Raw genomic sequence first — 71,702 nt, forward strand, 5'->3', positions numbered from 1 at the left:
TGGAGTCCCCATGAGCCCGGGCTCTCGATTACAGCCCATAGTTTTAGAAAAAGTTTTTGTAAATAATGACTTTGTAAAGTTTTTATTTTTATAACTGTTACAAAGACTTATCAAAGATTGTGTCCAGTAATATGTCAAGTGAGTGCAGCGAGTGCTGGTACGGGTGCAGATGTGGTTTTATATATATCATTTGTTACATAGTTATTTAACTGTTTAGTATCCTTATTTATTTAATATAGTTTAATTATGTGCCCATTTATAATGGTCAGGCCAGTTCGGCTGAGTGCACCAGATGTTCTTTGTTGGAGAAGCACCAACACCAGTGTTGACATGGGTGTGATGCAGGTGTGGCAGCCATTAAGGACTCATGACAGAGGTCCAGTAATTACCAGTGAGAACCCCCTCACAGCGATGAACGAGAACAGTTGATATTTCTCATCGCCACCATCCAACAGATATGTGTGTGTGGTCTGCATGTGTATGTGCAGATCTTTTTTTACTAAATGAAGTTGAGTTGTTTAAGTATATGATATATAGCCTCGGATTCACACCTAGTTTGCCGAAGTACTGTCGGCTTTCTGACCAGTCTGCCTCCTTCCTCTTTCTTGATGGAAGATAAGATACTATCTACTAGAGTCACAGCCGGTGAAGGTCCAACAGATGTGTGTGCCTGTGCAGTTCCTTTTTTTCCTAAATGAAGTCGAGTTGGTTAAGTATGTGATATATACATAGCATATCTACTATAGTCACAGTTCAGATCCTTTCTTCTTCTTTTTTCTAAGAGAAGCCAAGCAGAGTTTAGGGCTGTCTCAGCTTGTACAAAGAGTTCATGTCCATGTAACTCAAGCCGGCAATTACTCACCTAGCAGCCATTGGCCCGAGCCGGTGTTCCAAACCCCTTGGGGCTACTAGGTAAGATCTTGACTCTGCAGTGTATGTAGAATGAAGGAACTGGAGTTAAACCCTCTTTGCATGGCTAAATTGGTGGATCTACAATACCAAGTCAAGTATCAATGTGTCTTTTGAAAATTTCGCAGTCAATCGACGGCGAGATCTTTGTTTTGTTCCATATGGGAGGACCATGTGGACGGCCCACGATGAAGATGACAACCGTCTAAAGAAAAATGGACGGTCTATCTCTTGAATTGATTTTCATGAAATGTGTATTGTAATTTTTGATGTGAAGACCTTTCGAAGATCAGACCACTTGTTGTGCAGTATGCTCATACTTAAGAATAAACAGATTTAGCGTGACTTACAAGGGACAAAGCTCAGACTATAGTATAGAGCCTCCGAATCGGAGAAGTATCGATCTTTTATTGCTTGAAGAACCTTAATGGAAGTTCAATTACAGAGATGCAGGAGAGGCAATGAGCCCATGCAAGCCACTTTTATTTGACTTTGATCTAGTTTGGTGTTTTGTGCCCGAGCTTCGCAGTTGGCTTTGACGATAAAACTTAAGGACATCAATGGATCGGATTCAAATTGGGTGTACCTCTTATTTTATGGGGATTTCACCTGTTTGGATTCCAATGCTAATGAAAAAATCTATATCATATCTGGATCCAAATTTTAAATATGAAATCGGAAGCCTCATGCAAATCCAACTTTTAAATTCACCAACCAAATCTAAATCGAACTTTTAATTACACAATCAAATTTGAACAGCTTTATTATCTATTAAAAAAAATCACAATGTATGGATCCTGGATATAGCATATTTATTTTAAAACTAAATCCAAGTTCAAATCCAAATGCATGTAATCAGATTTTTATTTAAAACCGAATCTGGATCTGATTATGTCTTTTTTTTTTAATGTCAATCCAGCCTGATTTTTTAATCGGATGTCAAAATTTTCCCTATACAGAATTTCTTTAAGTAATAGGGTCAGATATTCAATTCAAATGAAATCGAACGACATCCCTAGATAAACGTCAGTCACTTGGCTAAGGCGTTAAAAGTATGACGTTGAACTACGAGTCCAGTAATTGGTAGCTCCTACGCAACTTTATCGATAAGGGTGGACATAATTAACAAATAACTTGCCTACTTTTTCTTTTCGGTTAAATTGAAATATTTTCATGAATCTATAATTACTTATTTATTAAGATACATGTTTTTGTTCAAATTGATTTTGTCAAAAAATTGACTTACCATCATCAGATTTTTCATGTATAAGAGCATTCAATTTTTTTATCGTTCAACAAATATACTAAACAAGAAAAAATTCTAATTTCACATATAGGAATTTTAAAGATCACATTACAAGATTGAATAAATAAAGACATCTGAATTTACGTATTTCCGTCACCTGTACATATATGGAGAAATTGGAGTTCATTTCTAGAGAACTTCAACTACCAATTTACTTATTCAATGCTTAGAACTAATAATTCAACGAGATAAGAGTAAGAATGTAAAATTCAAATATAACATTAGGTTTTGAATGTGTAAAGCCAAAAACTAAAATTGTAAATTTAAAAAAAGACATTAGATTATGAATGTGTAAAGCCAAATTTGTTAAGAACAATTATCCTCAAGAATGTAAATATAAGAAATAAAATTAGACTCTTAATGTCTTTACCCAAATCTAGTAAAAGAAAATGGTTCCGGTGACTAATGTCTTTTGATTTGACGTGAATTTTAAAAACTGAATCCAATTTGGATATCCAAGCTCAAATCTAACTGAAAACGGACTTGGTTACACGTTAGATCTAAATTGGGTTCCAAAAATTAAGGTTACCTTCAAGTTTCGACGAGTTCAGTAGATTAAGACTCGATACAACTCGGATTTGTATAAATACATAAGAGAGATAAATGCGGTTACCATGGTATTATATATATATATATATATATATATATATAATTTAAAAACTTATTGCTAAAATACTATAAATCATCACTAAAATCACCATATCGAGACATTATAAACCATATCTGGTAACAATTTAATATCGGGATGGCAGGAGAATTTAATATCTATACATACATATTTATACAATAGAAAAACAAAATGATTAACCGGAAAACCCTAAATAATAATAGAAGATGAGAAGAAAAAATAAGGTCACAACCTGGATTGCGATTTTAACGTGCCATCCAGTTAAGGACTTCATTTAGGGTTTGGAAGCTAGGAAATACGTTACATCAAAATGGAAAAGAAAAAATGAAACAGACAAAAAGAAGAAAAAGGAACACTGGGATGATCCAAGTCGGAGCCAGTTGAAAATAACATGCAATAACATTTCAAATTACCTAATTCTACCAATGCAACCTTCCAACGTCCATCGAGAAGGAAAAAGAACTTGTTCCACACAAAACGAAAGGAGAAAACCAAAGATAAAACAAATCTCAAGGTCTGCGGAGACAGAGACAAAATTGCTACAGGATATATGTTTAACATTTTATGCCTCATCAGTCACAATTGTTCCCTTCTCACTCACGTAGATACCATCAAGGAACTTTCTTATGTCCTTGTTCTTCACATGGCATTTCTGTCAAAACAACCATAAAAATGATAATGTCAAGAAGCCTATCGCTCTTTCATCATCTTGCCGATACAATAAAGCAGGATGAGGCCTCAGAAACTGATAAATGGAAAGCGTCGGAAAAAAACATGCGTACCTGATTTATCAATGCGGCCGATCTAGAAACAAGCTCAACATCGTTCCCGTCCAATACCAGTTCATCCTTAACCTTCTCTGAACGAATAACAGTCACGCCTTCTAACATGTCTACCTTCCTCACCTGACAAGTACAATTTTAAAATATAACAAAGAAAAAGTCAGTACACGAGATTAAAGAATGATTGTCTAGTATTTCAAAATAAAAAGGTTGATGGAAGAAATGGATAAAACACTGTTGTGTGAGACAGGCAGTAATCCAAAGGAAATTCAGTTTTCCTTTGCGTTGAAGAAGAAACCAGCAAATGAAGCGACCAACGTGTGCAAATCAAACATCACAACTGATTCTTAACAATTGAAAGCTGCACTTCAAAAATATAAAATAATCCAACGAAAGCAAATAGATGCATATCTCAAGAACCTAGGACAAATTTTACCCCTTCATCTGACAAACATACCCCATGAAATTCCGTCCTGTTTTCCACCATTAAATATTTTGAAAATGCAGTGGCAGTAATGAATTCAAACCAAGTTCTTTTGAAATTTAAAGCACCAACATCCCTAGTGAAGGCAATAAAACGATGGGAGTGACTTTAGGATGATAACCAATGTGTGCAAAATTGCAAATACATCACGACAACTAATACATAACAATCGAATGCTGCACTTGAAAAATTAAAATATAAAACATTAAAAAAAAGGAAACAATTAGATGCACGTTCCCAGCTTCCAATCATCTGACAAACATATCCTATGAAATTTCATCTTGTTTTCCACCACCAAATATTTTGAAAATGCAGTAGGATGGGTTATAATTTCAAAGCAAGTTCTCTTGAAATAAATGACCAGCTATCCTTTGTAAAGGAAACAAAACAAGGGTTTAGGATGATGACCGATGTGTGCAAATCAAAACCATTCACAACAACCGATCCATAAGAATTGAGTCCTGCACTTTAAAAATCTAAAACAATAGAAAAATAAAATAAAATAGAATAAAAAGATGCAAGTTTCAACTTTCAACAACCTAGGACAAATTTCACTAATTCATCTGACGAACATATCGTCCTGTTATCCACAACCAAATATTTTGAAAATGCAGTGGGCATGGATAATGCTTCCAAACCAAACTTTTCTGAAATTCAAAGCACCAGCTATTCCTAGTAAAGGAAATAAAACGGAGTGGCTTTATGATGATGACCAATGTATGCAAATGCTGCACTTTAATAAATTAAAAATATAAAACAACAAGAAAACAAAAAGAAACAATTAGAAGCAACTTTCCAGCTTTTAATGATCTGTTGAACATGTCCAATGAAAGACTTTGTCTTGTTTCCACCACCAAATATTTTGAGATAGCAGTGGGATGGGTTTGAGGCCATGCCATGACACAGCGGTATGCCACAAAGACCCGTGTACCATACTGGTACGCCGGTAAATCAAAACCGGTACGGGGGTGCATTGTGGTACGTTGGATCTGGTTCCGGGTCGGAACTAAATCCAAACCACGAAAAAATCTAAAAAAAACCTGTAATGCCAATGCTCATCTCCTCCCTCCCTCTCGACTTTCGACAAGTCTTTCGACATGTGTTTGGGCAGCTGGAGACGCACGACAGGTTTTCAACGAACGGCGGTTGGCGACTAGCCGTATCGGTCTGGCTTTAAGATACGCCGTATGGTAAAATATCGTAACGTATCGTAACCGTATCACTTTTTTTTTAAATAAAAAATAAATCAGACAAAATTGAAAAAAAAAATTGAAAAATTCATATTTACTAAAAATCAAGAATAATATGTTCATCATCATCAAATATTCATAAACATAGAAAATGATGAAAAGGAGGTCATATATCAAAATGCATCTCATTCTTGTTTCAAGGATTTCATCCAAACTTAGATCCAACTACATTTTATATATATATATATATATACAAGACCTTAGCATTTTAAAGGCATGTTTGCTTTTTTACATGCCTTCACATTTGTAGTCTTCGAGACACTTCTAGTTGGGTCATGACCCAACAACCACAGATCGGAATCGGGTCTGTGTCTATTGGATTCATTCCTATGTAATAAATAATAACTAATAACAAAGAAGAAACCAAACCAACGTATTGAACAAAAAATTTGACGAGAGCAAGCGAGTCGTGTTCCTCTTCCTGTTTGACGAAGCTCCCGCGAATCTCTAGCCTCCCTCCATCGGTAAGTCTCTCTCTCTCTCTCTCTCTCTCTCTCTCTCTCTGGTGTGGTCGGAAGAAACCCTCGTTCAACCCTTGCTTTCCCTCCCACAAGCCTTCGATCGGGCAGAGGGGTTCCTAGTTTTCTTTTCAATCACTCTATCCCTCTCTGGTCGGTTGGAAAACAGAGCGTCGAAGCCTTCTAGCCACCAAGCAAGCCCTCTTTCCTTGCCCAAAATGAAGGTTCTAAGGCGTATTAATCACTTTCAATATTAAATATGAAAAACAGCTCATATCGTACGATACGGGGTATCGTACGATACGGTACACCCCCTATTTACGATATGGGGGGTGTATCGTAGCGTAAAACCTAAACAGTAAGGTACGTATCGTACGATACATCCCCGTATCGTACGATACGTTTAATTTGCTTCATTATTGCGGGGTTTCTTCTTCTCTAGTTTCCCCAAATTGATGGCACATTCCGGCGAAATTTCCTGCTCCCTATTCATTTGTTTTGAATGTCGTCATTTGTTTCAAGAACCTGCTCCGTGTCCATGTCGTATTGCCGTGCTTTGAGTTTTTTCCTTTTTCCTGATACATTCAGTTCTCAACTTTGATTTCCTGCTCCTTGTTATGTTCGTTTTCTCTTTTCTGTGAAAACTGTAACTTACAATGCTTGAAATGGACTACCTATTCGGCTGCTCCCTATTCATGCCGTGTTCTCTGTTATGTGTGGCTTTTTGTTAGGCTTCATTCCCTTGTGCTTCAGACATGTTTCCTTGTCTGCTTCCATTTGCTTTCATGTGTGGCTTTTTGTTAGACTCTTCCATTTGCTTCATATGCAAAACGCAAGTGGTTTTGCATATGCCCTTGTCGAGTTTTCAGACATGTTCATTAATTTGATTATAACTTACAAGTTACGGACTATGTAGCTTAAAAAGGAACATTGTCTTAATGATGCGATGATATCATTTATCTTTTCAATATTTTTAATTTTTTTAATTAAAAGTATATAATTATTGATGTACCGCCGTACCAAGATTTGTGAAAATGCTGTACCCGTACACGTTTTCCCGTACCAGCACCCTTACCCGTACCTATGTGACATAGGTTTGAGGTTGCAATGGGATAGGTTATGCTTTCACACCAAGCTTCCTTTAAATAAAACACCAGATATGCCTAGTAAAGGAAATAAAACAATGGAAGCGGCTGTACAATGATGACCAGTGTGTGCAAATCAAACATCACGATAACTGATCCATAACAATTGAATGCTGCATTTTAAAAATATAACACAATTAAGAAAACGAAAGAAATAGATGCAAGTTTCAACAACCTTGGACAAATTTCACTTGATGAACATAACCCCTGAAATTTTGTCCTATTTTGAACCATTTTCCACCATCAAATATTTTGAATCAAGTGGGATGGGCAATCCTTACAAACCAAGTTTTCTTGAAATTCAAAGCACCAGAGCAAAGGAAATAAAACAACGGGGTGGCTTTACGATGATGACCAATGTGTGAAACATCATGACACTGATCCAAAAATCGAATTGAATGCAGTTTAAAATTTTAAGCAATTGAAGAAGTGATGAAATAGATGCAGGCTTTCAGCTCCTGAAGTGCAAAGTATAAAATGCTATGGTGATACCAGCAAAGATAGGTATATTGATCTGTAACATAAACAGTTTTTAACTAAACCTCAAAACGCAAATAAGAATCATCAAGTTGAATCCAACAGCCACTAACTAAGACAGGAAATAACTCGCCATCACCATGGATGCCTGACCTCATTTCTAACCAATCCACATTTTTTTTAAATACCAACACACAAACCAAAGGCTGACAGCAATAACTACTCATGACAGGTAAAGTCTATACAGGAAATGTATTCCCTCATGGAGTAATGCCAAGTACATTGTAAAAAAAGATTATTTCCCTATCCGCAGTATCAGCTACAACCATATTTTGTAATTCAAGCAAGAACTGTCACAGACTGATTAATTCTAAGATAAATTTCCACATATAAATCATCAACTGTTAAAATTTGAAAGGAGAAACACTTGCTCGAGAATTGATGCAATCCCAAAGTCCAAACATTATTCCATTTACTCGTTTTCTAACCAATCTAAATTTTTCTTATAACACCAATATCCAAGCCAAAGTAAAGACCGGCAGCAATAACTACTCATGAAATGAAAGCTATAGAGGAAAATATATTCCCTCGTGGAGTATGAAATGCCTAGTACATCGTAAGCAAAAAATATTTCCCTACCTGCTTCATCAGCTATAACCATACTTTGTATTGCAAGCAAGGACTGCCATAAATTGACTTATTCTACGGATAAAATCACACACGTAAATTACCAACAGTTCCTCTAATAAAACGATCAGAAGCAATGACAGTAGTCCCCATATACACCAAAAAGAAAAAAGCGGATCACGAACCAGGAAATGAAAATCTCGACTGCGTCTCTTACCCGCTTCTCGCCAAGAAAGTTCCTGATCTCGATGGATTGGTTTGAGTTGGTGATGCTGGCGTTGATGGGGAAGTGAGCGTAGACGAAGCGCATCTTGTACCGGTAGCCCTTGGTGACACCGGTGATCAGGTTCTGGATGTGGCTGATGGCGGTGCGGATGGCGGCCATCGTGCGCCTTGACCCAAACCAGGCGTCCACCTTGAGCTTGCGGCCTCCCTCGATGAGTTGGAAGTCGAGGCTGAGGTGCTTGAAGTCCCGGGTGAGGGTGCCCCTCGGCCCCACCACCTTCACGAACTTAGCCTTCACAGTGAGGGTCACCTCCTCGGGGATATCCATAGTCTGAGACGCCAGGATCGTCTTCATATTCTCTCCGTATAAATTTCGAGTTGCAGACGGCGAAGAAGCGGAGGAAGAAATGAACTGTAGAAACAGGGGGCGACGGCAGGAAGAAAGGAAGGGGAGAGGAGAGAGGGGAGATGGAAGAAGGGAAGAGAAGGCACCCGAGGGCTGCCCTAACTAACTCCGCACCTTTTAAAGCGGTGTCAATGGATTCGGATCGGTCTACTACCGACTCGCTTTTAAGAGCTATTTCTGTAAGAATCGGACGACTCGCCATCCGATTTTGGCCATCAAAACCTCCGTGCCTTTTCAGAAAAATTTACCATTTACTATGTTAAATTTTTTTGTGTGCATCAAACGGATCAAGAAGGTCATGATAAAAACATTTGCTTAGCATGTATTTATTTCTCTCTCTCTCTCACTTTATCTATTTATCTCTCTATATCAACTACTTGATTCCCCATAGGCCTCTAGATGTTTGTAAATTGATTGTAAAAATATGTACGTAAATTGTTAGGCTTATTCATATTAAGTTCTTGATAAAAGCTTTTATGAAAGGAAAAAAAAAGAAAAAAATGGTTAAAAACTTAAGAATGGAGATTAATTTTACACTTTAAAACAGTTAGAACCAAACTCTGGAGAGTTTGATACGAGACATCAATCCACGAGTCAGTCCATTCTTGATTGAGTCACCAAGTTTTTGTGCTGACTCGTTTGGGTTCTGACTTGGCCCAACGAGAGGACGATCCCGAGCCGACTCTGAGGCCGACCCGCCGAGTTTGCCAAAAGGTAATGTTCGTTTCGAGATTCAACTTTCTGGAATTGGGGAAAATGGAAATCCGTTTCTAAAAGGATTTTATGTGTGCATAAAAAGTGGAAAATCATTTTTATGTTTGATGGGCATGGTTGAAAGTTGGAAACTAAGCACCGCTTTGAAATTGTTAGAAAATTGTAGGTTATTCTCGTAATGTCTTATAAAGGGTTAGCATAGCTTTAAAATTTTCTAAAAAACCGTGGGGTGTTGATACGAGCCCACTTAGGACCCCCACTAGGACTAAGCAGGGGTTAGGCGAGACTAGTGAGGTTAGGACGGAACCCTTAGAAATTCTTGGGTCCAACGTCCCAACAAATTAGAACATAGGAAATTCAGAACCTAGAGCGTTAGCAGTGGGAGGTGAGGGTGGAATAGCAACGGCTCTAGGATAGGTTTTCGAGCAAGGAAGGCCGGTACATGGAGAAACCAGGGGCTGGGAAACCAAATTCCTAGGATTTGGTCCAGTATAGGCTTAAGTTTAGTTCTTGAGTCAAGTCCAAAACCCAAGTCCTTAGAGTCGGGTTTGCGCGAGTCTAGGGAGGTCATCTAGTCGAGTTGAGCCCAGCTCGAGGAGGCTAGATGGGTGTGCTAAGCAAGTGGTTTCCATCTTGAGCTCACATGGCTCAAGAGGAGTTTTTATTCAAGAGTTACACTTAGTGTTTGGTTTTCTCTATTCGATTTGATTACATATTCATTCATTCGCATAATTCCATTCATTACTTACCAAGTCGGGTTGTGACTTGGGATGATATCGCTTTTATTATGTTTATGCATTTCATTTTGAGTTTTGGGGCTGGATTCATGTTTGGAATCCAGATTTGAATACACTTGTATAAATTGAATTGGATCAAGGGACTGAGGAGGCAATTTTGGGAATTTGAGATCATTTGATTTTTGCCTCTCTCTCCTCACGTTTCTCCTCTCTTCACGTCAATCCCTCTCTCCCTTGTCTCTCTTCTCTCCTCAACTCTCCTAAGACCAGCGTGCTGGCCTCTCTCCCCCCTCTTGTCTCCCTCTCCTCTCTTCTTCCTCCATCATCTCTCTCGTCATCCCCTCCTAGTCACATTTATCTCCAACGTTGAAGAAGAAGGAGCGGTGATTCCTCTAGGCGAGCCACGGCCCTAGGGGGATTTTCAACACTTCGACTTCACATCGGATCTGCACGCCTTGGGTGCAATTCCTCTGCCATATCAGAGGAGTTAGAGGCTCTAGACGAGCAAAGGAGGCTGCGGTTCCATCCCTTGTAGCGCAGCAACCCATCGTGAATCAAGAAAGAAAGGTTAGATCGTTTCCGATTTGGAATTGTCTAAGTAACGTGTTGGCTAAGTTTAGTTTTGGATTTCTCGTGGGAGGAGCTGGGACTCTTGAGTCACAGCCAAGATTCCATCATCTTCCTCGCGTGGAAGGCACTCCTAAACTTGGTTTTACAAGTCTTAGAAGGATTCCAAAGGGGACGTGCTTGCCAACGTTGAAAGAAAGTTCAAATTTAGACTAGTAAGGGCCGATCTTCTTCAAGGAAAAACACGGAGACTTGCTGGAGTTTTCACCGGAAAATCAGTATTTCATCATCAAGATCCACGGTGGAATACCATCAAAACCAACCAAGAAGCATAGGAGAAAAATCAGCACGAGAAAAGAAGAAGAACGGTGGTGGTTTCGCGTAGAACGGCCAAGGCGTGCAAAATACAAGTTGCCAATAAGTTCTGGAATTCCGATCAACTCTGCTTTGTTTCCGGCTACCTTCGGCACCTTCCGTGCAACCACGCCCAAGGTCTGATTTACCCCTCATTGCCATGAAAGGAGTTAATCATTTGAAGGGGTAAAAACGTCCACCATTGATCAAAAAGTGAGTACCGCATAAAGCGAAGAGAGGTTGGAGCCGATCTTTTGGGAAGCTCCACTTTTTTAGCTAGGATTGGGTTAAGGATCAATAAGGAGTTCTTACATTTGGGTCAAATGATTCTAGAGATGCCACGTCGCCACATTTGATTATCTTGGAGAAATCGGCTACCAAAAGAGTCCACATTTGATGGAATCACATCCAAAGTTTTAGCAGTCCCAATTAACCGTCATCACCTAGACCTTTGCCACCTCACGTCCCAATCCCTACATTTGAGTTAGAATCCATTCTTTTAGAAATCCATCTCCATCCGTGAGAGGAGGGTCCTCATTTGGCCCCTTTCCCACATGGCCACTTTTAGTAATTTTTTTTAGTCAATCATAAGCCCGTAAGCCTTGTCTTACCCACTAAATCCCCTCATCCTTGACTTCACTACATAATCCCAAGCTCCTAAACCTCACACCCTTAGATCCCTCCTTCACACCGTAGAGGAAACCGTCCAAGCCCTTCTTTCCCAAGCTGTCCCCAAGCCAGCCTCACATAAGGATATACCAAGGCTCTATGACCGAGCTTCCATCACTTGACCGTAGCTAGGGTACTCCTCAGCTCTAGACCGAGCTGCCCAAGTCAAAACCAGCATTACAAAGTTCAAGAGGCGTGCATCCTTGGGTTGAACTCTCATCGCCCAAGTGACTTAGGCCGACCCACTTCGGCCTCATCCATGTGCTACCACTGCACTCAGCCAGGCGGGCTGAGCTAGGAGATCTTTCCTGCCTCCTTGATATCCATCAGTAACAATCGAGTCGCAGCACCCCATCCTGCTGTATCAGCTGGTGCTTCAGCTTCAATCAGATTGCAGAGGAAGATTGAGCAGCGTTTTACCAGCGTCCCCTCATTCCTTCGCGTCCTCTTCATTTTGGTGCACCATTCCTTCAGCCATTACTCAAGTGACTCCCAGATTCAGCGGCAAATCGAGGTCAGGCCGTCTTCGTGAGTGAGGTTAGTTTGATTTTCATCATTACTATTGTAATCATCTTGCTTAGTGCCGCTTAACTCTCCATAGAGACGTAAGGACCCTCTACGAGGATCTTGGGGAAGTAGGATCGACTCTAGGACCGGGCTGTCGCCTATACCGGAGTTAGGTCCTACCAGGTGTAAAGTAATCTTTTAAAAAGGAGTCTGCACCATTTCGAAATATTGCTAAATGTTAAAAGGCGGACTTGAAAAATTTCATAAAGCGCCTAAAATTTCTTCCGAAGTTTTTTTCTTTTCTCATTTTCATCTTCCTTTTCTCTGTTGGATCTCATATATGATTGGATCATGAATTTGAATCTTAGAATATTGGATTTCAAATTCAAGTGGATTCTTAACATAGATCTTAAGCATTGAATCTCAAATGATGTTGGATTTCAAATTTGCATCATACTACATTGATCTTAGACCAAATTAGAAGTTTAGTTCTCATAAACCTGGGATGATATTTGGATCTTTTGATTTGGACCATGTTGTTGGCCTTCGATTTGGATCTATTATTGAATTGAAATCATAATGTTGGATCTTTGGAACTAGACCTATCGAACTTATGAAATAAATTTTAATTTGAATTCAAACTGGATCAATAAATTTATAGATTATTGCTTGGATCATTAATATGAGCTTTGGTATTAGAGTTTTATCTAATTTGAATCTTTAGAAGTAGATCAAATCGACATTTTGAATTGAATCTAAGTTTGAACTTGAACTAGATTAATGGATCTTTAAATTGTTACTTAGATCATTAGTAGGAACTTGAATTGAATCATTGTATCATGAACTACACTTAGAACATGATGTTGGATCTTTGATTGAATTGAACTTGGATATAAATTGAATTGAACTTTGGGATCACACCCAAACACCTAACCTTAAAAACCAGGTTTTGATCATGTATGGTCTAGGTCCATGCATCATAGAGGCTGCTCACATTTCCATGGATCATGATGAATACAGGATTGCACAACATCTCTCTCTCTCTCTCTCTCTTGAAGCTTTTCTCTTTGTAAACTTGAACTTCTGAAGATCCAATTAGATGTTTAAAACAAGTTTCGTTAAAACTATGACATATTTGCTTTCAAAGCATTTAGAAACTAGACATCACTCAACACTTAGGCATTAGATCTATATAGTTTAGTCTTTGGTCTGATTACTCCTAATAAATGCGTCAGAAATGGTCAGACCTCGTACCAACAAGTCAGATCCCATCTCTCATAGTCTCATAGACATCCCACATGATTTAATGGAGGCGAATACAAGTTTTTCTTATCAACAGTCTACCTATAAATTTAAAATTTTGCATATAAATAGAGCCCTAACAAGGTTATCACCGTAAGAAAGCTTAGTCTAGACTAGGTAGAGGCTTGATCCAAGGTCTTCAACTTAACAACTTTTACATTACCATCTTAGTACATCTTGGCAATCGATAGCAATGTAGATCCATCGATCGTTGTTTTCCAACTAAAAAGCAATAGATTTAATCCAAACCGCTTTTGGCATTTTTTTCCCCTTCTAATCAGCATTCAGAACTGCTCCCAGGAAAAATCATCTGTCTGGTACAAGAATCCTTCGTAAACAATGACAAACATGTTAACGTCATAATCCCATCCACAGCATTTTCAGCAAAAGAGTGATGCTGATCCCATGTTCATATTAAGCAGAAAATGACAATTGGAATTTTGTTCGACTTGCATAAGACTTGACACGGTGAACTTTTCATAAGATATTTACCAAGGTGTTGGAGAATGACAAGCTACATATTGTTTAGTTATAAAACTACTCTCTGATGTTATGTGCCTCCACACATGCACTATCGAGAGAAGCCTTACTAAGGACTGTGAATGATGCATTCAGTACTTTTAGCAATAAGAGCAGTCGTCGCCACTGTAAATTGAAGCTATCGTTTTCAGTGAAGTGACTATTGCAGATGTACTTTGAACAGTTGTAGTGGAGAATACATTCATGCAAATATAGTACATGGGAAACGGGTTCATAGAGAGGTCGTGCTTCAAAAAGGCAAACAAAAAACCAAGCTAGGAAAGGAAAAGAAAGAGCTTGCATATGTCAATATAAAAAGTGCGGGAATACCAACCTCAACAAAAGAATGCCTCGGTTTTCCATGGTTTCTTCCTGCATTTTGGAATGAGCGTTTCCCTTTTGGCATAATTTCATATCTGAACAAGATATCCTTTTCCATTTGGATTCCTTTTCCACCATGAAAGAACTGAAATACAGAAGCCTTCTGCTGGATCCACATGGTGCAGATCCAAAGTTACTGTGCGGGGTGATCCTTATCCTATTTAAAAACCCAACCCTGTCTGATCCAACCAGATAATTCAAAATATAGTAACCCCGATCCAGATTAGGGATGCAAATCCAAGTGACCTCTGTGGGGCAAATCCTAATCCTATTTAGGAACACAAGCCCGCCAGATCCAGCTAGGTAATTCAAATAACAGATCATCCCGATCCAAACTAAAGATTCAAATGACTCTAATCTGATATACCTAAATATATTGGAGAGCAAGTAAGAAGTAGATTTAATATATCCAAAAATGAGAAAGGGGGTTGAACCATCAGCAACCTTCTCCCAGATGATGCCTCAATTTTAGATTGTGGAATACTAATATGATAAGTGCCAACAAAATTTAAGCTTTCCATTTTATGACTGTAACTAGTGCTGGCTGCCTAATTGAAAGAAGAATTTATAATGGTCCTAGCTACTCTCTTATTGTCCTTTCTTTTCCCAATTTCCCAAGTTTTACAAGCTCCAGCTTGATTTTTCCTTGACTGGAACCAATTAAGTTTTAAAAGTAGAATGAATTATTATTTAATCAAATTTAAAGCATAACATGCTATACTATCCTGCTTCTAACATAAACATTATTATAAAATCCTATGGTGGTCCACATCTAGACTCGATATAACAAGAGGATATGATCAAATAAACCCAAAACTAGGAAATTTTTTTACTACAGTTGAATTTAAGATCTACAAATACACTAATGTGAGTTTGAATATTTAATATACAACATGTATTTATAGGTTTGACCTGGCAAAAGCACGTGTACCTTAGCATAACTTTTTTTTTATATATGTATTTATAAACCTGAATAGGTAAAAGTTTGAGAATCATTTGAAGATATAAATTCAAATTACTGCCAACCAATCATTACATTGAGTTTGTCTAATTTAATTTAACATTAATAGGATTTTGAAAATTCCAGAGATAATTATCAAAGTTGACCTACTTTTGCATTCCATTCCATCTTAACCAGCTAGACATTGAGAAAAATAATTTTTAAGATATGAACCATGTTGCCGCAAAACACATACCAGCTTGTATCCTGTTCCTTACAGTAAAAACAAAATGTAAGTCAGTCAGCCTTCTGCACATCTAGATTGATTGAAAACTACGTGTTCAAGTTCGCTTCAGATACAAAGAATTATACGACACCTCCACTATTGTGCAAGGTTTTATCCTGACTTTGTTTGCTTACATGATTTCTCAGATGTAATCTCTGATAGTACATGATCACTTATTTTCTCAGGTGAGGCGACGAAGACCATTTGACACAAACCAAATTTATAACACATACAACTCAAGCTTATTTGTATTTTAAATTTTGATGAAAACTCACAGCTGATAACTGCTTGACCATGCAAGGTAGCCTTGAGAAGTGCTCGACATTCCCTATAGTGAAGAAAGTTTTGGGACCATCGCGCATTAGACCCCCAGGAAACTGCGAGCACTAACAAGGAATACGTTATATGAACCCATCAGAAAAAAAACTCAGGATTGACACTAGCTGCCACCCAACTGTCTGCAGTATTTAAATGCTAGAGTCCTGCATGTAAAAATCAAACTAAAGTCCACTTGTTCTATGATCAAGAGGACGATCTCATTTCTTGAACAACCAAATAAACCACAAGGTCAAGCTGGGTTGTTTGAGAAGCTGTCCCCAAAGCAAATCTGAACTCTAAACTCAAGTTAAGGACAAGATTATTACAGAAAAGGCACGTTAAGTACGGCAAAATATTCACCAGGAGAACAGAATCAGACTCACTTTACAGGATGAAACCTCTAACTTTTTAAGCTACTGGCATTCTGTCACAAGCTTTCAGGACGCTCTCTACAAAAAATTGCAGTTCCAAATTATTCCTATCAGGACTATAAAAATGGTCAAATGGTTTACTTCACCCACTAAAGAAACCGCCCATCTACCAAGTTGAAGCTGCAGGGGCATGCCCATGAAGCAAGAGTTGAACAGATCATACTCAAGCATTGAACAACATCTGACAAAAAAGGTGTGTAGCTAGGCCTAAGTCCGCAACAGTCTTTTGATTTGACCAAAAATACGTCAAAAAGAGTGAGGATCACAAGCGATCAATATGCACAAAGCATATTAAAGATTTAGATTTTAGAGTGTGAAATACAGGAGAACATGAAGCCTCTTGGACAGAGGCATGAGTGGCTCCAGCCTCCTGTTCCTCATAAATGTTACAGGAGCACTTGGTTGTGCCATGCTATTTTATTCTCCATATATTATAATACCCTATCATTTACCAGGTGCTTCTATAAATTCTTAACATAACTTCCCATATCAATTAGCCGCAGTTCATAAATTTTAGCAAGCAAACACCAAGTATTTCTTGTGTAAACAAACTTTTTCAAGTCTAACTATTCCATTGATAAGTACAGGTGGCCATCAAAATTTTTCAAAAACTCTAGAAACTGGTGCACCTAAAACAATATTTACCTTACTCAAATGTCACAAACTTCCCTAAAGTTACTTCTAACAGCAACAGTTTGGTACAAGCACCATAGATCTTGAAAACTGTTAAAATGAGAAAAGACTAATGACTTGAACACAGATGCATGCCCACCTAGCACCGGCTGCAATTAGTTACAATAAATTGAAAAAAGCAAAAGATGCGTTAAGGTGGTTCAAAACATTAATCCAAGCCCTACAGGTAACAAAACAGATTAAACCGCAATAGGCAATGGTTAAACATATCTTTAAAGCAATCAACTATCATAAACAAGAGGAACCTGAAATTGAATTTACTGTTTGTATGTGATAAAGTTGAAAAGACATAAGTGACATGGGATCCTTACCAATGGCATTAAATTAGCCTGTTCCTAGCCACACCAAGGCCAACAAGTGAGTAATGTGCATCAAATGGATATAAGACCCAAAATTTCTTGAATTAGCACATGCATCCCTTGCACTGTCTCATGCTGGCAAACACATGCTTTCCCTATCTAAGAATTGCTTGACTGAACCAGTAAAACCAGATGCCCACTTGATTGGTATCTAACCAAAATTATTATAAGCCTATCTTAATAGAAAGGTACTTAAAATACAAATAGCTACTTTATTGCCAACATATAGACGAGCACAATCCCTAATTCTTACGGTAAAATTGATATTTTCGTATGACCATTCCAAAGTAGAATTTTTAGAGGCGAAGCGCAATGCAAAATCTATTGAAGAACTCGGAAGCAATAGCTAACAATTCGATATTCAACTGACAGATAACAATCTGCTATCTAATAGACGACCATAAATCCGCAGACGCTTCAGGAAGTTGGAGGTCATCTAATAAAACCAAAAATTAGATGCATAAACACCACGAGACATGTTAGAATAACAACCACAGAAGGAACACGAAAGTCATAGGGAACCTTGAACAGTTTCTCTCCAGTGCTTCTGGAAATCGCTAGACCTCAACATCGAAGAACAACAAGTAAAATAAAATTTTCTGGGTGTTGTTCAGTGTAGGGATAATAAAAAAAGGCTAAATAAAAATAATAAATAACAACAACACAAACGAGAAGAATCACCTAAACAGATTAATCATCTTATTCATACAAATGGCACTTATAATACATCAAAAACGGACGTAAGATGAAAAGAACGGAAGGGAAACTCAATTTCCCATAGAGACAAGTCTCACTCAAGCTATAAACAACAACAAGGATCAGGACGGATGTTGATTCATCAAAAAACCTCTATGTTACGAGCCTTAGGAGAAGAAGAAGAAGGAAGCAACAACGAAGCGACAAAGAGGAGTCGATCGCGAGCATATCAATCGGAGTGCGAGTCCTCATAGTAGTCGCCGGCATCAGAACCGATGTCGGAATCGTCGGAAGATGAATCGGAGAAGAACTGGGAGTTGGGGTTGCAGAGGATGGACCAGAGGCAAACGGCGAGCCTGCGGATCTGCTGCAGGGGAACGCAGCAGAGGAGGTGGAAGACCTGGGCAGTGGGGAGGCGCTCAGGGTTGCAGGAGATATACTGGCAAGCATCTGCCGACCACGACGCGACGGAAACGATCAGGAAGCCATTGAACACCATCTTCCCCCGCCCACCCCCACCCCCACCACCACCACCACCTCCTCCTCCTCCTCCTCCTTCCTTCGTCCTAAACTCATGAAGGTTCACGGCTGAGAAGGGGCCGATTCCGCAGATCTAGGCTTCAGGACGAGGCATCCTGCGCCAACCTAGGGCCAATTCGATCAACGGAGAAAGAGACAGAGAGAGCACGCGAGCGAGAGAGAGAGAAAGAAAGGGGGAGGGAGAGGGAAGATGATGACCTTACTTCCTGCTACAAGCGAGCGTTACGGTTGTATCGGTCTAATGGAATCGGTCTATTCTCTGTTTCGTTGAGCTGTTGAGCGAAGAATGCGACCAAGGGAACCGGATCGTTACGGTTGTATCGGTCGAGTGGGATCGGTTTATTCTCTGATTCGAGGAGCTGTTGACCACTGCACGCACGTTGAATACAGGAAACCTCGTGCCATATGAACCGGACTCGTATCTGAACCCGAATATTCCGCCGACAGATCCGAGCCCGGGAGTTCAAACATCGAAGTGAACTCGATGTTGTGGAGTCGGAGCCGGACCCAGATTTATGGATCCATCATGCTGGATTCGGCAGATTACGTCAACCGCTTGCCCTTTCGTGAATTTGGATCATGGTATGACGGGAAAATGTTGACCCGATGGCAACAGGAAAAGTGTGATCGCCTAAAATCGGTTGACCATGAAAATTGAAAACTCATATATACTTGCTGCACTGTAAAATGAGAAAAATGTCCCGCCTATGTCGACAGTATATAGTTTTTGGCGACAATATATAGATTTTATTGGGCTGATTATTTATATATATATATATAGAAACCATTTTAGCATTGTGGGGTTGTTGATTAGGTTGATGTACCCTTCCAACCACAGGCAATGTTTGATTGAGATATGAGTTGCCATCTTCCAACCAAAGTTCCACCTAACCAATCAATGGGGAGAAAATCCAAAGGCACTCAACCTGAACTCGTATATATGATATCCCAGCCTATCCGATCTCGTGTAAAGTGGTTGGCCTCAAATGTCATTTATGAGTTATATGGGAGACGACGTTTATAAGTACTTTTCTCAAACTCTGTTTGGGAGGTCTATCGGCTTAATCTAAATTTTAGTTTGATTAGAAGCTTTCACTTTTTTTAAAATGTTTATTTAGAGGAAACCACCTTGAGCATAAAAATCCGTAAGGTCATACGTCCTTTTCCATTTTCTCTTTAAGATTTTAGCTTGTTTTGAAGTATAAGAAGACATGCGGCACATCTTTTAACTCGGGTATTGCACTTGCCACCACTTACAGTAAAAAGGTAACAAACTAAAATGTGACAATCACCATAGGATAGAATTTGCAACTAGGACCCCCTTGACTGTGAGCTGTCTTACTGCTCGATTGCGCTATGCCCCTTGAAGCAAAAGCTTTCACCTTTAATGGTTTTTCAGAAAACCATGGATTTGCAACCAGGTGCTGACCCAGGAAAAAGATGTTCTTTTTTGCTAGGCATTGCTAATATACACAAATACTCATGTTTCTAGGAGAAGCATTTACTTTGGATATGCCCATTATTGGATCCTAAATGGTGAGAATGATAATAGAACTGGAGCAAGCTTTACTTAAATATGCCTTGGCTCAAGCTTTTCTCGAATTTGAGTCGAGCTGAATCGGAAAAAAGGGAAAAAAAAAACCTTTTTGTAGTACTGATATGCAAAATAAGGACCATGTGAAGAAGGGGCATTAATTTGAAATTGCAGTGGAAGAGAAAGGCACCATTGTAGTGATCCCTGTACCAAAACCTTGACCTGTGAAATGCATGTGTGTGTATAGAAAAATCCTGCGACTTCTCAAAGCACATCCCGTAATATGTTTAATCATGAACACACCCCTCCTCTCAAATACATTGCATTGGGTGGCCGTGATTAGTTGAAAGATTCGATGGATGAAGGATTTTACCTTCTTTATCTACACAATATATATATATATATATATATATATATATATATACACACACATTAACAAGCTTGATCTACCTTAAATAAGTTCCCATAGAGTAACTCAAACTTGGCTTGTTAATTACTCAAGATCATGACGAGCTTTAAACGGGCAAACCCCAGTTCCAGTTCAAATTGTTCAATCCATTACCCACTCCTAATAGTGGGAAGCAGTAGCAGAGCAAATTGTTGGCTAGGGTGAGCCACTGCCCGCCCATGCCAGTCCATCAAAAAATTCATTATATTGTGTTAATTTCACATTGTTATGATTCCAAAATTTTATGCAATACCCACACCAAAGTTGTGCCACCAATAGTGCTCCATGGATGAAAAATCTTGACTCCTCCAATTGTGGGAAGCAGTTAGGGCAGTGGAATGCATACAATAACCCACCTCCAAATCATTTCTTTCGACCAACTATGGCCAGATAGATCCACTTTGATTTTGCAATTCACTCGAACTACCTTTGTGCCAAATATGAACCAACACAACCCTGGACATGGGCCTGAGGTTCAAAAATGTGATTTGTTGGTGCAAAAGATCAAATAGATATCAACAAAATAAACGTGTCAACCGGGATATAGAGCAGACTTGACGAATAACGCTTCAATAAATGGATACATCCCTTTCAATAACTAGGTTATTCATTGTTTCTCTGGAAGAGGTCTGCCACAACAAAATCAGGCTCACATGCTTCTAAAGAAAAAGAACAGTTCAAAGAACATGATAATCATTGTATATACGAACAATTTGGGATACATTATTGCAAGCAAATGCTTAAGAAACTAGAACATTGAAAACAATGTTCTGTGTCTGCTATCCATTTAGCACAGGGATCTCAAGAAGAAGGTTTCATTTGATGCTCCTTTTGTTGGATCGGTTACACTCATGAGTCCTAAATGATGATCAAGGGATGGTTCGTTGGTACAAAGGCAGAGCTCCCAATGCGTCACGCTCTGCTCTCTCTTTTTTGACCTTCAAAACAATACAATGAAGACCATAAGTTTTGGTTGGTTACCGACTGAACTGGAACAACATAATGACACATTCAAAAGTTCAGAACACCATCAATTTTTTGAGTAAATGTATCCACGCTATAAAACCAAAACTCTGACAGCTGCATCGAGGAAAGCAAAGTTCTCCGGGCCCAATAAAGTAAAATGTGATATTAGACGAGTACTTACAAGAGCCAGCATCTCCTGCAGGTAGCCCCTAAAGGGTGTTTGCAAAGCCTACATGAAAGAACGAAACTTGAGACTACCAAAAGAAAGAAGCTTATGGATAGGGTCGAGTAATAAATCACTTATCAAAGCTGTCTAAAAAGCATAAGCAAACAAGAACAAATGAGTAATAGCCATAGCAATGTGCATAACTGTGGATGCAAGTGTGTGTGGGACAGCCTTCTCAAAGAATAGAGCATGGGTGAGAGGTTGAGAGTGACGCCACATTGATCCCCAAAAGCACCTACACTCATGTTGTGGAAACCATAGGGACGAGCTGTATTATTATAATCATACATTAAAAATATCTTCAGGCTTCAGCATGATTTATTTGATAGAAATTGATATTTCAGATCATCATGTCATTTGGACAAAAAGTAGGAATTCTACTAAAAAATGCTTGTGGATCACATGTATAAGATTGGAGGGACAAAGACAGTATCAGTTGTGAAAATTTGTACCTTTTGTGAAGTGCACCTTGTAATTACTAACACAAAAACAGACACATGCACATATATATACCATGCCCCTAAGTTCTATAATTTGCCCGCCATTGGCCATGTATTTGGATGCAAAAAAGAAAAGGTCATGTTCTTTACTGAATATGAACATGAATAAACTGGAATTGAAAACATTAATATCAACATTACAGTTGAATAGGTCCAAACTCCAAACAAGCACTTTACAACAACAAAACTGTCAAATAAAATAACAGCCAAGAAGAAAGAACAATACCATTGAAGCCTTCAACATCCAAATAAAAAATAAAAATCAGAACTTAGAAATGGTAATATTACGAATCTTGTTTATGAAATAGTAAATGAATCTATGCATGGGTGACTTGACAGACATCACAGAACCCAACTTGACTAGCCAGTAGGTGCAACCGTGCAACAAGGAGAGGAGCTAGCAATCATACCATTACCACCACACCATGGTAGAACATGTTATCTTCACTTTTGCGACAACATGCACAACAGATAATACTCTAACTTCATCCTTTCAGAAAGTTGAATCCAATATACATTTCAATGTCCACAAAAGCTCACCCTCCAAATGAAGGATTAAAAATAATAAAGAGATCCTCCCTTATTGTACATTGTTCTGCTTTTACATTTTACAGGGATGCAGGTACATGTGCTGAAACGAGCATGAAGCAAGTTCAAGAAACTTGGTCTGGGGGCACATATCTCTCTATCCCCTCGAAAATTATGCCTCCTATGCATGTCGCTCAATGTATTATGTGGTTCTTAATAAATTTGACTGTATAAATCTTAACTTCTCTGAAAGAGTGGGACTTCCATAGCACACCGAAGTAAATGAGAATGAAAAGATAATTGATTTTCTGAAAAGAGATCATGAGATGACTTACCAATTAAGCAAAGTGTATGCTCTCTCTCTCTCTCTCTCTCTCTCTCTCTCTCTCTCTCTCTCTCTCTCTCTGAGCACACCAAAAGCTATTTATGTTTAGAAGATCAAAAAAGGTACAACCTACAAGAAAAAATCAAATGGTATCAAAAGCAAAAAATGCATAGACAAGCACCCAACATGGCTTTACCGTGCCCAAACAGTCTCATGTCTGCATCCATGTTCTGTCATGCTGACACAGGTGCAGATGACTAGGCATGCTTGTGTAACTGATACGTGCCTGTCTAGGAGTCCGTCGAGACAGGACGTGGGCGAGGCCACTGCTACTGCCGTTGAGCCCGTCGGGGGCGAAGGAGGCAACAAAGTGCCGTCCAGGACCGGCCAGACCTGCACCGAGGGCCGCCGATGTTGGCCTCCTAGTGCCGAAGGTAGTGCCGATAGACGCGGGACAGCTAGCGTCTTCGGGGCTACGACCAGGGCAGACACCGTTCACACCCGTCGGGCAGGGGAAGAGCCGACGACCGACCCGCGATTAGAATTTTATATGGCTAACTCTTTGTGTGACAGGGATAAAGACGCACCCGAACCTAGCGGGACCAAGGAGCTAGCCGACACGCGGCGCGATGGACGGATGCTGAAGGAGGACGGCTCAGACGCGGACATGCTCGTGATGAAGACCACCCTTCCTGAGTCAGGGTGAAGTGGGTTCACACCCAGCTCGAGCGTCTCGACCGACCCCGCCCTTGGAACGGGCGTTGATGGACTTGGGTGACCGTGCGAAACGGTTCCCCTTTCATGTTGTACATATTTTTACTTATTTTTACTTTAATCTTTTATTGTTGTAACCTATTGAACTGTGAATCGGTTCGGCCAGTTGGAACCGGTTCGACTGAGCAAACCGGCTCACTCATGCGTTAAAACGCATGAACCTCATTGTACAGGATATACATGTTTTATGAAGAACCTGGTTTCTCTCTCCTCTCTCGCGATTTTCTCTCTCCTCCCACCCGAGGGCTCACGCTCGCCATGGCGAGGGTTGTCTCCCCCGCTTCTCTCTCTCGCGTCCCTACCTCCTGACGCCTCTTCCTCTCCTCGATCCTCAGCTTCTTCTATCTTTCCCACGCATCCCTTATCTCCGATGCTTTCTTCTGATTTCCCCCGTGAGGTCCAAGCTTCTCCTGTCGCCCTCCACTGCAGCTAAATGCTGCTGCTTCACCCGCAGCCTCCACCGCATCACCTCCTCCTAACCAGCCTGCAGATCTGCTCAGCGTCACCAAGGGACAACACCGTGGCTTCTGCCCCTCTTGGCGACGCCGTGGATCATCCCTGAGAAGGATCTGACTGCCCTCAGCTGCCAACGAAACCCCAATGAAGTCAGACGCACGCGGGCTGCTGTCCGCCCCTGTTCCTGCCTCATCTTCCTATCCAGCCTGCTGAATCCCTTCCATCTGAACCAGGGAGCATCGCCGTTGGCTTCTGCTCCTCTGGGCGACGCTATGGCTCACCTCTGAGCAAGACCCGACAGCTCAAAGAGGCTGAAAACCCCACCCGACGGATTTCTGATCTCTCAGGTTGCTGTCCGCCTCTTTCAACGCCTCCTCCACCCGAACAGGCAGCTGATGCTCTTCCATCTGAACCAAAGGACCTCGCCATTGCCTTCCTCACCTCTGGGCGATGCCGTGGGACCTCACTGAAGAAGACCCGACAGCTCCAAGCGATTGACAACCCACCTGCCGGAATTCTGAGATCACTGAGCTGCTGTCCGCCGCTGTCCCTGCCTCCTCCACCCGAGCAGCAGCCGAAGCGTTTCCAGCTTAGCTAAGGGAACCTGCCGTTGATCTTCTCCAGCCCTGGGCGACATCAGAGATCATTTCTGAGGAGGATTCGATCATCCACCGCTGCCAAGGGACCCTCCGACGGAAACCAGACCTCGCTGGTGGCTCTCCCTGTGAACTCCGCCTGCTTCCCAGCCGGTTCCCCTGTTTACGATAGCCATTTGGGGGAAAACCCCAAATCGGGTGAAGGATCGACTCCTTCCTCATTCTCTGTTGCTTGATCCTCGTTTCTGCCTGTGGACTGCACGAACAGAAGGCTGGAAATGGGTTGCTGGGTTGAGCAGTGAGCTCTGTTTCACGCTGCAGACCAGACCCCAACCTGGTTAACGAATTGGCCATGGGGTGGTCAGATGCCCCCCATACTCTGGGCGTCCCAACGTAAGGGTCATGGCCTCCTGCCCACCAAGTTTCAGCCTCATCCGCCACCGGATTGAGCTGCTGTGAATTTCTGAAGGTCGCTCCCCTGTTCTGCCGTTTCTCCCCTGTTTCGGGTATCAGTCCAGCAGCTTGAGGAAGCAACGACTGGACCTTAGGGTGGGCTTTTGCCCCCCATATTTTGGGCGTCTACAGATAGGTATCTCAGGCAGCTGCACACCAAATTTCAGCTCAATCCGAGCTTCGAGCCATTTTTGGTGAATTTTGCAAGGTTGAGCTCCCCTGTCCTGCGCCTGAAGTTGAACTGAGCCTCTGCCGCCTGTAACAGTTCTGAACTTAAATCCTTCAACGACCCTGCCTTGGGGTGGGCATTTGCCCCCCAAACTTGGGGCGTCCCTTGGTATCTATCCTGGCGACCTTCCTACCAAGTTTCACCCCCATCCGACGTCGGGATGAATTTCTGGGATTTTTCGAAGGTCTGCTGCCCTGTTCAATGACAGAGGGTCTTCCAGCAGCCTGTCGCCTGTGACAGTCCAGGGGCTTCTCCAGGGGCTTGAACTCGCATGCTGGGTTCTTTCCAGCTCCACCTTGGCCCATCCTCGGATAACTATCCGGCAGAGCTGCTGTCCAAAACTCGGCTCAATCGGACAGTTCTATGATTTATGGTGTCCTTCGGAAGCGGCTAGACCCCTGTCTACGCCTTTGAACCTGAGCACACCAGTCTCGACCGTGGGAAGCTGGAGCACTTGCTGCCCTGCAGCGCGCCTGCGCCGGCGTTAAACGGCGCTTGCCTCACCCCACTGACGTCTGCTCCCGGGGTTTATCTTCGCACACGGTGACGCTTCTCTACTCCTTGGGACTGTTCTTGCTTGTTTGATTACGCATTGACTGCTTGGCTTTCTATTGTGAGGGCTGCTCGACGAGCCGCTAGGTACCAGCCGTGAGGAGCTAGGAGCAAAGGCTGCTTGGCAGCGCGCATGCACCGGCGTTAATCGGTGCCTGCCTCACCCCTTACGTTCGCTCCTGGGGTCCCTATTGCCGTCTGGTGAAGCTCCTCTACTCTCGCCTCCTTTATTCCTGTAAATTGTGTTCTTGGTAATTGCCCTGCTGCTTGTGTTTGAGGGCGTTTCCAAGGAGCGACAGGGGGCGTGAAGGAAGCTGGTAACCGCCTGATTCGCCGTCCGTTGCTGGATACCGAGGGCCTTGGTCTTCTGCCCTTGGTCGTGCCGCTGGGCTAGCCCCAGCGAGGTTTGCCTCACTCTCCCCCTGTAGAACGGGGTGGGTTTACTCGCTTTCAGCCTTAACTGTGATCCAACCTATGGGCTGGGGAATGGTTTGTACGCATAGGCATGAATGAATGGTTTGTTGAGTGAGGCTGAGGGCATTCTTGTACGCAACGGTTGTAAGGCCTTGAACCCATCTGTGTAGTAGGTTCAGACCTAGAATAGGCGGGAAAAGCCCTCCTTGTACCCTTACCCTGGGGGATTCACTGGGTTTGTCCCCAGTGGGGTAGAAACTGAATTGTAATCTTGGTATCTCCGGATCCGAAAGCATTCCCGAAGAGATCTTGGGAGGTCAGGACGGCAGCGCAGTCTGGGTTTTCTGGACAGCTACAGTGCCCGCAGCTTGCGTCCTACCAGTAGGTATCAGAGCTGTCTTCAGGAATCAGTTTTCGGTTTTCTTTTCAGAAGATTACGCAATTGTGTTTAGCAGCTATGGCACCACGTGATGTTAAACAAGTTGCTGCAGATATTGAGTTACAGGAGGTTTCAGATGAGGGGGTAGTTGTTGTAACAGGGGAGGAAGTCACGCCTGTTACTCTCAAATCCCTCATGGATATGATGAGTCAAATGCGAGATGACAAGCGCAGGATTATAGAGCGCCTTGACAGCCTTGAGAGGAGAGTGCTTGAGACTCCTCTTGGTGCCCCACCCTTGCCCCAGGCCACAGCTAGCCCTGACGTACCGACCGCCTCTTATGTGCAACAAGGTGGAGTGACTGAATCTGCTATGCACAGGACGCGCGATCAGATGCAGCAGAAGGCCACTCAGTCAGTCAGGTCGACAGAGGGGAAGGGGTTACTCTCCACGCCGACTAGAGAAGGCTGTAGTGTACTTGCGGGAAGGTTCCTCAATGCTTCTGTGCCCAGGCCACCTTTCAGCCAGCCCACAGTGGACGTTGAGGTCCCCAGCACTTCCTTTACCCAGCCACGGGGCATTTCTGAGTCTTCTATACATCAGGTGCTTTTTGAAACGCAGCAGGCTAATGTGAAACCTATTCAAGCACCACATGGGGAGGAATTACTTCCTAAGCCACCTAAGCAGACCGACTATGTCAGTATAGATCAACCTTCTCAAATGAGCTACGCGGAAATGGAATTCGATGAGGTTGAATAAGAAGCTGCCCTAGAGCAGCCAGGGTCGCCTAGTGGTGAGTGCCACACAGCTACCTACCCCAGCCGCCCCAGAACTATGCGCATGGTAGGATCCATTCAGTCTACAGGTGTGGTTGTTCTTCTGGATTCAGGGGCCACTCCTAACCATATCAGGACTGAGATTGCTCATAAGGTGGCCTACACGTTGACACCGCACGGACCTCTCACTGTTGTCGTTGGTAACGGTGCCTTTCTCTCTTGCAATCTTGTGTGCAGAGCAGTGAATTTAGTGATGCAAGGGGAGTCATTTGTGGTTGATTTGTTGGTCTTACCTATTGAGGGGCCCGATGTTGTACTTGGGGTTATCTCAGTGGCTACTGATGTACCTCTTGCGGCAGGTAATGATGTTGACCAGGTGCCTACATTGGGAATTGAATGCCCTATGTTTACCGACACAAACCCGCGTGACTGGAATGTTAAAGTTGTAAGGTACTCTTTGTGCTTAGGGGTACCACCAGAGCACCAAGTCACCTATGCCATGCTTCGTCTTGAAGACCCTAAGTATAATTATGTGAATCAGAGTGGCGCAGTGGAAGCATGGAGGAAACAGACAGCTATATGGGCAGATCAATTACCATCGCTTTTTGTTTTGGCTACCAAAGGCGAGCGGGATAGCTCTTCTATCTCGTTCCTTCTATCATTGTTGGAAGAGCAGCCAGAGGCTAGAGCGAAGCCACGTAAGAGGCAAGTTTATGATCGTGGAAAAGCCTCCCACACCAGTACATGGCCCGACGAGCTCCACAGACCGCGAGAGTCATTGTTAGCCTCTTTGGCAAGGGACTATGGACCTCACCCCAGACGAGCTTGTTGGGTGCGTGAGTTAGGGAGCGAGACAGTCCATACCGTCCATCTTGTGGAAGGGAAAGAGAGACGTTTCCAGGGTACCTCAAGTGGAGGGGTTGAGGAGTTCGACCAGATCGCCCACAGGTTTCCTTACGTACGAGCTTGGGGACAAGCTCACACTCAGCGGGGTGGATCTGATACGTGCCTGTCTAGGAGTCCGTCGAGACAGGACGTGGGCGAGGCCACTGCTACTGCCGTTGAGCCCGTCGGGGGCGAAGGAGGCAACAAAGTGCCGTCCAGGACCGGCCAGAACTGCACCGAGGGCCGCCGACGTTGGCCTCCTAGTGCCGAAGGTAGTGCCGATAGACGCGGGACAGCTAGCGTCTTCGGGGCTACGACCAGGGCAGACACCGTTCACACCCGCCGGGCAGGGGAAGAGCCGACGACCGACCCGCGATTAGAATTTTATATGGCTAACTCTTCGTGTGACAGGGATAAAGACGCACCCGAACCTAGCAGGACCAAGGAGCTAGCCGACACGCGGCGCGATGGACGGATGCTGAAGGAGGACGGCTCAGACGCGGACATGCTCGTGATGAAGACCACCCTTCCTGAGTCAGGGTGAAGTGGGTTCACACCCAGCTCGAGCGTCTCGACCGACCCCGCCCTTGGAACGGGCGTTGATGGACTTGGGTGACCGTGCGAAACGGTTCCCCTTTCATGTTGTACATATTTTTACTTATTTTTACTTTAATCTTTTATTGTTGTAACCTATTGGACTGTGAATCGGTTCGGCCAGTTGGAACCAGTTCGGCTGAGCAAACCGGCTCACTCATGCGTTAAAACGCATGAACCTCATTGTACACGATATACATGTTTTATGAAGAACCTGGTTTCTCTCTCCTCTCTCGCGATTTTCTCTCTCCTCCCACCCGAGGGCTCACGCTCGCCATGGCGAGGGTTGTCTCCCCCGCTTCTCTCTCTCGCGTCCCTACCTCCTGACGCCTCTTCCTCTCCTCGATCCTCAGCTTCTTCTATCTTTCCCACGCATCCCTTATCTCCGATGCTTTCTTCTGATTTCCCCCGTGAGGTCCAAGCTTCTCCTGTCGCCCTCCACTGCAGCTAAATGCTGCTGCTTCACCCGCAGCCTCCACCGCATCACCTCCTCCTAACCAGCCTGCAGATCTGCTCAGCGTCACCAAGGGACAACGCCGTGGCTTCTGCCCCTCTTGGCGACGCCGTGGATCATCCCTGAGAAGGATCTGACTGCCCTCAACTGCCAACGAAACCCCAATGAAGTCAGACGCACGCGGGCTGCTGTCCGCCCCTGTTCCTGCCTCATCTTCCTATCCAGCCTGCTGAATCCCTTCCATCTGAACCAGGGAGCATCGCCGTTGGCTTCTGCTCCTCTGGGCGACGCTATGGCTCACCTCTGAGCAAGACCCGACAGCTCAAAGAGGCTGAAAACCCCACCCGACGGATTTCTGATCTCTCAGGTTGCTGTCCGCCTCTTTCAACGCCTCCTCCACCCGAACAGGCAGCTGATGCTCTTCCATCTGAACCAAAGGACCTCGCCATTGCCTTCCTCACCTCTGGGCGATGCCGTGGGACCTCACTGAAGAAGACCCGACAGCTCCAAGCGATTGACAACCCACCTGCCGGAATTCTGAGATCACTGAGCTGCTGTCCGCCGCTGTCCCTGCCTCCTCCACCCGAGCAGCAGCCGAAGCGTTTCCAGCTTAGCTAAGGGAACCTGCCGTTGATCTTCTCCAGCCCTGGGCGACATCAGAGATCATTTCTGAGGAGGATTCGATCATCCACCGCTGCCAAGGGACCCTCCGACGGAAACCAGACCTCGCTGGTGGCTCTCCCTGTGAACTCCGCCTGCTTCCCAGCCGGTTCCCCTGTTTACGATAGCCATTTGGGGGAAAACCCCAAATCGGGTGAAGGATCGACTCCTTCCTCATTCTCTGTTGCTTGATCCTCGTTTCTGCCTGTGGACTGCACGAACAGAAGGCTGGAAATGGGTTGCTGGGTTGAGCAGTGAGCTCTGTTTCACGCTGCAGACCAGACCCCAACCTGGTTAACGAATTGGCCATGGGGTGGTCAGATGCCCCCCATACTCTGGGCGTCCCAACGTAAGGGTCATGGCCTCCTGCCCACCAAGTTTCAGCCTCATCCGCCACCGGATTGAGCTGCTGTGAATTTCTGAAGGTCGCTCCCCTGTTCTGCCGTTTCTCCCCTGTTTCGGGTATCAGTCCAGCAGCTTGAGGAAGCAACGACTGGACCTTAGGGTGGGCTTTTGCCCCCCATATTTTGGGCGTCTACAGATAGGTATCTCAGGCAGCTGCACACCAAATTTCAGCTCAATCCGAGCTTCGAGCCATTTTTGGTGAATTTTGCAAGGTTGAGCTCCCCTGTCCTGCGCCTGAAGTTGAACTGAGCCTCTGCCGCCTGTAACAGTTCTGAACTTAAATCCTTCAACGACCCTGCCTTGGGGTGGGCATTTGCCCCCCAAACTTGGGGCGTCCCTTGGTATCTATCCTGGCGACCTTCCTACCAAGTTTCACCCCCATCCGACGTCGGGGTGAATTTCTGGGATTTTTCGAAGGTCTGCTGCCCTGTTCAATGACAGAGGGTCTTCCAGCAGCCTGTCGCCTGTGACAGTCCAGGGGCTTCTCCAGGGGCTTGAACTCGCATGCTGGGTTCTTTCCAGCTCCACCTTGGCCCATCCTCGGATAACTATCCGGCAGAGCTGCTGTCCAAAACTCGGCTCAATCGGACAGTTCTATGATTTATGGTGTCCTTTGGAAGCGGCTAGACCCCTGTCTACGCCTTTGAACCTGAGCACACCAGTCTCGACCGTGGGAAGCTGGAGCACTTGCTGCCCTGCAGCGCGCCTGCGCCGGCGTTAAACGGCGCTTGCCTCACCCCACTGACGTCTGCTCCCGGGGTTTATCTTCGCACACGGTGACGCTTCTCTACTCCTTGGGACTGTTCTTGCTTGTTTGATTACGCATTGACTGCTTGGCTTTCTATTGTGAGGGCTGCTCGACGAGCCGCTAGGTACCAGCCGTGAGGAGCTAGGAGCAAAGGCTGCTTGGCAGCGCGCATGCACCGTCGTTAATCGGTGCCTGCCTCACCCCTTACGTTCGCTCCTGGGGTCCCTATTGCCGTCTGGTGAAGCTCCTCTACTCTCGCCTCCTTTATTCCTGTAAATTGTGTTCTTGGTAATTGCCCTGCTGCTTGTGTTTGAGGGCGTTTCCAAGGAGCGACAGGGGGCGTGAAGGAAGCTGGTAACCGCCTGATTCGCCGTCCGTTGCTGGATACCGAGGGCCTTGGTCTTCTGCCCTTGGTCGTGCCGCTGGGCTAGCCCCAGCGAGGTTTGCCTCACTCTCCCCCTGTAGAACGGGGTGGGTTTACTCGCTTTCAGCCTTAACTGTGATCCAACCTATGGGCTGGGGAATGGTTTGTACGCATAGGCATGAATGAATGGTTTGTTGAGTGAGGCTGAGGGCATTCTTGTACGCAACGGTTGTAAGGCCTTGAACCCATCTGTGTAGTAGGTTCAGACCTAGAATAGGCGGGAAAAGCCCTCCTTGTACCCTTACCCTGGGGGATTCACTGGGTTTGTCCCCAGTGGGGTAGAAACTGAATTGTAATCTTGGTATCTCCGAATCCGAAAGCATTCCCGAAGAGATCTTGGGAGGTCAGGACGGCAGCGCAGTCTGGGTTTTCTGGACAGCTACAGTGCCCGCAGCTTGCGTCCTACCAGTAACATAGGTTTACTTGTTTATCCTAGTGAACTCCCTTTTGTAATAAATTAATAATTCCATCTTTGTTGCTTGATGTACAAAATACTTGAGTAGTTCAATGGTTTGAGACTACTCAACTTTCATTCCTTTTTTTGAAAAACATTTTAAACATCAGCTTTATTATTTAACTATAGTTCATCAAGCAACTGGCAATTCATCAAGTAATTCGCAATCAGCTTTACTAATTGCCACACTCTATGTCACATGCACTCGCGGAAAAGGACCCTGCACCCGTGTCAATACAGCTTCACTCAAGTTCAGGTATTGGACATGGCAAAATGATAATTAGTATTTTTTGGGTCTACTTTGATATTTTCTTTGTTAGCCTATATTTTATAGATAAGAAAAAAAATAGATCAATTTTTTGCTTAGAATCCTATATATATGTGTTCCAGCATTCAAGTTCTTTGAAGCTGCTTCACACCCGGACCCACACCCATGTGACAGCCTGACAGGTCAATAATCTTTTTATGTGAGCCCTCCAACACCTCCACTAAGTCGCATGCATGGCAACAAAATGTCATTCCTGAGTTTTTTAAGTATTGCACTTTTTGTTGGGTACAAATCAAAATGTTTGTTTTTCCTCAGAATTCAAAAAATTGAAACATTATACAGAAATAATAAAAAACATTATCAGACTATGAGTCTTTGACTAATTTTCTTCCAAAAAATGATAAATATTGAAAATGGTTAAATATTAAAAGAAACCAAAAAAATGAAATATAAGAAATGTTAAAAGGGGAGCAAAATCTTGCATACTATCGCAGTATTTTAAAAAGAAAATTCATATGGATGATACTTCCAAACTATTTCCATCAATTGCACATCTTGTGCTTTATTCTTGTTTGGCAATACTACCACAATATCATGCTTATCTGAATCACTTGACAGAACCAATTAGGAGGGTTGCCATTTTACATACATCACCCAAGAGAAAGCACATCCGTTTGGATATCTTTTGTCCTCTAAGAGTCTAAAGAGAAAACATGGAAGACATGTTATTGTTTCATTTTCTCGTAACTTTTAATATCTAATATTAATGTGATATCCCACATACATAGATGCCAGTTGTCAATGATGATTAAACATGAAATTTGCAGATAACTTGTCTTCAACATAAACACAAGTAATTTTTTTGCTATACTTCGTCTCCCAGCTCAGACACAATAAAATTTTTACCCCAAGAATAACTTATCTCCTTCGTGATTGTTACTTTGTTTGCAACAGATAAGGCATCTAAACAAGTTATCCCACGATTACTTAAGCTAAAACTCAATAATCCACTAAATAATGATAATACTGTAATTTCCACACATGAATAGAAAACGGAGTATGGGAATCAGAACCAAAAAGTGACCATTTCAAATTTTGGATGAATTGCGAAGCAGTAAATGATAATACTGTAATTTCCACACATGAATAGAAAACGGAGTACGGGAATCAGAACCAAAAGGCAACCATTTCAAATTTTGGATGAATTGCGAACCAGTAAATGTGTAGGCAGTGACAGTGAGAGCTTCTAGTTTTAACTTTTCACTTTTAAGGTGTGTTGAATCTTTTGATACATTGAAAAATCAACCAGGGTGAGGCCCACCCAGGCTTCCATCTTCTTTTTTTTTTTTCCATAGTTAGTTGATGGGGAGGCCTCCAAATGAAAATTAGGAAAAGCCATAAAATTGAAGTGTACTTTAAGGAGAAGCCATCCACAAATTTCTGTGTTACCTTGAACATGACCGTATGAGGAGGATACCCTAGATGAGTCATAACTGGTATCCGACATCCCCTCAGGATGTTAGCACAGACAAGCCTAGCATGGCAACTAGGCTCATTTAGGTCATCTGGGCTAAGTTCTTCATAGGTAACCTGCCTTTCGTTGTCGAACACATTGCCTAAGCACTTAACAGTGTAGGCATTTTTTTCTTCAACAATCTATATTATTTGTTTCTGTTTTCCTTTTCCTTTGTCCTTCTACTGCTTGAGGCAGATTTTCTTTCCATTTCACTATCTTCTTCTTCTACATCAAAAGTAGCTTTCTTCTTTCATGCGTATTTTCTTTTCCTAATTATTTTGTATGTTGCATGTGATATGGCATAGGTTGAAGACGCGTTTGTGCAATTATGTCATGATGAAAGACCCAATAAATCTGTGATGAACAATGTTGAAGATTTACGTTCCTTAATATCTTCATTAGACAAGTAATTTGAAGTTCAAGTTTAGTTTATTAAATACTAGAAATACGAACAGACAATGATGAATGCTAACACAGACGTTTCAAGTTGTGATGTACAATTGTGTTTTCTTTTAAACTGATAAAAATTTATTTTTCATTGAGAAATGCTGATAAAGCACCAAGTATACATAATTTTATATCATTATGTCCATGTTTTAATGAAAAATTACGTTTAAATTTTAAAATCTCATGTTTGGTCATAGCTAGATGATGAACCTAAAGGACTTTGAGCACCATTCAATCTGAAATTTGGTCCACATCTGAGATCTAGATGTAACATGGCCTAAACACTAGGTCCCCTTAGTTTTCCTCCTCACAATGATATCTTAAGGGCTAAGGCCCTAAACCATTCAGCCCCCTCTCCCGATTTCTGTGCCTTGTCCCTCTTTCCCCGTAATTCTCTGTGTCTGTCCTTTCCACCTCTATTAAATACTTTCTTCCTCTTCTTCTTCCTCCATCCTCCCTTCTACATCATGTCCTATCATGTTGCTATAGCCTTCAAGGCTTCAACTCATCCTCTTGTTGGAAAAAAATCATCTAGAAAGATCCACAAGAGCTCAGATCCTCCATCTTAGCCAAATCTCATCTTTCTCCCATGAGAATGGCTCCATCAGTTAGGGAACCACCTCTCCCTTGGAAACTTGGCCAGTGGTACCAGATGTCCGTATCTCCTTCTAGTATGGCAGCATGGCAGAAATCCTCTTTTGGAGTGAAAAACTCGGAGACTGCAACAGCATATCAAAAGTTAGAAAAGGAGTCTTCACTCCCTTGACCCAATCTGGAAACGGGAGAAGGCTGTTTCAACCTTCCCTGCTTGCTCCACAAAATACAGCCAGCAGATTGTACTTTATTCTATCTTTCATGTTTCAGAGAAAGGAATGGTGATCAGAATTACTGGCTAATGGTGCATTCAGTTAGGTTGATTGTGGTAGAAGCAGCACACTGTTGTTAAAACTTAAAAGTGTTAGGCAGTGTTTAAAAACTCGCCATGTCAACACCTTGACTTGGCTGACTCGGCTCGGCTGGCCCACTTACCGGGTCAACCCAGTCGGGGGACTCGATTTAAACAAAAACTCGGTAAGACTCGGTAGAACTTGCCTTGGACTTGGTTGACTCCGCCGAGCCTTCTGTTGAGTTTTTTTATGCAGTGTAATACAGAAAAACTAAAATGTGCAGGGGGGTTTGAGTAATAAAGCAAGTTATAAAAAAGATGTAAACCTAAACCCTTGTTGGAGTTCTCTTCTTCTCGATGGCAAAAGACGGAGGAGAAAGACATTAAACCCTTATCTATTGTTTTTCGCCATATTTCCAACGAGAATGGAGATTCCGATGATGCACCTGCATCAACAGAAAAATCAGCTTCTTAGGTATGTCATTCTTGTGTTTTTCATTTTATTTTTCCAACATTTATGTTTCCCAATGATTTGGATCGATTAACTTAACCCTTTTAGTTTTTCCGGCAACTTCAATTTTTTACGATGTGTTCTCTCTCTCACTTTCTAGTATCTCTGTCCTCCCCATTCTTCTCTCCTTATGTTGGTTCATAGTCTTATGGAAGTATTCCCAAACCTGTCATGCTCTCTCTATGTTTTTCTCTATGCTCTCTCTCTTGTAGCCTCACTCTGTTCCTGCCCCTTTCTCTGTAATTCTCTCTCCCTCCCTCTCGGCTGCTCGGACTCTCTCTTTGTTCATAGTTTTCATTCTTTTCAAGTTTCAAATGAATGGATATTTTGTTTCTCCTTTATTTCATCTAATTCTCATCATTTTTTAGTTGATACCGTTGTACTATCTACTTACTGTCTCCCCATTTTTTTTTAAATTTTTATCGTTAGTTTCAACTAAAGGAATATTCTGCTTCTATGGCTTCATTCTAAACACAAACATGAAAATCTGTAAAGTTCAAACTTGTCTCCATAAAACATTTTTTTTCCAAAAAAAAAAAATGAAATATACTGAATGCTTCAATCCTTTGTTAAGTTTAACATTCAATATTCACTTTGTAGTTTATTTTCTCAAAAATGAAATTGTACAACTCAGTCTGCCTAATCCTGCCTAGGCTCAAGGCTCAACCTCTCACCTAGGCTAAGCCTAGGGCTTTAACAACATAGATCTAAAGTCAAATGATACAAATTCCCTACTTTAATTGATTCAAAAAATATACACACCTCTAATTCAAAGACAAGAATTAGAAAAAGTGGTCTCTAATCAACCTTTCAGATCATCCATCATCGTTCATTCATTTTGTAAAGGAACAGAGATTTGCAGTTACTCTGCTTCAATTTTTTTTTTATCATGTGCATGCTTCATACACATGGTTAATTAACCATAACAGCAAACATGATGCAATTTTGAGCCTAAGAGTTGAAAGAGAACTTGAATGAACTTGATTTCTCTCTTCCTTGTCCTAGAGATAAGAAGTTCACACATTTATTTTTTGGATCAGAAGATATGTTTAAGTCTTTAAGAGGATACAATTATCTCAGCTTTTATTAACTCCAACCAGATGCAATCCAGATTCCAGAATACATGTCTAACAAGACAGAATCTTCCATTACCAATTCGCTGATCTCAATTTTTATAATTTTTATTCACCCTAACCAGAAACAAGTCCTTAATGACACCTCTCCCTCTATCTTCAAGAATTCAATCATGGAAATGTGCATAAAAATTCAAGAAGAAAAAAGGAGGAACCACCGAAATACTTGTCACACATCAGCCAACCGACACATAATCAACTGGCAAACCCAGGTTGACGACACCACGTGCAACTAGCAAGCAGATAAACTCCTCAAGTTTATCCAATGTTTCACAAGTTGCCCTAAGAAACCAAAATAACAGATGACCAAGAATAGAATTTCATATTAGGAGAAGCTCCCACTTTCGAAGACAACCCTACAAATACTTAGTCTACTTACAACCGCTTGCCATCAATAAAATGTAACCTATTCACGATTCCGTACCATTATATACCCCTCTGTTTTCTATCAAAAGACTCTCCAACAGTTCCAGGCCCAAAAGGACATGCTACAGAATCAAAGCAAGTGGTACGTTTTCAGAGAAAGCAACTTGCCACTAAAATTAAAATTTTCTAAATTCAGAAGAGTAAATGAACGTCGACATTTTTATAAACCTAACTGGCTGTCATTAAAGACTGAAACCCGGATTCTATTGCTTCCCGATTTCCATGGAACGCGAACGAGAAACTAATTGTCATCAACGAAGAGCAAAGCCGCCATAAATAATCCCGATCTAGCCCCTCACAATTTGTCTATCGATATAGCGCAAGAGCGATGCGAAAAAACTCATAGTTCACAAAATCAGAACATAAATGATCTGAAATTTTGCTTTGCACCTGTAAGTCTTCGGGAAGGTACTCGTGCTTCATGGACAGATCCATGGCGCGCTTGAGCCGCTGGGTCCGGGCATCTACAACCTCTTTCGGGAGACGAGAAAGGGCTTCCTTAATGTCAAGGTCGAACATGGGGTCATAGAGATCGTCGTAACGAAGCCCTAAAGAAGAAGACCATCTTGATTAACCGATCCCGCAGGAGAGAGGGAGTCAGAAAGAGAGAGGGAAAGAAGCATACCATATTTCTTCAGGCGCTTGGAGATGGCCTTGCAATGCTGGGCAGCAAACCAGTTGCGGGATGGATTCAGGAACGATCTCAAGAACGCGTCCATGGAAGCAAAGCTCCAAATCTCTCCGGCTCTCTGTGTTCTCTCCCTTCTCTCGACCCTTCCGCAAGCCTCCAATTATTATGGACGCTCGGCCGCGCCCTCCTCCCCTCCTCCTCCTCCCCCGCCGCCCCTAGGGCGTCGTAAATTCGGATCTCCTTCTGGACTTCTATACCCGAAATCCATCTTTGAGGTTTTTCACTAGCGCTTCGAATTGAACCGAGTCTTTTGAGTTTTGACCGATCTTTCTCAGGTGCGCGCATTTGCACCCCTTTTCTTTTTGTTCAAATTTTCGGTTGTTTTTCGCAAATTTAATCATGTAAATGCAAAACGTCCGAAGCTTCATATGCTCAAGAAATAATGAAAATATGTTGCATAAATCTTGATACTCTTAAGGGTTTTAGTTAAGATTAACGATCTTAACTTTCTCACTAGACATTAACTTTTCATTATGTTCTTAAATTTTTTATTTTGCACTTTATATATATATATATATATATATATATTATTTTCTCCCGTCATTTGAATAGTACCGATTCTCATATGCATCGGGCTGCACGTTCAAGAGGCTCGATAGACAAATCACAGGATTTCAATTGCTCTACATGGATTTTTCAGGCACTTAGATGCTCCAGTTACGCCGGATGGATGGATGGCCGAGAAATTGGTAAAGATCATATCATTTTGGTAAGAAACAAAAACTAGACCTACTAAAAGTAATTATTAAAGTGTTTTTCTGTAACCTAGCAGTATAGATTTGATTTTAAGAGTGATTTGATGAACAACATGTATTAAGTTAATCATTTGACTTTAATAATAAAAAAAAATGAACAGTTCTTATAGCATCAAAATTTTGATAACAACAAAGTCAAACTTTTTTATGAATATAATAGGACGTTGAAATTTTGTTTTAAAAAAAAAATCAAAACAAATTTAAGTGGTCTGGATATAGTTGTGTGTTTGGGAGGCCAAAGCATCCAAACTGCTGGATGATATGTGTGTGTGCATAGAATTGGCAAACCCATGACTCGGACTCGATTGGCAAATGATCGGGTCCTTGGGTCAGCAAATTGACTCGTTGACTCGGTTGAATATTCAAATAACCATAATGTATTTTTGTTACTGTTGAATGAGCAATTTCAGGCGAGTTAGGGTTGAGTCAAGGGTGAGTTGGGCTGAATCATGACTCGTGACCGAATTTGTTTGGGCGATTCCCAAGTCAGCCGGCGAGTTTGCCAACTATGATATAGAAGTTGTAGATTTAACCGTCTCAAGTATGGGTCATCCACAAGTCGTCGTGAATACTTTAGGCCTTTGGCTAGATTCAGCAACTTTACATAAAGCCGTCGAGCTTCTGACTGGAATCCAGACACCTTTCATAAATCCAACCATAGGGATGTGGGTAGGTTGTGTAAAATTATATGAACAGAAGACCATGAAGATTTTATGTAAAGTTAGATAGAATTTGATAAAACTACTAATCAATTGTTACTAGTTTGAACATGCAAATAGTTCGGGCGCATCAAATACAAACTCTTTGGTTATATATCTGATTTTCCATGCTTTTGCTGATGTTAATATTATCAACTGCCTTGGTTCACAACTTTTTCTAGTAAAAACTACATCAACTGTCGTGGTCCATAAGGACCATAACTCTTTCTTGATACAAACCAAACCCAACTATCACAGGTTGATGTCCATCAGACCGCCCAGTGGGGTTAGTTTAATTGGAATCTGTACAGTCGGTATTCAATCCAAATTCTACGCTTAAATCCAAAGTCTCACATGTGTGAACACCCGCTCTTAAAGCAAAGCAAAGTGTAAACACCGCAAGCATGTGAAAGTTAAAAAGTCATGCATCAAAGATTTTGGATCCTTCAAAAACTTATACTCTGGTTGCACATTTCCAGTTATATTACTTCATTGCCTACCGAATGCGAACGAAAGTCAGTGATGAGACGAGCAGAAGCTAGAGTACACCAGACCGAACACTTGGTCTGCTTTAGCTGGATTGCCATGACGTGGGCCTTTTCGAATCTAAAGTCTAATTTCAGCCCAGAAACTCAGATGGGCTTAGGGGCCACTTGGCATTAAAAATAGCATAAAGGTGTCCTACAACAAAAAGCAAGAAGCAGATTCATGAAGCTGCAGATTGCTTTGAACGAACGTCCATAAAAGGATGAGAAAGTTTTGACCATCTGTCCGTTATTTTCAATAACATAACGACATTTCAGGTGCCCAGGGAGGGCTCTGAAAATGGAAGCAAGGTGCAAGAAAATAGCTGAGGTGTGCTTTTAGTGGTGCCATGCAGGAAAACAGATGCACAGCAAAGTGAAGCTCTGGCGGTCTGGCTCAGATAGATCAGGCTTTCGGACAACATAATGGTATTTCAGCAGGCTGGAACCAGCATCCTCTGTCTGCACTTCAATCTTCAACATCCAATTCTATAGGTTTAAATCACACTGCCTATCTGGATTTTCATATAAAACTTACTTAAGAGTTAAGAGAGAGAGAAACTATAAGAATTACATGGAATTGTGACAATGAAGTTACAGTAAATACATAAAGGAATGATGGCCATGAGTACACAGATGCCAACTTTGGGCTTCAGACCATGGTTAATTCATCAACTGTGTTCGTACTTTTTGGAATTGATGGGGCCTCATAGGCAGCAAGCTTCTGCCTGATAGCTGCCAACTCCTCCCCAGAGTTGCAGATGTAGGCTGCAGCCTGTCTTCCTGATAAAGTTGCCCCTTCCATACTGTCAATGTAATCCTAGAGATTTGCAAGCATGATGAGTTAGCTGTTGTTTTAGCGCGTTAACCCAATTATGATAAAAAATTGCCAGAAGTTCTAAAGTAAAACAACTGACATATAAAAGAGCTTCACACGTTCAACAAGCATACACCTAAAGTAGCAATCAAACCGTGTTAATGGTAAGGTTGGCAAAATCATGAGCCGTGATCACAATGATATAGCCAGTTACTCCAACTTACAAAGGTTAACATGAGCCAGCCATGCAAGCACATACAAAGAAAAGAATCGGAAACATGTTTCATGAAAGGATAATAGATGCTGCAGCCTAAACAGAGAGAGTGGTAAGAGGTGTGTCACCAACCTGTTTCGTATAAGAACCAGCAAGAAAGAAATTCTTTACAGGCGTCCTTTGATCAGGTCGAAAAGGATCCATTCCAGGACCCTCACGATATAAAGATTGCCCAATTTTGACAACTGAAGACCATATAACTTGTAATCCTTGGGAAGATGGAAACAAAGACAAAACCTGACGAGCAAAAAAATGCAGAGTTAAGCTCCCTTTTTTCTCACAGATGAGAATGAAGCTCCTACTGGTTCCTAGCATTAATAAAAGTCCATAAAATTACGGTGGGCAAACCATCATATGGTACTTAAACCAAATAACATGTCAATCCATAAAGATATTGCAGAGAGTAATATACCAGGTAAACAAGTGGTGTCATGAAGCACAAGCAGGGAAAAAATATTTTAAAAACAAGCATCGAGGATTTAGGGAAGCAGTGTGAGGCAGGAACGCAAATTGGAACTTTGGGGAAATGCATTTTAGTAAAGGCAGGAACAATTTTCCGTAGCAGTTGCTGACACCCATGCCCCCAACTTTTTACATTTAAGATTTGAAAGGGCGTAGGACATACATGCTGCTAACTATTTTACTTCATTTTACACATCTGTATACCTGTCATCAACATTTACCTTAGACGAATAGCTGTCAAGCTCGACATTGTAGAGTTGAATATAACAGATACAAAAATTTGGTGATTTTTTTTTTCTCTTCTTTGACAAACTTTAATAGCCGAAAGAATTTCAAAATGTATTAAACCTATCATCACTTACTACTTACTAGCTAACATATCCATCCCAAAGGCAAAGCACATGCATCTAGATTCTAGCCTTCAATGGGTATTTACAATCTCTGAAAAGAGACCCAAATATTACTACTGAACATGTGTCATTAACAAAACCAGGCCAGAGCACTTGCACCGCACCTATCTATGTTTGTGCACTTAAGCCAAGCATGAATCTGACATGCTGGTTATAAACCCTATTCTACTGAAAAGAACATGTGTATACATCCACACATCTATTCAGAACAAAGTGGAAATCTGGTAAGGACTTTCTTGAGCATCTTACCTGCTTCTGTACTCGATCAATAATTTCTTCATTCGGAAAAGGCATGTATGGATCACCCGGTGTCAGCACAGCTCTAGAAAGTAATATAAAGACTACTAGTTAGATGAAGAATTAAAAAAGAAACATAGAACAAGACTAACCAACAAAACAAAGCTAACTGGTAAAGGAAATAGGAAGACATAGGTTGATTGATATTCATGATCGACAGAGATTATACCTACAGGCTACAAGAATAACTAAATGAAATTATAATGTGGAATATACCAAATGCTGAACAAGGTTCATCATTAAAGTACTCCACAGTGTATCCAACAACCCCAAAATTCAGCCTTTATAGAAGAAGCATCCTTACTGGATCAGTGAGCCTTGCCCTTCAATATAGTAATCCTCTGGCGAAGTGAGTGCCAGGTCAGCAAAGCAAGAAAAATCTGCATCTGGGGTGTAAAGGAGATTATCCAATCCAGCCGCTTTTCTTAGTTGCCTAACGCAGACAATATTAGAAATTAGCTCAATGACAAAAATGATTATAAAGCCAGAAAATGACTTGAAGTGATACTATAATACAACACGACCACATGAATACAAATAAAAAAAAAAAGTTTTCTACAGTATGATGTTGAATAGCCAAATATACCTCGATTTTTCCACATTTTGAAGCTCTGTAACCCAACCATTATATCTAAGTTGAACAGTGATAACTGGCACTCCGACCAGCTTGTAGATGTTGTCAAAAGCTTCCCATTGTCTCCACTTCAATGGAAGCAATTTCTTTATTCCAGGGACATCACAAGCTATGACAAGGGGGTTGAGAAAAACAAATTAGATCCTGGATCTTCCCCAGCAATATAATTACACAAACAAGATTTAGATGTTCGATAAAAACCTGCAACATATGCATCTGCTTGCACCGTTTGCTTGCTTGTCGCCTGCATACAAACAAAACTGAATTTAAGCACCATATCGTCAATGTTTGGAACAGAATAATGTGACTAAAGATGCTCTAAAGATATTTAGATTACGTTTTCCTAGTTTTTTCAGTCCAGACCGTCTTGTTCCATTCAATAAAGAAAATATCCATTGAAAAAGAACGAAAAGAGAAATGAAAGGTATCAAAATATTCATTTAGACCTGGAGAAGAATACTGGAAAAAAAATCTGAACCAACACAGATGGTTTAGTAGCCTTTGCTTATGTGCTATTCAACCAAATCACTGCCCATATATGCCATACTTCATAAGAAGGCTTGATCCTCCATTTACCTCCATTAACATAATATATTTCTCCTTGCTCTACTCAGATGCAGTAGGATACTCAGAAGAATCTGACTAGAGAATGAGATTAAAAAGACAATGATAGTCATAGCTGTGAAGGTTTAAGCATACATTCTTTCAACAAAAAATTTGTTCATTTCATGATTAGACATTGAGAAGGTATGTCACACCCTCCAAGCAAATTAATCCAATAAACATATTCATGCGAAAGGATTGAAAACACAGACCTACCTTTGACAGTGCAAGGCCTGTAACATACGTTTCCCCGTCAATGGATTTATCAAAATAAATGTCTCTACATCCCCATCTAAGATGAAATCTACAGCAAGAGGATCAGAGATGCACCGTCAGCACATGAGTACCAGAGAGCAAATGTTAAAGAACGAAAACCACACCTCAAAAGATTCCCTACCTTCCTCCCTTACTAATGATGTACTTCTGTATGGGACCACTCAAGAAGTTATCAGGAGAACCTTTCAACATACGCAGCAGGGATGCCTCCGTTTTAGTGGCGAAGAAGCCAAAAACAGTGAGCATACAACGGGCACTTATATTATCACAATCAATAAATCCAAGGGCATAAGCAACAGGATCCCACATTCTTTGGATACTTAAACGCGTTCCACCTTTGGACAAAAACCACTCGGAGAAGCTAATCTGAGATTTTACACAAGATCAAAGACTCAATAATATGATAACACTCAAAACAATCAAATACATAAATAGATCAAAGCTGGATGCATGAGAATGACATCATTAGCCTGCCAGATGTCTAACACATGTCACCAACAGGAGTACCATAAAGGCATAAACTAAACAAAGGTCCAACGTTAAAGAACAATGGAACAGAATTAGATAAAGCATGCTGAATGGGAAAACTGAAAAGGAAACATAATTTTGTTATGGGTAAAAAGGAAACATAATTTTGTTATGGGTAGTCATTTGAAATTTAGACAATATATACATCTGAGATATTTTGTTTTAACCCTAATCTCTATATAAAATGAGATTAGGAGTTTAATGAAATACCAATTATTCTCCCTCTATCTGTCTTCCTCTCTCTCCCTCTCTTAGTCTCATGTCCCCTCTTTCTTCTTTCTTCTCTCTTCTCTCCCTTTCTCTTCTCTTCTCTTTTCTTCTCTCCTCGTGTCCATCTTCTGGCTTAATGTAGAGTCATAGACACAACATGGTATCAGAGCAAAGACCATCTCTGGGAGGAGGTAGCGGCAGATCATTGACAGACATTACAGTTGTGTTGTTTATGTGCACGACAAAACATGGAAGAGGGGTCGCGGTTGCACAATACCACTGAAGGATTGCCAAAGGATAATGAAACTCAATGTTGCAAAGGCGAACACACTCAGACTTCGAGTCTCTCTCTGCTCGCAGCAAAGGGAAATTCAGAAGTTTGCACAAGGCAAGAAAAATTGCTCAAAAGACCGATGCCTGGTAAGGGGCTTGGTGGTAACAATTTATAAACAACGAGTGATGGTACAATAATTCAGTGAATAAATTCGCCTGCAAAAGTAGCACGCACTGAGCGATGCTTTAAAAAAAGAAAACAATGACAAGATAAGCTTTACAAGATTCGCCAGTACAATGATCAAAAGAAGACAAAGATGACTCATGACTAAGACTTCTGCTTTCGTTGCAATGATCAGAAGGCGACAGATGACTCATTGGGTTGCTTTTTGGCTCTGAATATATTTGTGTTGGAGTTTTGTCGTTATTCTTCTTTTGTTTCACTGCTTTCCGCCTCGGATTCCAATATTCGTCGCACAGCAAATTCATGGTGGAGGCAGAAACCTTTAGTCTGGACACGACAGTTCCGACATTTGCGCCTTTCCTTTGTGATTTTTTCTAGTGTCGTGCAGCTTTCTTCAAACTCCTTTTGGGATATTCTCATATAGGAATTCTTCATCTTGAAAGATTGCGACTTCGGGATAATCAACAAAATTGATTCTCTGCATTTTTCGACACAGTGCTTCTTCCCACTTTGGACTTGCAATAAAATTAAAAAATTCTCTAGATACGTTGTTAGCATATAATTGTCTTCTGTGGAGGATTAGATTTTCCAATACAGTTTTGTCAATGGCCCATAATAAAAGTTCTATTTCGAATGAGGTCCATTTTAGGTTATTGACAATGCAGGTAATTCTTCCTCCAGCTGTGTAGTAAAAATCTAGATTTGGATAGTGACCTTCTACAGCGTCTGCAAAGTCTGGAATTCTGGATAAAGTTTTCTAATCTTTTGACAAACCTTCCATCTTTGCTCTGGTGTGTCTACTAGCCAGTCTTCTCATTGTCTGCCAGTTGATCTCATCATCTTGCATTCTCAGGTGAGAGCGTCTGGTAACGAATGATGTACTCTTTTTACCAGATCAATTGTAAAATCATACTGGGATACAGAAATTGCTACCAAGCAAATCTTTGTAATTTTGGACTGCTGGTAATTTTTCTCTTGAATAGTACGGACAGGTTGTGAAGTCGTTCTGAGTATGAATTTTTCGCCAATCAAGTAAGGGTGAAATTTTTCCAACCCTCTGATCGCTGCAAGGATTTCTTTTTCTGCATGCCAATAATTGATTTCATTAGTTTTGAATTGCCCGCTAGTATAAAAGCATACCTTTTCTTGGTTGCCATCTTTCTTTAGCAGAACTGCTGCCCATGTGTCACTTGATGCATCTGTGGATAGGACATAGAGCCCGACAAAGGCAGGTTCTAGCTCTGGCAGTCTTCCCTTAATGAGATTACTGCTTTTGTAGCCGCTTTAGTCCATTCATATGACTCATGATGCATGACCTTGCGGATTGCCTGTGTTTTCTGTGATAGATTTTGAATATAGTTTCCGACATAATTGAGGCATCCAAGGAACCTTTCGCACTGTAGCTTGTCTTCGAGCTGATTTGGAAATTGCTCGATTTTCTTCAGCACATGATCTTGCATGGTTATTTTTCCTTCTTTGAGCTTGATGTCGAGAAATTCAATTTCTCGTTTGGCCAGTTGAAATTTTTCTTCTGTTTTGGACAGCCCTATGTCATGCTATCGCATATTTCTGCGAAAATTGTGAGATGCTGCAAATGTTCATCTACAGTTTCTAAGACTATCAAAAAATCATCAATATAATTAATGATAAAATCATAACCCTTGAAAATTTCATCCATTCGTCGTTGGAACTGTGATGGTGCATTTTTTCTCTCCAAATGGCATAACCAGCCATTCGTACAAGCCAATAGGAGTGTAGAAAGTCGTTTTGTGTGTCTTCTTCGGCAATCTTAATCTGATGATAATTAGACTTGCAATCAAATTTAGAGAAAATCTTGCCTTGAGCCGCCCTTTGTATCAAGACTTCTTTGTTCGGTAACGGCCATTTTATATCTACAGTCACGCTGTTCAGAGGAATGTAATTAATTACCATTCTCGCTTTTCTTCTTTTGATTTCAGCATGATTTCTAACTATGACGCTTGCGCTTGCATAGTGTGATTCGATTTTTGAATCAAACCTTTTTCTTCCAATTCATGTATTTGAGATATAATCTCTTTTTTGTCTAGTTCAGAACCCACAATAGGTCTGCTTTGTACAGGAATGTTGTGCATAGTTGGTATATGTGCTGTAGGGGAGTCCTTGTTCCAAAACTGTAACGGATGTTCAACACAACAGGACTTTAATCGTTTTACCACCCGTGTGAATTCAGGCAAGCAAACTATTTTTTGTCCTCGTAAAAGATTTATGGCCTTAATGGCCTTGATCCTTTCGACTTTTTCTTCAAATTCAAGCTCATGTTTCATGATTTGAAGTAAAGTCATGTTTTTGTTTCTGTCCTCTTTGTTTCTTTTTTTGTTTTGCATTCTTTTGAAAGAGGCAGACAACCTTGAAACAACTTGTTGTTCATTTCCTAATCTGAACACAATACAGTCCCTGCATATGGTATAGGGGCCTATTTCATCCAATGTTACAGACCCTAATCCGATGTCATGTCCGGCATCATCTATCTGTACAAAATTTGCACTGATCGTTTTTTTCTCCTATTTTAACCGGGACATTTAAGGCAAAATTATGAAGTCTTCTTTCTCCGTTCATTGTTTCGACTCTGGTTCCTTCGGGATAATATAGCCAGTCGCTAATTATCACCTTTTTGCAAAAATTCATATTTGCACCAGTGTCGATGAAGGCTTGTCCTTTTTTCCATTTTCCTTTTTTATCTGCAGCTATTTGAACTAGGATAATTACAGAAAGATCAAATAAGGACATCTTTTTGATCTATTTGATCTCAGAAGTTTTGAAGCTACTTTTTGGTGTAAAATTCCAGAAATTGATAGGAGTTGTACCTTTTTCCTGTATTGCGTTTGCAACCTTTTCTGAGACCGCTCATTTCTCTTGTTGTTTTGGGGCTATTGGGACTTCATCTTTTGAGTATACTCTATTATTTTCTGAACCTGATTCTTCTGAAGTTGAGTCGTCTGAGTGAGTGTTCTTTTCACTGTTGTTACTATGAATAATCTCATAGGGACTGGTTGATGCAAAATTGTTGCAAAATTCACTTTTGCATTCTAACTCGTCAGATTCTGATTCAGATTCTGTTGAGATCATGACTTCTTTTCCTTTTTTTGCTACCATGCAAATGTGTCCTGCTGCTTCTGACGATGATTCTGTAAGGATGCTCATTGTTTCATCATCTTCTTCTCCACTTTCTAGATAGAACACTTTTTTATTTTTGAGGCATTCTTCAAATTCTGCCTCATTTTCTATCAGATCCCAGTCTTTTTCGATTTCTGGGACATCAAACATCATCTTGATTTGTCGAGGAGCTCTGTTTGGGCATTTATTTGCATAATGCCCCTACCTTCGGCAGGCGAAACACCTTTCGTCCTTTTTTTTGTCACTATTCCTCCTTCTCTGAAAGAATTTGTATGGCTTGAACGGCCTCCTCGTTTTAGTTCGTCTGAACCTTGGTTTGAATCTTTTTGGCAGATTATGCTCTTCTGCTCCATCAATCTGACTGCAAATATTTTTTCCAACTTTAGGCAGTTCAGTGTTTGCCTTAAGTCGGTAACAGAGCTTTTTAATCTATTGTTGGACAATCTGTTGTACATCAACCAGATTCAAACTTTCGACCAGGATATTTTTATGTGATAGTTCGTCTAGCACAATGTTACCAAGTGATTCTCGTAACGAAGCAAGGAAGGACATACCGATTGTTGAGAGGGCATGTGCGCCTAAGCGGTATGCTTGAATTTGAAGAAGAAGTCGATATGATCAAGGCTATTAAGGCCATAAATTTTTTACCAGGACAAAGAATAGATTGCTTGCCTGAATTCACACGGGTGGTAGCTTGTTGTGTTGAACATCCGTTACAGTTTTGGGACAAGGACTCTCCTATAGCACATATACCAACTATGCACAACATTTCTGTACAAAGCAGACCTATTGTAGGTTCTGAACTAGACAGAAAAAAGATTATATCTCAAATACAAGAATTTGAAGAAAAAGGCTTGTTTCGAAAATCCGAATCACACTATGCAAGCGCAAGCTTCATAGTTAGAAATCATGCTGAAATCAAAAGAGGAAAAGCGACAATGGTAATTAATTACATTCCTCTGAACAGCGTGACTGTAGATATAAAATGGCCTTTACCGAACAAAGAAGTCTTGATACAGAGGGCGGCTCAAGGCAAGATTTTCCCTAAATTTGATTGCAAGTCTGGTTATCACCAGATTAAGATTGCGGAAGAAGACATACACAAAATGGCTTTCTACACTCTTATTAGCTTGTACGAATGGCTGGTTATGCCACTTGGACTAAAAAATGCACTATCACAGTTCCAACTACGAATGGATGAAATTTTCAAGGGTTATGATTTTATCATTAATTATACTGATGATTTTTTGATAGTCTCAGAAACTGTAGATGAACATTTGCAGCACCTCACAATTTTCGCAGAAATATTGATTTTATCATTAATTATACTGATGATTTTTTTATAGTCTCAGAAACTGTAGATGAACATTTGCAGCACCTCACAATTTTCGCAGAAATATACGATAAGCATGGCATAGACTGTCCAAAACAGAAGAAAAATTTCAACTGGCCAAACGAAAAATTGAGTTTTTCGGCATCAAGCTCAAAGAAGAAAAAATAACCATGCAAGATCATGTACTGAAGAAAATCGAGCAATTTCCAAATCAGCTCGAAGACAAGCTACAGTGCCAAAGGTTCCTTGGATGCCTCAATTATGTCAGAAACTATAGTCAAAATCTATCACAGAAAACACAGGCAACTAGCAAGGTCATGCATCATGAGCCATATGAATGGACTAAAGCGGCTAACAGAAGCAGTAATCTCATTAAAGGAAGACTGCCAGAACTGGAACCTGCCTTTGTCGGGCCCTATGTCCTATCCACAGATGCATCAAGTGACATATGGGCAGTCGTTCTGCTAAAGAAAGATAGCAACCAAGAAAATGTATGCTTTTATACTAGCGGGCAATTCAAAACTAATGAAATCAATTATTGGCCTGCAGAAAAAGAAATCCTTGCAGTGATCACAGGGTTAGAAAATTTTCACCCTTACTTGATTGATGAAAAATTCATACTCAGAACAGATTCACAAAACTTGTCTGTACTACTCAAGAGAAAAATTACCAGCAGTCTGAGAAAAATTACCAGCAGTCCAAAATTACAAAGATTTGCCTGGTGGCAATTTCTGCTATCCCAGTATGATTTCACAATTGATCTGGTAAAAGGGATACATTATTCGTTACCAAACGCTCTCACCCGAGAATGCAAGATGATGAGATCAACTGGCAGGCAATGGGAAGACTGACTAGTAGACACACCGAAGCAAAGATGGAAGGTTTGTCAAAAGATTAGAAAACTTTATCCAGAATTTGCAGACGCTGCAGAAGGTCGCTATCCAAATGTGGATTTTTACTACACAACTGCAGGAAAAATTACCTGCATTGTCAATAACCTAAAATGGACCTCATTCGAAACAGAACTTTTATTATGGGCCATTGACAAAGCTATATTGAACAATCTAATCCTCCACAAAAGACAATTATATGCTAACAACGTATCTAGAGAATTTTTTAATTTTATTGCAGGTCCAAAATGGGAAGAAGCACTGTGCCGAAAAATACAGAGAATCAATTTTGTTGATTATCCAGAAGTCGCAATCTTCCAAGATGAACTCTGGTATAAGAATATCCCAAAAACAAATGAGTTTGAAGAAAGTTGCACGACACTAGAAAAAATCACAAAGGAAATGCGCAAATGTTAGAACTGTCGTGTCCAGACTAAAGGTTTCTGCCTCCATCATGAATTTGTTGTGCGACGAATATTGGAATCCAAGGCGGAAAGCAGTGAAACAAAAGAAGAATGACGACAAAACTCTGACACTAATATATTCAGAGCCAAAAAGCAACCCAATGAGTCATCTATCTTCTGATCATTGCACCGAAAGCAGAAGTCTTAGTCATGAGTCATCTTTGTCTTCTTTTGATCATTGTACTGGCGAATCTTGTAAAGTTTATCTTGTCACTGTTTTCTTTTTTTAAAGCATCGTTCAGTGCGTGCTACTTTTGCAGGCGAATTTATTCACTGAATTATTGTACCATCACTCGTTGTGTATAAATTGATACCACCGAGCCCCTTACCAGGCATCGGTCTTTTGAGCAATTTTTCTTGCCTTGTGTAAACTTCTGAATTTCCCTTTGCTGTGAGCAGAGAGAGACTCGAAGTCTGAGTGTGTTCCCCTTTGCAACATTGGGTTTCATTATCCTTGGGCAATCCTTCAGTGGTATTGTGCAACCGCGACCCCTCTTCCCTTTATTCAGATCTGACATAGAGGACAAAGATTTGCTGTCGTCAAATAATCTGGTGGCTGTTTGTTTATGTCAAATTTCAATGATAGTTAATGTGAACATCGCTTCTTGTAAAATTGTCTTCTATTATTATTCTAGTAAACAAGAACAAGTATTAAAAAGAAAAAACGTATATATACATATGTGTGTGTGTGTGTGTGTGTGTGTGTGAGAGAGAGAGAGAGAGAGAGTTAAATCCAAAAATAACTTAAATTATTCAAAGTAAAAGAGTGCTTGTAACTATAAGTGAACAGGCACATGTACACACATACTTTTATGAAAAATCACAAGCAACAAGAAAAAATGTGAAGACTAAAAAACTGCAGAAAAACATAAGAAAAGAATTCTGTCTCAAAAGAATAATAAGAACAAGAAAGAAAAAAAGGAACAAAAATTTAAGTTGACAATGAAAGCCTATGCTATTTATTGCCTAGCAAACCTAGGCATCTAGGTGATATTCTAGGCATTTTCAAATGGCAGGTCACCTAAAATCAGCTAGCCCAGACAACAGAGATCCAAGGCCAGCCTTTGACAACATGGACTCAAATGAAAACTTTGTGCTTTAACTGTGAGTTGAAAATCAAACTATTGACAGTTCACGAGATCATCTATAAAGTTACTTTTTCAAAGTCAAAACACTACTTGTTGTCAACCTCTCTAAAAAAAAGTAAGGTTACATGTAGCACAGAGGAAAAGCTTCATCAGATTATGTGGACGTATATGTATCTTACTTATAGTCATTACATACTTGATATATACATATGTACACATAGCCTCACATTTATCTTGTAATTTTGAATTTGTTTTTCCTGTTTTACTGTAGTCTTACTGTTCTTTCTTCTGTATTTCTGTACACCCAATTAGTGGCTGAATGTGCGCCATTGCAGCTAGCTCCTCCTTTCCTCTTGTTATATATATAAGGGTCAAGGACAACCTGTCTCTTGTATTATGGCTTTTGATGCCATTTGTTTGGTGATCAAGTTGATTACTATTCTGATTAGGATAATGTGTTCTGGATAGTTAGTCTTCCAGAGTCTTAAGGGTTTCTTCCTCAGGTTCATGTGAACCTATTGTTGTGTTTGATTCCTTGTGAATCTTGTTGTGTGCCTTCCCATTCTATCTGGCTACATAAATGGCTAGTTTAGCTAGCCAAAAGAAAATAGAAATTCCCACAGTTACTGCTATCTTTTGTAGCATAAGAAAAAGAGACTTTTTTGTACTAGATATGCATATCTATTATGCATTTCAGGGATAATAATAAAAATCACATTTTTATTATTTAATTTGTCATTATCTATCTTTTATGCTTGCAATTTGTGAGAGGTTAAGTGTGATACTTCACAATCTGAGAGAGGTAAGTCTGTGCTTTGGACCCATCAATTGCCTTTCCAAGGAATACAACTTTGTCTCTTATGAGTCATATCTAAGGCTCTGTAAATGTATCTTAGATTACTCATGCAATGGATTCCACTTACACTATCAAGGCCCCGAATGTCCTTCATCGCACCTTCAGGATCAATAAGTGCCTTCACGATTGGACTTGTTGCAAGAGCAAATGCATTCCTTGCTTTGTCATATGTCTGCCATGAATTAAGAAAATCACCATTTAAAATTTTTTGGTAACCAAAGGCAAGACATTCTATGCTAATTATGTGTACCAAAGGAAATTGTTCTATGCATTTAAATGCCCAGGTATGGGAAAGAAGATATGAAAATACAAAAGCCAGTATCGGAAAAATGTCCAGGTAGATAACATTTGTCATGTCATATCACAGCCGCATTAAATGGTCTATGTCACAGACACTGCAAGAAGGGGCTTTGAGCCAAATTAGCCATGTTACAGACATGAACATGCGTTGCAGATAGAAAAGAACCAATCACATTTGACTAAAGTCTTCAAATTTACAAATCTGGCAACCATATTCAGCTACTCCTTTATGTTAGAGTCACACCACCAAATTATATCATAAAACATGAACAGCGTATAACTTTTCAAGGAAGAAGTGGGGTCAAGAGATACACTTGTAGGTTAAAAATAGAAAGCGACACAAAGTTTTCTAATTAAGCTAATTAAGTATGAAAACAAAAAAAAAATCAACAAAATTCATCTAACTTCAACAAATTTCAAAATTAATCCAAGTATTGTAGAATTTCTGCCATGTCATGCAGGCACAAGCATCTTGACTCAAGTTTTATGTTCTAGAAAAAAAAAATGAAGGAGATATTCACAGCTAATTTGCATTTTTTCATAAACAAATACAAGTTATCATTGCAATGTATAACCTTCAATTTACAAGGTTGCCCCACTGAAAGCATCACCAATAAATCAAATAGAAAAACTACCATTTCCTAGATGCTTGTGCAACATGCACCTTTTAGGTTAAATCCCCACAACCTACACATTTCCCAATGTTCCAGAGACACACAAAGCCTTACAAAATATAATGCTTAAATATCATAATTAAAAATTAAAAGTACATGAAAACTAAAAATTTCCAGATTGACAGGTTTGATTTGTTTGGATAAGCAAGAAAATTTCCACCATGGTCTTGTTCAACAAACTAAGGTGTGTAACCAGCATTAAGTTACTTGCCAATCACATGAAAATAAATAATGAATTACAAGCCTTTTAAGGCAACAAGCAGAACATCCTCTACCTGAAGCTGATTGGTAGTTAAGAATGCTCTAATTCCATGAATTGGTGCTCCAATTGGAAACCGGAAATCTAGCTCTGGAAAAGAAGCAAGCTGAAACACTCACTCAAGCATGGAAGATGACCCTATGCATTTTTGAAGAAACAGGAGAGGCAGACAAAGATCAACGTAAAATGGCTTACCACCAATTTCTCCCCCTTTATTAACAAAAGTGTGCACATGATCCTTCACCAGGAGATTTTGATCAGCCCCCACCTATATTACAAGAAAGTAAAATCATATCGCAAATACCATAATGTACAGACCAAGCAAAGTGAAAAGAGCTTCCATGTCTACTTCCAATTTGCACTTCAGGAAAAGGTAGTGGGGCTGTCTATCCCCCAGGCAGAAGTTGACAATATAATTACAGGACTAAAAAGATCTCACTACAACCTTAGAGAAATAATCACCAAAAAGAAACCCATATATGCCCGAGGACAACAAGGACATCTTTTTTAATATGTATATTGTACTTGGTCCCTGCTCCCATCAAATCCAAAATAAAACATTTGGTAGGTTGTCTACAAAGGTTGTCAAAGGATACAAACTCAGCTATAAAATATGCAATAACTTACATTATCCTGACCTTTTTCATCAATCGGAAAAGGTTGTTGTAGCAACCAAAAAATACGTGAAGTCCCATCTCTATGTGGTTCCCACGCTTATCTATAAAAGAACCAACTTTTCCACCAATGAAGGAACGTGATTCATAAATGTCAACCTACAAAATGATAATCACAACTTTAAGACAAGTATATAACTGGCAGCATCATGAAAGTGACTATTAAGAAAACAGCAAATTTGTAAGTTGTTGGTGTACACCAATTATGTAATCAGTTGTTCAATGAGAGAGGAGCTAATAACTCAGGTGATATAAAATTATTAACACACCGGCTTTAGATAGCTCCCTGGTAGACTGGCAAGTCAATTATATTGCACAGTGCACACTTTTGTTTAGGAGAGAAGTTAAGATCATCTGCATTGATAATTTAAAGAAAAAAAATGATGCACCCTAAACAGCTGCATCAGCACCAGTTTATGTGCACAAAACCGTGCAGTTAAAAGTAACAAGCCAACTTGGGTGCCGGGCTCCAGAAAATGGCCTAAATGGGGCATCAGCCATACCAGTCAGTTCTATTCAAGAAAAAAAGGGAAAAGAGGGAAGGAATATAAGGAAGAAGAGGGGGAAAGGTGGGAATTTTGAAATTCGACATTAACCATTACATTAACAACTCAAGAAAAAAAAGAAAGCCTTCGAGTTAAAATCCATAAACTTTTCTTGCCACACAGAAAGTACATAGGTGAACACATTTTTTCTCCAAATGCTACTCCACTTCAGTTGTATGCAGCACTACATATTAAACCAGCTCATAATTGCTTCTCCAGTCAACACTCTTACTGATACCCAAAAAATAAGGAGAAAAGGAAAATTCTGTGTTATCAGCAAACATTTCCACAAGAAGATTAAACATTATAAACACCTGCCAAAATGCAGGTACACCATGTAGATATTTCCATGCCTTAGACATAAGTAAGACACAGTCAAGTGCAGTAGATGCAACATTCCCTCTTTCTCAAATTAATCAATCAGCTTAGATTGGTCCACCCTATTTTTCTCTTTTTTCAAGTTTCAAGTTGTTCAAGTTCTTCAAAGCCACTTAACCATGAACATATGTTACCCGTAAACGTATTGATTATTCACCAACTTCATATATATTCTATGCACGTTAAACCAGCAGACAGTTTGAGACTTATTCTACCACATCCTTCATGTTTAAGGATTTTTTAAAAAATAATTGTGTAGTAGACATTATCAGCATACCTGATAGTCAACATAAAAAACATGGTTTTGGGCATGGAAAATTCATTTTAAAAGTCAAAAGATTTCAAACCGTTGATTTTAAATTTTACAAGATTTTATCTACATGCTTCAAAAATATGTTTTATGGACTTGTACGTTTTGAATGTAGAGATCACATTCATATGGTAGATTAAAGAGAAATGCTAAAAATTATATATATTATAAGAGAAAGAGTAGGGTTGAAAATCTGCAAGCTGCCATACATGGGCAAATGGATTTTATTTTTAAATTTTGACACTAAAAAATGTCACGATAGGTGCATTGAGCCTTAAAAACTGGGGCCAAACAGAAACTATTGCCAGTGCACCTATTGCAATGGTTTTTAGCATCAGATTTTTAAAAATATCCATCCAGCCATATGTGATAGCTGACATATTTCAATTTCTCACTCTCTTCCCCCCTCAATATCGCCCCCAACCAAAACCCCAAAACAAGATATGTGTGTGTGTGTGTGTGTGTGTGTGTGTACACATAGAATAACGTAAATATGAGAACATTATGAATTAATTATCAGTTGTTTGATCAACTTGATTGATAGTTCACAAGGTATCAAGTGTAAAGCCATTTTCTCAAAAATGCTAACTTTTAATAAATAGTTTTACCATGATACATATATGGATCAACAATAGCGTGTTCAAGAAACTCATAGTTAACTAGATATTTTCATATTCGCTTAGTACACATATTCATGAACCATGTATGTGTATCTTTATGTTTACTATAGAACTTGTATAGGCATAAGTACAGGCCTAAACATATATATACATATTTATTTATACTTCTATTTATATTTCTATAAGGCTTCTTGAACATGAGCACTAGCCTTAATTGTTCGGATGGTTATGAAGAACACTAATGAAAAGGAAGTTGACACTTTTTTCTTCTCCAAAACTAAAGGCTGCTAGCTCCAAAAGGTAATCTTTACCTTTTCGAAGAGTTACTTTAAATGTCTCTACCTGTAAAACATCTGTTCACATTGTTCAGATGGCCCATAATGTCACTCATGTTTATCAGTGCTCATATTTCAAATGTATATATAAATATATATTATAGTTATTGGTGAGGTTTTATTGAGTACTGATTATAAAGTTTGTTTCCTTGGAAAATATCAGTAATTAAAAAACTAAAAAAATATGAAATAAATAATACAAAAGAGATTATGAAATTGTGAGTTTTCTATTAATTTTCATACAAAAAAATTAAAATCAAAATAGTTATTAACATAGCAAAAGAAACCCAAGTACCTACACATATAGATTATATTTTTAAGAAAAGCAAAAACATCATTGCAAAGCAGGATAGTTTGTTTTGTGGATATATCATGAATTTTTCACATTTTCCCTTTACCTGGCTTTTAACACAGAGTTTTTGGAAAAAAAAAAGCAATGGATCTCACAAATATAGTTCTTAGGCTTTTGCCAGTGAGATTCTTCTCAAATATCATTCAAGAAAGTTTCTTCTCAAATATCATTCAAGAAAGTTTTTTTTCCAGGAAAGAATTTAGGAATTCAAAAGTTTTAAAGATTATATGACAAATATAGAAAAAAATTATAGCATTTAAGAATTTAACTTTCTTAGACATATATTGAGAAAGGTTAGACCTAGAACACAACAACGTACTTCTAAAAAAATAAATTCTATACCAAAGGGAGAAGATATCATGATACTATCACGGAAAATACCATTTGTAATGTTTTGAGAAGATCACAAGATTTTCCATTTGTAAACAGTTTATGCTGTTGTCACAGTAAAAATTGCAATATTATATATATATATATACCTTGTCACCTATTGTGACGGCACTTGCTTAGCCACTGTTTTTAACAATAAAATGCACATTTTGCAATGCATTTTAGTGACATAAAATTACAAAAACAATCATGTGGCCACAGAGGCAGATGGTTGATTTATATATATATATATATATATATATATATATATATATATATATATATATATATATATATATGAGAGAGAAAGAGAGAGAGACAGAGAGAGACAAAGAGACAGAGAGACAGAGAGAGAAAGAGAGTGAGAGAGAGTGGGTGAATGGTGACTCTGGTTGAGAGTCATCCAATTCATCATAATGAACAATTGAGAAAAAACCAAAGAAAATGTGTGAGCTAATATTAGATTATGAAAATAATCATCACATTTTTCTCCTTATTTTTCTTTCAACCGTCCATCACATGAATTGGACAGCCCTCATGAGTGTGCTAGGTAACTATGAATAGCTAGAGTCACCAGTCAATTTTCTTTATATATACATATATTTCAAATTATTAGCTTTCTAATGATTTTCTTAAGGAAACATCGATAAAAATTTGAAACAGTAATTAAAATGTTGAGACTAATAAAAAAATTTAAAATATATTTAAAATTTTGTTTCTTTAAACAATTATATAAATATTGCAATAAAATTTTTGATGATATTATTGCAATATTTTGAAAATATTGCCAATATTTGTAACAAAATACAAGCCATAAGGTTGTGGCTCAGAATCTAAATTCCGAATCTAATGGAATAGCTTCCCACCTCCATGCTTGTATCTGCACCCAATAGCTTATAAATTCAGAGATCAACAATCAGGAAGACACCGAACTTCCGTTAGGTGACATTATTCCCGAAACTTTCTCAAATGAAAAGAGCAAAAAATTTCAAAGTAAAAAGGAACAAGCAGGACAAAATCCGAAGAATAATGTGCATATTAGAAGGTAAGGATTCTATTTGGTTTTACTCTGGCTGTGGCTACAAGTGGACAGAAAAGCTGGTTTCACATACAATCATTAATGAAGCTTCAACTTTAAGGATATACTCAGAAAATAAGTACGAATTAACCATGAAAATTTGATACGCATTCAGCAGCAGGAATCATGCACCAACCTCGTGACCTTGATCCAGAAGCTCCACTGCAGTAGACATCCCAGCAAGTCCAGCTCCAATAATAGCTACTTTAAGCTTGGGTCCTCTGTAGCGCTCTGGCTCTGGTGGAAACAAACCTTTCGGAGCTGCCAAATAAATGATAAACGAAGATAAGCATAATACATGGATCAGGATTCTGCTAGTTCCGATGACAAAAAACCTACATAGTTTGCAAATAGAATCATGGTCAGTGTTTTCAGTATCCACAGTCTGCAGCACAAATTCTCTCAACACTTCAAAAATAACCAGTCCTCTACGCATGAAACGTAGAACAGTCGACGCCACTTTGAGAAACAGAACACAGACAGCTAGCAAAAACAGGCAAAAGGATAAAACCCCTTCACCCTTCGGTGCTTTCTGAAATAAAAGCAGCAAATACGAAAAACTCCATTAAAAGAAATTATCAATTTCCTGGCTCCCGAAACAGGATATGTTGCGAAAATGTTGCTTCTGCAATATATTGTGGGGCAACACATTCAAAAAGCGGATGTTCTTAAAGAAACAACGGGTAAATAGTCGAGGCAACTAGAACGCCATTTAACAGTCTATCTACTAAACGAAGAAGCCGAGGCAATTAACTCCCACTAAAAAAACCAGAACTGGAAGAACTTAGAAAAAGCCAGAAACCATGAGAGAAGAGTCCGATACCATTAACACTCATATCCGAAACCTTTGTCTCCAAACCGCATCGAACTCCCAACTTCCCTCCACGGAGGAGCATCGCCGGTAACCCCAGGCTCTCACCACAAAATCCGCTCCTCCTCGCCGTGTACACCGTCGGAATCGACGCGCAAGCCATCGGAAAAACTTGAAACAAGCAAATTTCCCACAAAAATACAACCTACCGTCCAGAAACACCAAGCTTCCCCGCGGGAATTGGACCCAAACTTTCACAATCTCCACGATTATGCAACGGGAGAGAAGGCAGGAGAAGAAATAACCAGAGCTGTCTCGCTCTCTCTCACACACACACACTACTTATTCTTCGCCAGTTTCTGTCTCCAGTGAGACGGGAACCTCGATATTGGGCAGAGAGGAGATTCCCCTTTTCACCTCCTCGCCATTAACAGAACTACGTGGCCCCTTTTTTTATATCTGCGTGGTGGCGCCATCGTCTCCCTTTGTTCCGCTATCTCTTCTTCCTTAAAATGACTTCTCTAGCCTCATCGTTTTCCAGAAAATACTAAACGTTGCGAATCTGTATCAGAATCCAAATCCAATTAAAGATCTGAGACCCATTTTGTGTCAAATATGAATGCAGCATGGTAATATGAGAAAGGGAAAGGGAACTTGGATTCTTTTCCAATTAGCGAGCCACGATCTTCTCCCTCACTTATAGTCTACTCAATCAAACCAAAAGTGGATTCGAAATAAATAACTTATACTTTATAACGGGGATTTAATAAATATTCTAAAATTTTAGATCTTCTAACCAAATCCCAAATTTTAAAGGGAAAAAAAAGGCTGTGAGGATGTGTAGGAATCTGTATCCGACTAAAGATCCGAGACGCTCAAATTCGGATAGTTTACATCCCCACTTCCCAACTAAACCGGGTCTCTTACTTTTGTCATTTCTTTAGTTTGTCCTAACGCCAGTTCCGCAATGAGAGCATCTGGTAATAGGAATGTTGCTTGGTATAGCACCACTGTAGTTAAAATCTTGGTTAAAATCTTGGTGAACGATTGCTCCTATCAAGGTGAAGCAGCTTGGTGCAGTGTTATCTAAGTAGTAGTAGTAGTAGTAGCTAGCAGCGTTGTAGTTAAAATCTCAAATAAATTGAATCGGTTATCAATCTGCCAAAGAAAAACAAAAACCATATATTTTGAAAAAAAAATGGAAAATATTATAATTATATCCTAATACGATTTTAAAACATAGTAGAAGCATCACTCTAAGACACCGAAAGAAGACCTGGTACTCTAACGACATAGGGTGATGGATAGAGGGTTCGACCGTTTTATTGGGTGGTAAGATGAAATATTATTCTTCCTCATCAAACTATTTAATGAGTCATAGTCATTCATCAAGGCTTCGACTCCCCTGTTACCAGATCACCAACTTCCTTGACATTCCGGCACTGGGCAGGCATCATCTCATATCATTAAAAAAAAAAAAAAAAACACTTGCATGACATGAAAATTTCATTAGGATAACTCAAATTTAAATTGGGATGACTCAAAAATCATATGTGGTGCCCAAAGTGCCTTTCAACCAAAAAAGTCTTGGCCCTGCCACTAGAAATATGTACCACTACTGAAAGGTGATTTGATATTTTCTATACAGCGCATTAGCTAGGCAACCTTTAAGACTTGATATGACGAAAATGGTAGTGACCATGTGGTGTTGAAATGAAAGAATGTAGGCAGCACTTCAATGAAAAATAAGCATATACGTAAAGGGACGACATGCTCTTGCACCTAGCCTTTTCTAAAGACTTCTCCACGGCGAAGTTATAGTTACCACGTTCTGGTTGTTGTCTAATAAAATGATCTAATCCTTTTGTTTCCCAAGACTATTCGGCTGGTCGGCCAATGCTGACCATTCAATCGGTAATCATTTATTTTCATTTTTCCAACTTGTGTTTGTGCTTTCTCCAATTATTTTCCGTTTACTATGTCTACTGCCTTCATTTCACTTTCAAACATTTCCTCCAATCTGAAATTTTTTCTTTATAAGTGTATATGTATTGGTCAAGAGTGTCCCCCACCGCCCCCCTCCCCCCACAATTGTGTTTGCTTCAATTATTTCCCTTTAATATGTCTACTACTTTCATTTCATTTTTCAACATTTCCTTCAACATGGTACTAATATATATATATATATATATATATATATAAAGAGAAAGGTAGACCCATTAATATTAAAGTATTTTTGTGGAATCTAACATTGTAGGATGCTCTTAAGAGTGGTTTAATGAAAAACATATGTTAAATTAATAAATTTTACTATGATATTGTTTTTTAATAACTGTAAATTGAAGGTTCTTATAACATCAAGATTTTGATAGTAAAAAAGACCTCTTAAATATATGTATATATAGTCATTAAATTGTGAAATCAACATTTTTTTTACATTAAAACTGGCTGCCTAACTTTAAATCAGACGGCCAAATCTTTCATATATCCTACCCTCCCTCTCTCTCCATGTGAACAACTCTCTTTTCCTTTCTCATCTCCTTGCAATGGGGGCTTTAGCGGTTCTTCTCCTACCAACATCCGTGGACAGCCGGCAATGGCAAGGCAGGAGCTGGTGACCATGATTATCTAGAGCCACCCGACTCACTCATGGCTAATGTCTAATAGACAATTGAGAGAAAAACAAAAAAATAAATATACGAATTAATACTGGATGGTAAAAATGTTCTTCATCATTTTCTATTTGCTTTCTCTCATCCATCCATAACAACCCTTGAGTGAGGTGGGTGGTGACCTCGGTGGTGGCATTGAATAAGCAGAGACTCACTGTTCAATTTTCCTGTAACTATGTTTTTCAGTGTCTCTTGCGTCCAAATGATGGTAAGCATTATAGCGACAACCATGAACATACAAATTTTATCTTGTCTGTGTCAAATCAAAATTATGCGATATATTTTTTGTTAACTACTTTGTTATGTAAAAATAGTTTTATAATGCGATTCAAGAGACGTAATGCTCTTTCCCAGTGGATGCACCGCGGGCTATGAAAGGAAGGCGACGACTCTGGGAACCCAACTGCAGCTATCTCTAAGGTCGGCTTCTCTCAACGGATTGATCTATTAATGAAATATGTCAATGGGGCATATTTATTTCGAAGGAGCACTGTGAATGCGGTTCGTCAGACGGAAGGAAGGAAAAGATTGTTTGTTTTGGGAACAAGTCACTAATCAAGCTCTTCAGAAGCCTGCTTGCAAGGATACATAGCAAAGCCAGCGATAGCTGCTCTAAGGTTGAAGTATTGAAGTCTACAGGCAGGAAGCTGTTGATGCCTCAGAAAAATGGAGAAGGCAAGAGCAGTCAGTTTCAGGTCATAGTCTAACTAAGATGTCAATAAGAAGGTGAAAGGGATGGATGCAATGAACTGTGCCTGCATCGGCAACTCTTATTCACAGTACCTCTCAGTTAATGGAACCCACCTAGGGATCAGTCCAAGCAGAAGAGCTTTACACTAGCCGACCAACTAACACCCGCATGGGCATACGTTTTAGGAGGAATGCTCTCCTCCTCCATGATTCTGCAGCAATGGCAGGGATAGAGGATCTTGCAGGAATGGATCAAGATGCAAGCAAACAGCCTGAGGAATTTAAGATAGTCCATTACAGATTTGTTGTCGTTTATGTGGGTTTCTTCTTGATCTTAATTTATAGTAGCTTTTTGACTCACTACCGTGCTTTAGTGCACTCATCCCCCGCTTGGCTGGATAATTAGTTTTTCATGCACATTATATTTATTATCTGCTGTTAATGAAGGTTTAGGCTAGGGGCAGAGTTATGAATTTCTCGTTGTAGGGGCCACACTATAGTTTTAAAAATTTAACAAGAGTCTAAATATAATTTTTTAATTTATAATTTTTTTATATTAAGCTAAAATTTTAAAATTTACGTGTAATTTTTTATTTTTTATTTTGAAGGGAGGCCATGACCCTACCAGCACCCCTGTTTGGGCCTAGCCCCAGGCAGGTGTTCTACGGAAAATACAGAAAGATAATTAGTTGTCATTTTCATACTTTCAAATGCTATTTTGTGTATCCATGTTTAGTAAAAAATTTACTTTTGAACTGCCACTTTAGATTTGGAGAAGTACAAAATTTTATTTTACTGTAAGTTAAATATATTCCTATACTATACTTTATTTTCATGTCATAATTGCATTGTAGGTACGATTGCTGAACATAAGATTATGTTGGGGCTATTAATGGGACATATGTTTACTTAATTATTTCAAGCCAAATTCACCCAAAATATTAATTTAGGTATCACAACATAAAATAAAATGTATTTCTATATTTTCATTTAATATGAAAATTAATTTGAACATGTTGTAGCTGGTTGATAAGATTTTGCACGTGATGGCAAAGTATTGCTGGATGTTCCATTATACAACACATTGTTGTTTCTTCTAGTGAGTAATTTTGTTCTTATATACAGAAAAATATCTTAACAAAATGAACATAATAACCGAACAAATGTTATGCAGTCAATGTTGTTTTTGCAAAAGCATTTTCATGATGCCTGTTATCACTCAAAAGAATTTAGAAATAATGATCCCACAAGCGAAACAAATGAATTATTTAATGCTTGCAATTTTCAACTTCAGAATGTTGTTCAGCTCGCATTTGGTGTTTCAAGAGGGAGACTTACTATGTCGAAATCTCAATATTTTATCACATCTCAAACTAAAACTGTATTAGCTTGTTGCATCTTACACTCATACGTAACTTGTTTAGGAGAATGGGTAGTGTTACGAAGATGAGTTTCCTGAAAATATACACAATGATGAAACCAATGAAGATACTCTAAAAAATTAGACGTTTATCTTATTATCAGTGGGAAATGAAACAACATTAATCTTGAAAATCGTTCGATGATATAGTATTTTTATTTTGGCAAACTAAAAGTTTTCGCCCAAGCGTGCTTTCACGGATGATTTTGTAAATATTCCGTAAGAGGGGACTATTACGAAACGGTCTCTTATATATGGATTAGCAACTTGGCGCGGCGATAGAATTTTAGCAGTTCCGCGGAGATGGCGGCACTGAGCTCTTCGTTCCTTCAAATCGTCATCCCATCTTCGACAGAAACAACGAAGTAAGAAGCACATACCCGTCTTTTCCAATCGTTCTCGCATCCCATCCATCGTGAAATTTATGAATTGTTGCCTATTTATCTATCAGTTTTTTTATTGCTTAATTCGGATTTTCTTGTGGCTTGCCAATGAAAAGAAAAATGGAACCGTAAGTGCTTTATCTCCTTGGCAGAGTAGAAATAGCGAGTTTTCGAAGGGATTGAAACAAAATAGTGGACGGGTTTGTTGTTCGTCAAAGGAAGGCTCGCCGATACTCAAATTCGCAGTAAGCGGGGTCACAGAGTTGCTTCGGATTCTCAGTTGGCGAAGTCCACGGTAAATATCTTGTTTTTTTTTATGATATTTTTTTCTTTTGAAGTTCTCCTTTACTGTGAAAAGAAATTCCTATTAAATCGGGAATATACCATGTTGGATGCAATGAATTGTGTCCTTTGCCTTCTTCAAATAAAGGATGACTAGGGTGTTTTGTGTTTTGTTGATAGTTCGAATGAAACCGCTAAACAGCCTTCAGATGAGAGGCTTTCAGTTCGCGACATCGAAGACCTGGTTGCCATCATCGAGTCCGATTATCAGAGAGCTTATTTCCTTACGGGTTCTCCCTCTCTCTCTCTCTCTCTCGTGGTTATTGCTTCGTTCGATGAACTATTTGCATGTGGTATTTTCTTCGTCTTGTACTAGCTAATATATCTGTTCACTTATTGAATGTTTTATTGGTTATGGCTGGTGGAAGTTCATAATCCTTTTCTTGTCCCTCTTTGGTTGGTTCAAAGAAGGAAAAAAGAAAGGCCGAGGGAAACATGCTAAGTCATTTTCTTCTTTCATTAAGGTCAAAACACTAACTATAAGGATCACACCTATGTCAGACCCATATCACATAAGAGTGTGGACACAGGTGTGAGTACAGAGCAATTAAAAAAACTGGGTGCGAGTACGTGGCTCTCTCTCCCTTTGTGTGTGTGTATATAAAGATTTTTCTCTCTGTGTGTGTGTGTGTGTGTGTGTATATATATATATATGTATATATATATATATATATATATAATTTTCGAAGTATCTGAATTCATTTATGAGCCATTCCACTTGAATGATGGTTCATAACATTCCACATGCAAAGTTACTTTTTCAGACTCAAATGTAAGTTGTCATTTACCTTTCCAAAAAAACTTCACATCTTGTGAACTGTCAATCAAGCTGATTGAATAGTTCATAAACAGTCCACACATAACTCTCATATTTACTTAGTCTATGTATTTTGCAACACTCTATTTTGATCCTAATGTACATACCTATGTTGTGAAAACTGAAAACCATAAGTAGAACACATTTTATTCCAATAAAAATTTATATACATTCAACAGGATTTATTTTATAGAAGTGATGTGTTACATCATGCCTTTGGATGTGAAAACATGAATTTGATTTTTGAATTCCTAAAATTGATAGAATGTGGGATACATTGACAAAAAACATACCATGAAAACATTCACATTAATAGGTTTTAAGGTAAAAAGGAACAACATATTGCCAAATTGGAAGAACACTAAAAAACTTAAGGTTATTGGAAGAAGAAGACAAAAATGGATGGTCAAAGATGGGCATGTCAAAAATCAGTCCATGTATGGCATGGGTGTAGGTTGCATCATACATGGCTTTGACCATGTCCAATCCATATCTTGTTTTTGCACTTGTGTCGTGGAGTATTGGCAAGGGTACAACTCCCTTTTACTCACGTCTATGTGACATAGGATAACCGTTAACATAGAAATGGCAATTGGGATTATTAAAAGGTTCTCAGTCTTTTCTCATGTCGCATCCCTATGATGGGCCTGTTTTCTAGCAGCTCATCCTCTGTGGCCTCCTGCTGCCATTCAGTATTGCTGCCTTCTGGCTCTATCCTACCTTGCAAGTGTCTCTGGGATCAGGCTGAAAATAAGGACTCTAGTTTGCAAGCTGCTACTTTGCCATGAGGAGATTCTCCTTCATCTTTTCTGATGCTAGTTCTTTTGGCTATTTTGATCTCCTTCTTACCCAAATTTAGATATTTCAGTTTGATCAGAATCATTTTTCAGGGTCCTGGACTGATTATTAGCCTTCTTCAACAGCTTGGCTGAAAAGATGGTATTTCATTTGGAGTGCAGGTTGTTCTGCCCCTTGCCTGCTTTGAGGAGAATGTAATAGTTCTTTCTTCAATGGATTATGCAAGCCCTTGACTAGGATTGCCAACATTTTGTTGGGGAGGTTTCTATCTCTGAATATCTTTTAACATTTTTTTTCTTTTTTTTTTGGCTAGTAAAAGTCAGAAAGTATGAAATAATAAAATGTGGTCTCACGTGAGTATAATCATCATAATTCACAAAATCTTTTTCCTTTGCTTTTTTTCAGTTTAAAAATGACTTTTTAAACTTGTAACGTACTGAGGCATGCTTATTCAACAGTTAGTCCAGAAAATATTGGAATATAAACCCAACAAGCTTTTGTTTTTATAACATTTTTATTTTTCTCTTCTCTTAATTCCAAAATGACTAGCTAGGAGCATGCAAGGTGAGGTAGATGCAAAAAGTTCTTCATTATATAATTGAGTTGGTTCCTGAAATAGTTTGGTTGGATTAGCAAAAATTAGCAATGGGTAAATCTGCCCTATTTTCTCAAAACATTTATCACAAGAATTTTCATTTTCTTTTCCTACCCTTTCTTACCATTTATGAAAAGCCATTAGTGGCTGAATGGTTATTGACAACTGCTGATATAAGGAGAAAAAGAAGAAGAGGTTTGAGCAGTTACATTTGGTTTGCTAATGACAATTGGCAAATGACATGCTACTCACTTTTGATTATGCTCCTGACACATGCAAAGGATCTAATCCATTTGAGTCCTCGAAGTGGCTTCCACCGGACCTCCTCACCAAACGCCCTTGGGTATCTAAAACAAACGCTTGTAATGATCCTAAATCCTGAACTACTTTGTGGAAGGTTTCTCACTGCTGCACCTTGTGGGACTATGTCTTAGTCCCTCCACATTAGCAATTCTATGCACTTCTATGGGAATGTGATAAAGCAATTTGGATTCAAGAAAAACAAGTGAGGATCCTTTCCTTGGCATCCTGCCATTGCACATAATCTTCTCCTCCGGTTTCTATTTTCAATTTGATAGCTGCTCAGTGTTCAGCATTCATCAGCCTGGTAAAGCTAAAGCTTAACATATTTAAATGGGAAGAAGTTGAATACCCATGAGGTAACTGCACCATTCTCCAACGATAAAAGAAAATCAGATAGTATGAAAAAGCAAGTAGAAAAAAGTTCCAGTACTTATGCTTTTAGTCAACCTGTGCCAAAATATTTTTCTGCAGGGCATCCCCTTGTCCTGGGAGCACATTACTTTCTCTAATTTGAGCTTTGTTAAGTTCTCAACTGAATTCTATGACAGATTCAAACAAGCTTTTACATATGAGGTTCAATTCTTTTGAATTAATGTCTGGTGATGCAATTTCATTCTCAATTTTATTTCAATGATTGAATCAAATGTGATTGTGAATGAGTTAATTGTTCATGTTTATGCAACGGTTTCTCAAAAAAGATTCATTTGTGAAGGCAACTTCCTTTGCTTATATTTGATAAATTTTAGTCTGATTTCCTTTTCCCAGGATTCTTTCTTGCATATGAATTCAAACTTTGTTTCTTTAATAGGTCAACTTATAATTGTTTATTTGGTTACTTTTGCCATACTCTCATGCTTTTTGCACTTTGAATGAAAAACTCACTGTTATCAATATTTCTTTCTGTTTTATTGTTGTTATGACCTCTATCATCTGTTACATTACTTATTGTAAATGCAAAATGTGCAATGAAAGAATATGTGTGTGTGTTGAGCATGGATGCTATGTGTGCTTGCATTTGCACTAGTTTCCAGCTTATTATGCAATAAGAAACTGTTAACTGCTGTTATAATTTTGAGATGTTGAGAAACTTGAGTAATACGGTGACAGGAAATTTCACATCAACAATCTATGCTGAAGACTGCTTGTTTGAAGATCCAACAATCAAATTCTCTGGTAAGTCTTTTGATTAATTTTGTGATATAGGGATACTTGTATGTTTGGTGTTATCGGTTTGAACTTTGAAGTTCAAAGAACCATAGCTTGTCCCACTGGTTCGAAGCACTAAAATTCGTGATTTCAACTTGCTCATGGTTTACAAAATTTCAACTTGAATTGTAACAAGAATTGGAAGACAGAAAAAAAAAAAAAAACTGGACAAAAAAGACAATTGATGCTTATGTTCAGGATATTGATTATTGAGTTATTCCAGGCTTGGCCAAGTTTTTCAATTAATCTGCCTATGCACTAGTGACGTCTTGAGCAATGAGAAAGGGGATTCAGAAGAGATGATACTTAAGGGTTCTGAGAGACTAGCGAGTGGCTACTGGATTAGGTCTCATTGTAGCATGATAGAATGTTATCCATTAATATGTTGGATGGAAAACTAAGAATACAGCAAAGCTATATTTAATCGGCAGAAATGCAACAGAACTGCACTTTGAAGCCCATTGGGCAATATGTCAAACCTTGCTCAAATGTATTGCATCAAAACAAGGGCAATAAAGCAAGCATTAAGTCCCTCTTGATGTATTGGACCTTGGATGTACGCTTGTGTGACATCATTGTCTTCAGAATCAGGAATCACCTAGCTTTTCCTGATTTTCAGAATCAGGGCCTATCAGATTGTGATCCTTAGAGTCAGGAACAATCTCAATTGTGTGAATTGGGGTTGCGACCCTTGTACTTTTCTAGGGGAACATCGTGAACTCCTCTAGGATTCCTTCATGCACATCAGGATACATTATTCTGTAAGTTCATGACAACAAAAAATATGAGAACAACCTTCTCAGCCTATCACATGCATATGAAGCCCTTGGACCCTATCTTTTAGACATTTGCCATGAAAAAATATCTTGCATCTTTTGAAGATGTCCAACCGACAGTATTAATATGCAGGATCACGTCTTCTAGTGAGTCCAACCATTATCAAATCAAGATTGATAAAGAAAAAAGTGGTATCGTAAACAAACTTATCTGTGGTAATAAATGCAAATCTTAATACTTTTTATGGTGAAAATAAGCTCTTATGGCACACAATGAATTGAATCTCTCTTTCTTCACTGCAAACTTCTCTCACTCAAATCTGGCACGTTTTTCTCCTCAAACTGTCAAAACTTACAGACAACTATCAAGAATTGTCCAAGAGTTGGGCTCTAAACTCAAAAAACAAAAAGGAGGTTCAAGTGCCCTTAAATTTCTGCAGACACTGTATCATTTGACACTGGGCCGTGTTGCATCACGTTATGCAATATGACACTGTACTGTATTGCTACACAAAGACACTACACTCTTGTAACTAGTTATAAAAGTGCATCTTAACACATTTCACTATAGATACGTTGCATATCACATGAAACAATATGATAGGTAGAACAATGGACATAATAGTTAGGTTCTCATAGCTTAAAAAGGGAAATATGTACGTCAAAAAGGGCCCCACAACAAAAAATATGAGCTACTACCTGGCATCAATCACGGTGCACTAGCATCCCCCTCTTCCCTGGACCGGCATCATCATCAAGGAGCAGTGCCATTTGCCAAGTGAGAATCTGAAAGAAAACGAAACTCACATGTCAGAGAAAAGCTCTGATTATGACTTAATCCCAGGAACCCACATCAGATGAACTAGACTAGGTAGCAAGTAACGATCAGATCCATAGAACAATTATACACAGATTTCCCTGTAGTACATGGCAGGGCAGCAACAGCTGTCAGGCAATCACACAGAGACCAAGCAGTAAATGCATAAGCTGTAACTAACATGAACAATTACAAACATACTCACATACACATTTCTAGGAACCGAGATATGGCATACTTTCTCATGAGGCTTCCTGGCTCACAAGATTGTTGTGTAGTGCATGGTCAACACACAACTGAGTCACCAGGGTGAGAGTGACATCAGGGCAACCCCTGACATGTCCACATACAGCATAAGGCTGAGCTTAGTGATATACTATGTTGTTAAGGCATCACCTAGGTGTGGACTAGGCGCCAGTCAACACCCGTCGCCTTAAGTCCATCACTTAGGGAATGGGTGTGGTGCTGGTGCCTACTAGGCACCAGCACACCTAGTCCATAGGAAAGTATATGCCCGTGATTTGATTGTTTATACTATGTACAATCTGTTATAATGTATAATATATGTACAATCTGAAATAATGTATATTTATGTATTGTATATTAATGTGTTATGTATATTAGTACAATCTGAAGCAATTTTTAAAGTGGTTCCATCTGCAGTTGAATCTGTTATAATGTATATTATATGTACTGATTTGTACAATCTGTTATAATGTATATTATATGTATATTATATGTTATATGCACAATCTGTGGTAAACTTATAATGTATATTATGTGTACTGATTTGATACGATTTTTGTTTGAAATGATTCAAATGAAATAGTCTGTAAGGTCTATAACTGAAATAGTCTATAAGAAATGCAAGCATTGTGTCCAGTATGTAAACAAGAATGACGTGTCTTCTTTTGTGTATCAAACTAAGGCATCAGCTAGAACAGAACAGCACAGTTTTCCAGTATGTAAACAAGCTGGAAATTTATTGTTAGTTTGTCATGTACCAAAGAACAGAACAGTTTTTCATGTTTTACTTTTTGGCTTTACTTACTGTTAAGATGTGTTTATATTCAGTTTTAGG

At 39.7% G+C, this 71,702-nt stretch overlaps 5 protein-coding genes across 13 annotated transcripts in view; 1 reads left to right on the forward strand and 4 right to left on the reverse strand.

The window, feature by feature from the left end:
• Nucleotides 1-3,223: 3,223 nt before the first annotated feature.
• LOC116246469 (60S ribosomal protein L9-like) lies at nucleotides 3,224-8,786 on the reverse strand. The gene is made up of 3 exons (XM_031618361.2): nucleotides 8,284-8,786; nucleotides 3,626-3,748; nucleotides 3,224-3,495 (listed from the first exon to the last, which is right to left on the reverse strand). The coding sequence occupies exons 1-3, from the start codon at nucleotides 8,644-8,646 to the stop codon at nucleotides 3,406-3,408; spliced, it is 576 nt and encodes a 191-aa protein (XP_031474221.1). The 5' UTR covers nucleotides 8,647-8,786; the 3' UTR covers nucleotides 3,224-3,405.
• Nucleotides 8,787-18,127: 9,341 nt separating this feature from the next.
• LOC116266830 (uncharacterized) lies at nucleotides 18,128-18,874 on the reverse strand. Its single transcript, XM_031648240.2, has one exon. It carries the CDS (start codon nucleotides 18,667-18,669, stop codon nucleotides 18,400-18,402), a length of 270 nt encoding a protein of 89 aa, XP_031504100.1. The 5' UTR covers nucleotides 18,670-18,874; the 3' UTR covers nucleotides 18,128-18,399.
• A 2,386-nt stretch (nucleotides 18,875-21,260) lies between these two features.
• Nucleotides 21,261-38,518, reverse strand: LOC116248219 (cytochrome b-c1 complex subunit 7-2, mitochondrial-like). Its single transcript, XM_031620884.2, has 4 exons — nucleotides 38,303-38,518; nucleotides 38,068-38,225; nucleotides 21,840-21,887; nucleotides 21,261-21,630 (listed from the first exon to the last, which is right to left on the reverse strand). Exons 1-4 carry the CDS (start codon nucleotides 38,394-38,396, stop codon nucleotides 21,562-21,564), a joined length of 369 nt encoding a protein of 122 aa, XP_031476744.1. The 5' UTR covers nucleotides 38,397-38,518; the 3' UTR covers nucleotides 21,261-21,561.
• Nucleotides 38,519-40,832: 2,314 nt separating this feature from the next.
• Nucleotides 40,833-60,250, reverse strand: LOC116255365 (zeta-carotene desaturase, chloroplastic/chromoplastic). Of its 2 annotated transcripts, XM_031631151.2 has the most exons (14): nucleotides 59,815-60,249; nucleotides 59,128-59,252; nucleotides 54,969-55,103; nucleotides 54,526-54,598; nucleotides 54,347-54,420; nucleotides 53,165-53,269; nucleotides 44,240-44,484; nucleotides 44,059-44,146; nucleotides 43,441-43,483; nucleotides 43,192-43,348; nucleotides 42,910-43,038; nucleotides 42,558-42,630; nucleotides 41,509-41,673; nucleotides 40,833-41,165 (listed from the first exon to the last, which is right to left on the reverse strand). In XM_031631151.2, the coding sequence occupies exons 1-14, from the start codon at nucleotides 59,963-59,965 to the stop codon at nucleotides 40,998-41,000; spliced, it is 1,731 nt and encodes a 576-aa protein (XP_031487011.1). In that variant the 5' UTR covers nucleotides 59,966-60,249; the 3' UTR covers nucleotides 40,833-40,997. The 2 variants fall into 2 exon arrangements, with proteins under 2 accessions (XP_031487011.1, XP_049933058.1); XM_050077101.1 differs by lacking the exons at nucleotides 44,059-44,146; nucleotides 44,240-44,484 and having other exon boundaries at nucleotides 59,815-60,250.
• A 4,546-nt stretch (nucleotides 60,251-64,796) lies between these two features.
• LOC116256587 (uncharacterized) overlaps nucleotides 64,797-71,702 on the forward strand; it is a 19,802-nt gene continuing 12,896 nt past the window's right edge. For 2 of the 8 annotated variants that reach the window (XR_007572980.1, XR_007572981.1), the window contains exons 1-4: nucleotides 64,797-64,949; nucleotides 65,125-65,262; nucleotides 65,430-65,539; nucleotides 68,930-68,995. Coding sequence is in view for 4 of the 8 variants with exons in the window: in XM_031632993.2 (XP_031488853.1) it covers nucleotides 64,888-64,949; nucleotides 65,125-65,262; nucleotides 65,430-65,539; nucleotides 68,930-68,995 (376 nt within the window). In the remaining 4 variants the exon portion in view is untranslated. The remainder of the gene's footprint in view (nucleotides 64,950-65,124; nucleotides 65,263-65,429; nucleotides 65,540-68,929; nucleotides 68,996-71,702) is intronic. The other 6 variants (XR_004173161.2, XR_007572979.1, XM_031632998.2 and 3 more) reach the window with 4 other exon arrangements.

The sequence above is a fragment of the Nymphaea colorata genome, chromosome 1 (assembly GCF_008831285.2).
Source record: "Nymphaea colorata isolate Beijing-Zhang1983 chromosome 1, ASM883128v2, whole genome shotgun sequence".
Taxonomy (NCBI): Eukaryota; Viridiplantae; Streptophyta; class Magnoliopsida; order Nymphaeales; family Nymphaeaceae; genus Nymphaea; species Nymphaea colorata.

Coding starts and splice junctions, on each gene's coding strand:
- LOC116246469 (XM_031618361.2), bottom strand. CDS start 8,646: ATGAAGACGATCCTGGCGTCTCAGACTATGGATATCCCCGAGGAGGTG. Junction 3,749..8,283: donor ACTTTCTTGGCGAGAAGCGG/GTAAGAGACGCA, acceptor TGTACTTGTCAG/GTGAGGAAGGTAGACATGTT. Junction 3,496..3,625: donor CGGCCGCATTGATAAATCAG/GTACGCATGTTT, acceptor TTGTTTTGACAG/AAATGCCATGTGAAGAACAA.
- LOC116266830 (XM_031648240.2), bottom strand. CDS start 18,669: ATGGTGTTCAATGGCTTCCTGATCGTTTCCGTCGCGTCGTGGTCGGCA.
- LOC116248219 (XM_031620884.2), bottom strand. CDS start 38,396: ATGGACGCGTTCTTGAGATCGTTCCTGAATCCATCCCGCAACTGGTTT. Junction 38,226..38,302: donor CAAGCGCCTGAAGAAATATG/GTATGCTTCTTT, acceptor CTTCTTCTTTAG/GGCTTCGTTACGACGATCTC. Junction 21,888..38,067: donor ACCTTCCCGAAGACTTACAG/GTGCAAAGCAAA, acceptor TCTTTCATGTAG/GCTTTGCAAACACCCTTTAG.
- LOC116255365 (XM_031631151.2), bottom strand. CDS start 59,965: ATGGCTTGCGCGTCGATTCCGACGGTGTACACGGCGAGGAGGAGCGGA. Junction 59,253..59,814: donor TTCGGATATGAGTGTTAATG/GTATCGGACTCT, acceptor TTTATTTGGCAG/CTCCGAAAGGTTTGTTTCCA. Junction 41,674..42,557: donor TTGATCGAGTACAGAAGCAG/GTAAGATGCTCA, acceptor TTTGCTCGTCAG/GTTTTGTCTTTGTTTCCATC.